At 41.6% G+C, this 65,295-nt stretch overlaps 3 protein-coding genes and 1 long non-coding RNA gene across 9 annotated transcripts; 3 read left to right on the top strand and 1 right to left on the bottom strand.

Annotated features, from left to right (window-relative positions):
• The first annotated feature begins 9,316 nt into the window (after window positions 1–9,316).
• On the top strand, window positions 9,317–13,991 carry LOC104597152 (putative protein S-acyltransferase 16). The gene is made up of 7 exons (XM_010258573.3): window positions 9,317–9,973; window positions 11,730–11,822; window positions 11,956–12,057; window positions 12,202–12,279; window positions 12,366–12,464; window positions 12,572–12,667; window positions 13,421–13,991. Exons 1-7 carry the CDS (start codon window positions 9,701–9,703, stop codon window positions 13,526–13,528), a joined length of 849 nt encoding a protein of 282 aa, XP_010256875.1. The 5' UTR covers window positions 9,317–9,700; the 3' UTR covers window positions 13,529–13,991.
• A 2,908-nt stretch (window positions 13,992–16,899) lies between these two features.
• On the top strand, window positions 16,900–25,163 carry LOC104597154 (uncharacterized). Of its 2 annotated transcripts, XM_088898302.1 has the most exons (4): window positions 16,903–17,099; window positions 23,266–23,484; window positions 23,857–24,530; window positions 24,973–25,163. In XM_088898302.1, exons 3-4 carry the CDS (start codon window positions 23,876–23,878, stop codon window positions 25,044–25,046), a joined length of 729 nt encoding a protein of 242 aa, XP_088754428.1. In that variant the 5' UTR covers window positions 16,903–17,099; window positions 23,266–23,484; window positions 23,857–23,875; the 3' UTR covers window positions 25,047–25,163. The 2 variants fall into 2 exon arrangements, with proteins under 2 accessions (XP_010256878.1, XP_088754428.1); XM_010258576.3 differs by lacking the exon at window positions 23,266–23,484 and having other exon boundaries at window positions 16,900–17,099.
• On the bottom strand, window positions 25,003–43,899 carry LOC104597153 (FKBP-like peptidyl-prolyl cis-trans isomerase family protein). 5 transcript variants are annotated; one of them, XM_010258574.3, is made up of 6 exons: window positions 43,728–43,897; window positions 41,783–41,924; window positions 26,486–26,619; window positions 26,289–26,368; window positions 25,429–25,521; window positions 25,003–25,328 (listed from the first exon to the last, which is right to left on the bottom strand). In XM_010258574.3, exons 2-6 carry the CDS (start codon window positions 41,889–41,891, stop codon window positions 25,178–25,180), a joined length of 567 nt encoding a protein of 188 aa, XP_010256876.1. In that variant the 5' UTR covers window positions 41,892–41,924; window positions 43,728–43,897; the 3' UTR covers window positions 25,003–25,177. The 5 variants fall into 5 exon arrangements, 4 of the variants coding, with proteins under 4 accessions (XP_010256876.1, XP_010256877.1, XP_088754427.1 ...); XM_010258575.2 differs by having other exon boundaries at window positions 43,732–43,897; XM_088898301.1 differs by lacking the exon at window positions 43,728–43,897 and adding an exon at window positions 42,133–42,348.
• A 1,065-nt stretch (window positions 43,900–44,964) lies between these two features.
• LOC148801934 (uncharacterized) lies at window positions 44,965–46,752 on the top strand. Its single transcript, XR_016082205.1, has 2 exons — window positions 44,965–45,484; window positions 45,607–46,752. It is a non-coding gene; the product is annotated as an uncharacterized LOC148801934 (long non-coding RNA).
• The last annotated feature ends 18,543 nt before the right edge of the window (window positions 46,753–65,295 follow it).

The raw sequence follows: 65,295 nt of genomic DNA, 5'->3' as shown, positions 1-65,295 counted from the left end.
TGAATTTAATCACAAAAACAAAGGAGAAACACCACATCAGTAAAATAATCTTCCCAGATTAAAACAAGGAAAGACCCATTAAATCTAGCTAAGCAAAATGCGTCAACTGATGAAAAATAAATTTAGTACCTATAGGATCCTGAGCACAAATATAATTGCTAAATATTAAAAAAGAAAAAGAAGAATTATATAAGAAATCCTTACCTCATTGGAGAAGGCAACGGGATCTGTCTGTTGGGCAACTGCTTGTTCAGAGGGTTTTCTCCTCCACTGATTTTTAATGTAATTTAAGTTTTGAAAATAAGCAAAACCAAAGGTACAAAGATACTAAACAAGTGAGAGCTTACGTACCACCATTTTGAGATAGCTATTTTCCCTATTGATTCATCTCCTCTATACTTATTGGATCCACATCACTCCGATAACCAGCCTCATGTCTCTTTGAGCAATTACTAGCATGGTCCAATTGCAGCTTTATTCTATATATGGTGTGTATACAGAACTCATCTTGAAAGTTATTTAGATCTTTTCAGTAGGGCCTAAATATATTACTGGTAAATTAGAAACAAAGGAGATCATATACAATCAGAAATATAATTTAGCTCCCCGCATAAAGAGCATGTTGATCTGATCATAGGCTTCATCTCCTCTAAGGCTATTTTGAAGTAAACGTTTGTATATAAATCTTAATGAATATGGGCAATACTTGTCTTCTACCACGTTGGAGGACATGCATCCTACCACCTCCACATATTTACATCTAAACCCTAAAATCTGAACTCTTAAATCCTAAACCCTAACCTCAAATCTTAAATCCTAAACCCTAAAATCTAAACTTCAAACCCTTAAATTCTAAACCCGAGCCCCTAAATCCTAACCAAAAACCCTAAATTCTAAACTTCAAACCCTTAAAATCCTAAACTGTAAATAAATCATAAAATTAGTGTATAATTTAGGGATGCGAGTCGGGCTGAGTTAGGTCGGGTTGAGGCCAACCCTAGTGCAACCCTAAGTTCTAAACCCCCAACCTTAACCCTAACCCAACCCGACCTACCCAACCCTAACCCAGAGCCTAACTAAATTCCTTCAACCCTATCCCTAACCCAATCCAGAGCCTAACTAAATTCCTTCAACTTTGGGTTGGGTTGGGCTTGAATTGGGCCCAACCAAACCTTCTTCCCATCCCTTAAAATCTTGTAGAATTTCTTAATCTTATATCTTAACTCAACTTTCATTACATATATTAATCCTATGTTTTATTAGTATTTGCTTATTGATATTTTTATTGGTTCTTTAAGTACAAAATTCAGAAAAAAAAGTGTTTGGCATGACTATAGTTTATTATGATGACTTATAATAGATCTTTTATGGACAACAAGCTATGAGTGGCAAACAAAAGAGAGGAGATAAATAATAAAATATTTAGAAAACATAAAATATGTTATTAAGGTTTTAGTATTTCCAATTAGGATTAAGTGAAGTGATTATTTTAAATGAAACAAGTGATACTGTGTGGTGGTGAGTATACACTATCATGCATCTAAACAAATCAATGTATGATATATATACGAAATGTACTATAAAATCAGGTTTGGGTTGGATCGAATTGCCCGAGGAATCAACCCTTACCCAATCTGAAGTAAAGTCGGATTTATAAATTTTAATCCTAAGCCTAACCCTAACCCAAGCATCAAATCAACCCAACCAAATCCGGCCTTTTCAAGTTGGGTTAAGATTGAATTCGGGCTAACATTTGGGGGGCGGGATTTGTAGTGGGATGTTTTTCGACTTGAGAATATTGGAACGCTTAAATGGAAATGGAAAGTAGTCATGGAATTGTGCATTTCCAAACATATACTCAAATAATTCAATAAAGATAGATGACACAATAGATGACATATAAATCAAGTGGAAGAAATGCAATCTTAGGTTTGAACTAACAAGGCTGATTTATGGTATATATTATAGAGCCACCCAACTTTTTCCCCAATTCGAGAAAAAAGATGCTCCAATTTGGAATATTCATATTGGAGCAGTCGAGCTGCAATAGCAGCCAGCTAACACTTTATCTCTGTGATTGTAATGACAATCGTGACCATCTCTCAACTTAATCTACCCTGTTTATCTAACCCCTTATACGAATTATGTAATAGCCAAATTGTGTAGTTTAGGGTCGAGTACCTATTAAGTCGGAGACAAATTATTGGGTGGGGGTCCTTTTTCCCCCCAAACTTTTCCCACCCTATACCTTTAGCTAGGGGTAGCCCATCCCATATGCAAACAATCAGGTTGGGCTAATACTTGGCCCCCCAAAAACATTTTAAAGAAAAATATTATTAGGTGGGCAGAGTCATATTAATACTGATTTATCTCAATCATGGTCTAATTCTAACTTTAACAGATTATTTTTTTCTTATGTCAATCTAATTTGTTTGAATTGGATTTGAATTAGAATGACTTATTTATTTATATATTATAAGGTTGGATTGAACAATATCTCAATCTTAACCCAGCCCGAAATTTAATAGGATTCATATTTTTTAACTTTAACCTTAGCAGAAACTTTAAACTGAACTTTATGGTTAGATTTTATTTGTAAATTACATTTCATAAATGCACTTTAAAAATTTTCAGCTAATCTCCATTTTCCCTTCTTTCTCATAACCCCTCTAAGAGAAAACTTCTGACCCCGCCACTGTATTAATCGACTGATGTATTAGAACTTTTTATTTTGGGGAGAATAATGGTTTAGCCCAGAGTCAGAATTTATAGGCCCAAAATACTGTTAGAGTAGGTGTCAGTTCCGAATTTATAGGCGAACATTAATGCATAGAGTATGGATTATTGACATTTTAAATATTTATAGCTCGCAGCGGAAATCAGAAATCTACATTGAACCTGTCCATACTTTTTAGTTTTTTTGACGTGTTCAACGTATAATGAATGAATCGCCGAAAATGGGTATAGGTTATTAGGCCAGGTTGGTGGACTCTGGGTCATGCACGCTTCCTGAACAAGAAATTAGATTTGGCCCAGATACAAGGGTGTGTGATTTTGTTATGAAATGAAGGCCAACTTCAACTAAAGACGAACATTAATTCAATTTTCCGTACAGCTAATGTTAGAAAGGAGCAACGAACATCGGTCAGTCTTTTCGTCGATTGATTTGCCTTCACCACCACAAATGTTAACGGTAGGAGGTTGATGGCTACGACATAACACTTCAACCCTCTATACTTCTAGCTAGCGTAATCTCGAGTTGATGATGTTGGTGCAGTGAGTCCCTTTCCGCTTCGCTTGTCCCCTGAATATTATTGTCTACTCAATCAATCCACCTCTCTGCTCTGGTCTCTCCAACACCAAGATGGATCTCTCAAAATGACAGGAATGTACCAAAATGTCGATTTTAATGTGGTTATTTTGTTGGACAATGCAGAAACGGGCCGAAAAGAAAATGGACATTATTGGAAATTTGGGAGGGATAATATGTTAAGCAGATAATAAAGGAGTGTTAGTTAAGCCCTAGGAATCGTTATTAGACAGTAATAGAACCAAAACTTAGGAGTGAATAACACTCTAAACCGACTTGTGATCAATCTGAGAGAGTTGAGTAGTTGATATATATGGTGCGCTCTTTGTACATTTCTTTCTCAGCAGAATCACCAGCTAATTAATTATTAACCAACTGAACAATTATTAGTATTTATTCCTCTCCCTCTATATATTGTTGTTGCTAAATACAAAGTTGAGGGCAACAACTTAGTTTATGAGAAAACGGTGCTGCATCTACAACATTGATGCCAAATATATACGTAGCTGTTGTGTTAATAGAGTTGTGTATGGGTGATTGAACATTGAATATGTGATGTAGTATAGGATTCACACCAATTGAGCAAACATTTATAAAGTTGGTTTTTGAAAACCTATCTTAGTATATATAGGAGGAGGATGATGCAATATAAAAGGAAGTTAATAAGTTCTATGCAAGTTGGGACCACTACAAAACATGTAAGAAGCAGAGGTGATGGCACTAAACCAACTTAGTAAATATTTACCGAGATAGCATCATCATGAAATTTTTATCTTAGTTCATTCTTACCAAGTTAACGTTGTTGTAAGGTTTTCTATCTTAGTTCGTATTTACCAAGTTAGAGTTACAATAAGATTTTCGAATTTGAATTCCATTATGACTTTCTTTTTGAAGAGTTTTAATAGAATTCTTAGGAGTGTTCAAAATTGATTAGAAAAGTTCCTTGTAGGAGACATAATGGTGTAAAAAAGCCTATATAAATAATAGTTAGGATAAAGCTAAGAGGTTTATATTGATTTTCTCTTAAGTATTTAGTGAAGAATTGTTCTTCATATTTATTTCAGTTTTAGTTCTTTTCTTTAAAGCTTCTTTAAACATGATTTATTTTCGTAATGCACCAACAAATGTGTGGTTCATGTATTAATTGCCACTTGGAAGTGCACACTAGTTGGGGCTTAGATGGCATGGATTGTGCTGGATGAAAAACTGAGGAATTAGAAGCTTCCGCCTCCACCATTGGATCTTCCCAAGTGTTAATAATCATCACTTGGATTAATTTAAGGGAAAATTCCTGATCAGTACCCTGTACTTTGGCTCGAGTGACAATTTGGTCCCCGAATTTTAAAACGCGACAATCCAATACTCAAACTTTAAAATGCGACAGTCCAATACCTGAACTTTCAAAATGTGACAACCTAGTACCTATCGTTAATCAACCGTTAGGTGATATTTGAAAAGTCAAAAATGCCCTTCAAATACCATCTAATTCTCTTTATCAACCATCCAAATGTTGACAAAAAACTGAGCAATCCCAAATCCTAGCCTCTTCTATTCAAAAAAGTTGGTGACTGTTTAAAAGAACCTAGAGTTTGGGATGTTTTATTTTATTGTCAATGTTTGGATGGTTGATAAAGAGAATTAGATGGCATTTTTGACTTTTCAAATGTCAATTTGTCACATTTTGAAAGTTTAGGTATTGGATTGTCACATTTTAAAAGTTCAGATATTAAATTATCACATTTTAAAATTTGGGGACCACATTATATTAGAGCCAAAGTATAATTACTAATCAGGAATTTTTCCTTAATTTAATTCCTTTACACTGCCTTTTGCTCTTTTTATATATCTATTCAAAAAATTGTATATCGTATTACACTATTACAGAAAGGGCCTTCCATTTTATTCTCTTTAGGTTAATCTTTTACCTTCCATTTTATTGTTAACGAGTTGTCTCGGACGAAATCATATATGAAAAAAGGTGATGATTTTCAATTTTATTTTCTTAAATTTGAGGGTATGTTGCAAAATAAGGTTTCTAAGACCCTCCTGCGACCCTCCCTCCAATGAAACACTAACACGTAAATTTGTCATGGTGGAAGACTGGAAGGCATAGGCCCAAGCTCTCATGTCACTTCACTAATCAAAACAAGAGCAAATTTAATTTGGGTTAAGTACTCTGCAGCCTAATGCAACTCAATGCACAATTTTGAATGATAACCCCCATATTCTATTAGTAGCCCATAAATTACATCTTGTCCGTGAATTTGATATCAATTCATGGTCAGGATTCATCCCCTATATGGTGGGATTACAAAATTTTGACTTAGACTGATCAGTCATTCTCCCGATTAATTTCACATATAAATGAGGATGACCAACGTACGCTAAAAATATTTGACATACATGATACACCCAGGCTTAGGCACAATAAGATACAAGGGTATCAATTCTAGCGACAACAATAATGTATTAGACGAGCCGGTGTTAACAGTTAACACCACTTAATCCTTGCGCCTTCCTAAAGGATTATACATAGTCAAAACTGGATCGGATTGGACGGTTGGACCGGAAAAATTGGAATCAGTCAGGTGATCAGTTTCATTTTTTTTAAAAATCAGATTTCTTTCAAAATCGTTGATTTTGCTCAACAAACCGTTGAATCGGGCGGTTAATCGTTCAAACGATTTTGACTGTTTTTTATTTTTTTGTTAGAACGGGTCGAGCATTCTGTTCGAATGGTCGGACCATTCGACCCGGTAACTGGACCCACTGACCAGTTCGATCTCCGGGTCGATTTTAAAAACCATGGGATTATACTCTATGAATATAATCCACTACCTTGGAGTTTTCAACTAGCTACCCCCCTCCCCCGTGGCCCCCGAGCAAATTAAAACTTCCATTGCCAATTGCAACAATCACCTTTCTTTTGGGTCTCCGGGTCAATGGTTCAATCATTCAATTCAAATGGTCAGACTGTTCAAACCAAACGAATGGCCCATTTTGACAAAAATAAAAAATAAAAAACGGCCAAAAAATCGTTGGATGGTTCAAATGGTTTGACCACCCGGATCAGCAGTTTGTTGACCAAATCAATGGTTTTTTGGCTAAAATGACGGTTCTGGGGTAAAACGGAACCGGTTCCCGGTTTTTTCTGGTCTGACTGTTCGATCTGGTTTTGAAAACAATGCTATTAATTAGTTGGTGTTTGGATAAAATTAAAAACACACAAAAAAACCAAGACAAATTACGATGGTTTTGTTTTAAAAAATAAAAACTCATTTAAGGATCTCACCTAACAATTTAAGCTTTTAAGTAAAATGGTTCTTTGAAATGGTATAAGAGCCTATTTGACCAAACGGTCTAGTGTTTGATCCTCTACCTTTCAAGTTTAATAGGCTTTTATATGAGGGACAAGCTAAAGAATAAAAACCTATTTAAGGACCTCATCACCTAACAAGTTAAACTTTTAGGTTAAATGTTAATTTGAGATTTTATTTGAATGATGGAATTATGAAGTGAGAGCCTCATAATTATCAATGATAAGGCCCCATATCAGCCATGTAAGTGAAGTGAGAGCCTCAATACATAAAGTTCCTTACACCAACCTCACAGCACATCTGCTATACTTGTATATTATCATTAACAGGGAGATGTTTAAATTTGTTCTGAGGTGGGTGCAAAGAGCCTATGTGAAAAATAAATCCAATCTCAAGCGAGAGGCTGAGTGGTTGTGGGGCATATACACTTTGGCCGATTAGGGCCATTATTATTGGTTAGACTGCAGTCCCTAATACAATACAAGATTTTACTGATATGATATGGCAGTTGCTTTTGTTTGAAAAAATAAAATTAAATAGAACACCCAATCACAATCTCAAGATCTCGTCTTTTAAGAAATGGGTTATGGGGGTTAGGTGGCATTGGCATCCATACCATACCATAGTAGGAGTTAGTGTTTCCCTTCTTCCTTAATTGTTCTTTCAAGGAGCAAAACGTTCATGGAAAATCAATGGATTTGGTTGGTAAGTAACAGCATTGACATTAAGACTTAAGACAAGCCAACAGAAACTTGTCTCTATACTATAGTTCTAGGCCTGAACCAAAGGAACTACTAGTACATATATAATGCACATCATATCGCAACCAGTCAATGGGGAGAGATATCTATAATAGCAAATCTATTGATTTAGCTTCGCTACCAAGAATAACGGTTGGAGATTGAAGGCTACCAGGCAACCATTACGCTTGAAACCGCTTCTCATATCACCATGGTCGTTACTAGAACTGTGCATGGGCCGAGTTGTCCGACGGGTCAGTTTGGCTCGGCCTGATTTTTTATGTTTGGATAAAATTTTTGGCCCGTGGATTTGGGTTTGGGCTTTCAATATCAGACCTAATTATTTTTTGGTCTGGGCTCAGGTTTTCTAAAATAAGTCTGGTCCAACTTGGCCTATGAACAGGTCTAATCATTACGATCCCCTCCCAAATCCAATAATATAGGGTCAATTAGGTCATTTTTGCAAATTTATATATGGCTATAAAAATAATATAGATAGTAAAACCATGGTTTTTGAAAACCTGACTGGACCGAACGGTCATACCAAAAAACCTGAGAACCAGTCAGGTATCCGGTTCCATTTCACCTTAAAATTGTTTTTTGGCCAAAAACTGTTGATTTGGTCAATGACCTGTTGACCCGGACAATCAAACCATTGACCTAGACAACGGTTTTTAGCCATTATTTATTTATTTTTATTTTTTAAGTTAGAACGGATTGTTTGCTTGAACCAGACAATTGAACCATTCAACTTGGGAACCGATCCCTAAAACGGTTTCATGTCCAGTTCGGTTTTAAAAACCTTGGTAAACACATTACATAGCAAAGGAAAACGTTGTAAATGGAGATGGCTATAAAACCTATGTTTACTTGAGCAAACATGAAACAAATAATGAAAAATACCTTCCCTTCTTTTTTTATACATGTGATATGCCGTAACATGAATTTTCTTTGCTCTTTGTTTCTTATCATGTCTTTGTCATATTTAAAAATTGCAGATTAGTAATCAGTATTTTGGGTCTAGTATCATTTTGGTCAAAACTTTAAAACATATTAATCCAGTATCTAAACTTTTAAAACGTACCATTAAAAAATTAAATCCTTTTTGTGGTTTAATGCTGTTTGGAGGGCTTTTAGGTGGAGCCCATATTTGCTGTCACTCAATCCAAAAATATGGCTTTAAGGTGAAATTTGTTTTGGTAGCTTCTTCAAAGCAGTTCAATCACAGCTTCAGCCCTCCCAAATGGGCCCTTGTATTACGATGTCCATGGGCTGAGATTTGGCTTGTGATTTAATCACGTTATGGGCCCTTATCTAAACCAAGATTTCTTTCCAAATAAAATTTAACTTTAGGAGTTAGAACCATCCCAATTCCCAAATGACTAAGCATTGGGTAGGACAGTTTCACAGATTCAACCCACATGCTTACCATATCCGAGTGATCAAATTGCTCCATTTCAACACAGCAATTGTGTATCATATTAGCAAGCTACTTGTACAGTTCTACCCGTGTTTCTTGCCTTATAATAGGGCATGAAACGGGTTGGATCTTGAGCAAAGCGAGCCAAATCTAGACTCACAAGTCACAACCAGGATGGTAAAAATGGGCTTGGATGCAGGTTTGGAACTTGACAGGATTCTATATTATGGATCAAAATCTGGTCCATTTGCATATTTGGCTCAGATTATAAGTTGGATCCATACCTGAAACCTTGGCCAAATTTTGATTGGATAATCGCTGTGGGATGTATTTCAGAAGAATTTGGGCCTTTGTGATAGTCCAAGTTCTAAATGTGGCATGGATCTAATTTGGGTCTACCCGTATCACCAAACATACCACAAGGTACGACTACCTCAGATTTCAGATACGTGGTCGGTGGTGGTTGTCTTGACTCTTGTCTTGTGGATGGGACATGGACGTGAGGAAGGGAAACTGACCGGCGGGAAAGAAAGATTTGTAAAAGAAGAAGAAATGAAGGGTAATTAGGTAATACGAAAACAACGGTCCATTTACCATTCACCTGCCTACAAATAACAAATCCCGTGACTATCCGCATTCCGGAACCAACGTCAAGGAATCAACCGGTTGTTGCAGACGCCCGTTGATTCGCGAAAACAGGAAACATCGGAGACTGCCGTCGTGACAAACGCCGGTGGCTCCGACCGTCAAACCATGATACCTTGACGCCGTTCCTTGCAAGTACCTCCCTCTTGGGCTCCCCTCTGAATCCCTTAATTGCCCCTCCTGTAGCTCTCTGCGTCGTTCTCCGGTAACTCTCTCGTCCTCCCATTGTTTCTTGACTAACACGGAAAAAACCCGGGAATCTCAAAAGATGAGGGAGAGCTGTAGCATCTCTCTCCCAGTCCTAGTTGTCCTCTCGACTATCGCTTACATATATTATACCACCGTCTTTGTTTTCATAGACGGTTGGTTCGGTCTGAGGACTTCTCCGGGATTCATGAACGCCGTCATTTTCACGGCAACGGCGTCCATGTGCATTTTCAACTACGTCGCGGCGGTCGTTAAGGATCCAGGTCTTGTCTCGTCAACCTTTGTGCCGGACATTGAAGATGCAGAGACACCGATTCATGAGATCAAGAGAAAGGTGGGCAGTAAGGATTTATTTACATTCTCTTTTCCATTGCGGTTATTACTTTGGGGGTTCTGGGAGGGGTTCCTATTTCCTCGCAGGTATTTATTAAAAAGTTTTGGATTTTGACAACTAAGAGCTTCCTTTCTTCTCTGATCATTATTTCGTTCGTTTGGTCTGATCATTAACTTTTATCTGACAACAATTTGCTGGTTAAATGAACTGACCTAGCAAATTTGAAGGATATTGACATGTAGGGGGCTTTGTGCTGTTAAAGCCACTATACTTGCAGTAGAACGGGTCTTAAAGTGAATTATTGCAATTTCGTCTTTCTTTTCTTTTACAGGACGTTATTTAAAATTAGTTTTCACTTTCTTTCTATAATTTCCTGTTTATCTGGAATTAAAAAAATAAATGCCAATCCTACTATATATTCCAAGAATCTTTTTCTGTATTCAGTTCCTTATAATCTTAATCATTGAGAAAATGCCTTTGCTATGCATTCCGGAGGTTGGATATGATATCTTTGTATGTTTTGACAACCTTTTGGCAGTAGCTGGAATTTTCAAAAGCAAAACCAACTTTTCCTTACAAGCTCCAAAAACTAATGCCTTAACGTTTCAAGTTTGAACACTACATTAGTAAATCTACAACTCTAAACCCCTGGTTGATATAGGAAACCAGATATTAGTCAATTTTTAGGACCCAAGCCCTAATGTAAGGACAAGTTTATGAGAATGAGATACACTACAAGGACAAATGGGAATTTGTGTGTTGTGCCTCTGTTTTGGGGTGGAGGCAAGGTAGCAGTCCTGCCTTTTTTTTTTTTTTTGAATTTGCTCAAATCATAATTTTTCAATCCAGGACAGGACCCAATGCCTACTTTAATCTTTTCAAACCATGATTTTAACATTTCTGAAAAGATGGAAACCACTATTGTTGATGAAAACCTTTAATCTACCTGGATTGTCCGCTTTAAACTAATTCTTTGTTTCTTAAGAAACGACAATTTGAGAGACTCAAACTTGGAAGAGAGAGGCTACAACATTCACAGAAATCAAGAATAACCATCCACCCACAAGTTATGTGCATGTTATTGTTTTACAGGCCTGCCCAATGTTGGTTCCAGCCAGCCATCAGGAATCTTTGGACAGTGGACTGGAAGCAGACCTAACCTTAGGCATTTTTTGCACAAAGTGGCCACTCTCAGACTTTAAACCCGCCTTCTCATGCTTGTCAACTTAAGATTTTACCACTGCACCAAGCAGTGACCCATCTACATGTTATTATTGTTAAATATTTTGTATATTCTAAAATATGGCAATATGGCATCAGAGGTCATTCTGGTTGGAATGTTCAAGTTGTGACCCAGTCATCTTTCTTATTTTGTAAACAATCTGGGTCTAAACAGCATTGCCTGGTCTCTCAACTTTTAAAAGTTATCCTTTGTTCTACAATTCCATATGGGAGCAGTAGGACTACAAGTGGCATTTATCAAAAAAAAGACTACAAGTGCCATCTAACTACCCAAGGTTGCATCCAATCCAATCTGATTAATCTGGATGTAAGAAGCAATAGTAATGCTTGTGACTAGTTTTAGGAATTTTTCTTTAAGGATCTTTATATGGTAGACCTCTTGATACACAGACACACACACACCCATAAGAGTGTTTTCTTTATATGGTATTAATTCAAAGATTTTCATTCTTTGTTGTTCTGTAGATAGCTTTTGGGGATCTTCTATTACACTCAATCATTGATTTTCTTGCAGGGTGGGGATCTGAGATATTGCCAAAAGTGTTCCAACTTTAAGCCTCCTCGCACACATCATTGTCGTGTTTGCAAAAGATGTGTTCTGCGAATGGTATGCATGGACTACTTCTTTGTTTTCTTGCCTGGGCAAACTTTGGCATCTTATATATGCTAGTGTTCATGCCTTTTTATCTCAAAGGTTCTTTTTTATCATGTAATTAAAATGATCCATACCTTGCATATAGGACCACCACTGCATCTGGTTAAATAACTGTGTGGGCCATGCAAACTATAAGGTTTTCTTCGTCTTCGTGTTGTATGCTGTAATTTCATGCATCTATGCACTGGTATGTTTCCTAACCCATTGTGTATGGTTGTTTGCTTTATGGTTTATTACATTCTGTCTAGATGTCATGGGTTAAATCCCAACTTACCTGTGCAGAAGCACATTGCTATGATGTGCCAACAAATAATGCATGTTTTGGTATCAGGTCTTACTTGTTGGTAGTGTTGCCCAAGATGCTCAAAAGGATGAAGAGAAGAGTAGAGGTTCCATCAGGACCCTTTATGTAAGCAATAGTTGCAATTTTCAAAGTTTAAACTCGTATCTAAAACTGAAAAAACAAATAATACATCAATTATTTGCATTGGGCAGATCATTTCTGGAATTTTGCTTGTTCCTTTATCTGTGGCCTTGAGCATTCTCTTAGGCTGGCATATATACCTCATCTTGCACAATAAGACCACAATTGAGGTTTGAAGAAATTTTATAGAATACAATTAGTTTATTCTTTATCTTTCTGCTGGCCAATTTGATCAAGGAGTCTTCTTCTCTGGATTTCGTTATTATTTTTATTGCAGTATCATGAAGGAGTCAGAGCAATGTGGCTTGCAGAAAAGGTTGGGAATGTCTATCAGCATCCATATGATCTTGGTCCCTATGAAAATCTAACATCGGTAAGAACATTGGTTCCTTTGCTTCTTGCACACTTGTCATCTTGATGCTCTTACTGCCAAGTGCCCTCCCATGTCTGTCTTCGCTGACCAAATGACCTCGTTAACTGGAATGCCTTTAATTATGGTCCATGGGTCTTGAGCATCTGGCTGGCAAGGCTATTTATTCTTAGAGTCTTCTTCTTCCCTGTTAGGAGGTATTAACAACCATTTGTACATAGGGTTCATGCTTTATCTGAACAAAATTTGGGAAAAAGGACCATAGATGCATGTAAAGGAACTGTGTACATCAGATGTATACAGGTACCTCTGGATTAATGCCATTCACTAGGGTGGTGTTCTCCATATAAATGTTTTTCTTTTTTATATCAGATGTACACAACCTGTGGATTAATTCACTAGGGAGGTGTTCTCCACATAAATTGTTTTCTTTTGTTGCAATTTCAAGAAAACTGGAGCTGACAGTGGTTTTTGAAAATCATTACTTTCTTAAGACAAAAGATACAACATATATTCTTGGTTGTAATGTCTTTTCTTTTTTTCTTTTTCAAAAATGAAACAAGAAATGCAATTTTCAGTTTCTGGTTTCAAAGTTGAAACAAGAAATGCATTTTATTTCCATATGGGTTGAAGTAGTAAGAAATTATCAAGGGCTTACAATTCAGTAATGGATATGGCATTTAAGAGTATGGAATGGCAAAAAAGGATTCATGTAGCCTGACCTCATATAGTTGGTGTTTTTCTTTCTTTCTCTAGGTGTTGGGTCCAAGCATTTTCACCTGGATATGCCCCATATCAAGACATATTGGTTCAGGCTTACGATTCCGCACATCTTATGACATGATGATTCCTGCATCAATCTAGAGATGACATTCCAAATGCTTTTCAGAAGACGAAGGTCCCGTGTTCCAAGCTATTTAGTCTAACAACCAGAAGACGAAGGTCGCTTATTCATCATGAGACGAACGTGAGGTGGTATTTTTCAATCTGCCCACCATGTAAATTTCTTGTTGGGTACCTCGTTATGTAATCATCAAATCAAACGAGGTCCCTTTTTCATCGTCAGAAGAACACACAGTCCAAATCTGTAGGAGTTTGCATAGCTGTTACACACAAGTAAAATCTTTTGTTTTGTGAAGTTTTGTAAGATGTAGAGGGGACTCTTCTCCCTGCATACCTTGAAAAAAGGGAGGGGGAAAAAAAGAAGGGAGAGGGGGAATTGGACTATTCCACATCAAGAGGCGAGCTGATTATTTTTATAAAATTAGTTCACTGAGGGTTGTAATTATAACATTAAAGAATAAAAATTTGTTATGATTCTTTTCTCCTTCTCTGGTATCAAAGTCTTTCTTTCTTTCTTTTGATTTTCAATTTGTTATAATTAAAGTTTCTTTTCGTAGTTTTCGAGGAAATCTTTGATAAATTTTAATTGATTTATTATCTTACAGTATTTGCTATATTTAGTATTTTAGTTTTATATTCAAAACTTGGACTTAGTGATATTTTCGCATTTCATGATGTTAACTCTCTTACTGAAATTTGGTTTCTTTTTATGCTCCAAGGGGGCTACATCAACGGGCAAAATGCCTCTCGTCGAGGTAACCTGTATGGAAAACCCTAAAAGTTATGTTTGGTTTGAAGGAAAAGGTAGGGAAAGGAAGGAAAAGGTATGAAAACCTATACAAAGTTTGTAAAGGTTTCATTGCCTTTTCCTTCCTTTCCCTACTTTTTGCTTCAAACCAAACATAGCTTAAAGGTGCTTGTCGTTGAGATACCTAGCAAACAAGAATAATAGCCCCACCGCACCACATGCACCTCAACAAGAACAATTGTTGGCCATTACTCCAAACTTCGACATCAGTAAACTCAACGTTTATGCCGACGCTGAGAATGGCAATTAGGGGAAAATTGAGGCCAAAGGTGGGAGAGAGTCACAATGGTGGCTCTGGTGATGGTGTTCCCGCCTTCCTGGGGGGAGGTCACAACAGTGGAGGAGGTTGGAGCCGAGAGGAGGGCTGAGGATGCCCAATCTTAACTTTTTTTGCTTGATGGTTTGTTATCAAGCGTGCGTGCCCTTGAATTTTTGGTGTCTTTGGCCGTGTGACTTGCTGCTGGTAAAATCAGCCAATTCATTCTTGTAGCGAGGGAGGGTAACTTGGAAATTACCGAGGTGATTTGGCCATAGAACCCCCGCCCCGAATGTTATTCCAAGGGTGACGAATTCATTCAATGATCAAAATAATCGGAAAAGCCGAGGTGCCAAAGTGTGAGACAAGCGAAAAGAGCAAAAATGAGAATCACAGAGAAAAACAAATATACGTGGCTCTTTGCTCCCATCGCATGTAATAGACGAGGCTGGAGGCTCCATTGATGGTAGTCTTCTTATGAGCTCTTTGTATCAGTTTTGCACGTTGGTATAAATTCATTAAGACGGTAATCACGTGGCGGAGCATTATTCTGACATTAAATGAGCCTAAGAGAGCAGAGTCGCGGTCATAACATCTCTGAGGGTGAGGGGAACTAGCTATTAAGGCTGCTCAGTTTGGAATTGGAATGAGTATAAATGCAAATATATAGAGTGCAAATAATATAAAACATTCCAAATTCAGCCTAAGGCTATAGTCTGTGGATAAAATAGCAAGGGTGTCCCTCCAAGGCTAGGCTTGACGAGAATGTCCTCGAATATGCCAGGTGTCTAGTAGGGATTGGCTGAATAATTTTGAAGCACAAGCAGCCTAAACTCTAAATGGCAGCCCAGTCAGGACACGAGGCACCCTCATCAACCTGCTTGTACGAAATATTATAGCATCAGCACTAGTATTTTCCGTTTCCCCCATCATAAACAAAAGTTTTGCACCTGTTTTTCCAAGCCAAATGAACTTTTATATAAAACAGCACAATAAGTACTGTAGAGCATCACTCTCATGCAAGAGTTGACCCAAGCCATCGGGAAGCGAAGATGGGAAGCAAACTGATGCTGCGCGATCTCGCTGCTCCGTGCTGGGGGTTCTAGGCAGACAATGGATGACGGACTAAATTGATCTGCAAGAGAAAAATCAAAGAATTTGGGTGTTGTTGGAGGAAGCCATGGATTTGATTCTGTTATTGATGGTGGAGAAAGGTTTTTTGTAGTGTTTCCCACAGACGGCGCCAAATGATGTTATGCGATCTCGTTGCTCCCTGTTGGAGTTGATCTGGTTTTCAGGCGGACGACGGACTAAATTGATCTACAAGAAAAGGATCAGATGTCGCTCCGATGCTTAAGTCAGTAAACTGGTAGCGAGCTGAAATAGCTTAAGGATGTAGGAGAACTAGAAAGCAAAGAAATCACGTGTACCTTGAACCACGGGGTGGAGCCTTTATATAATTGAGTCTTCGCGGGTTTTGCGGATCGGTTCCGGGATCATTGTCACGATAGGATCCGTTTCTATGTTAGTTGGAAGATAACGCTACTAACCGATAAAGTTCATCACTTCCGCCTAAAACCGGTCGGGGAGATAATGCTAGTTGTTATGCAGTGTGATCCCGTGAGACCTGGGATCCGTTGGAGGAGTTTTCGGGATCACCACGTAGTGGCATGTCGGTATCCCCGAACTGATGTCTTTAAGTCACGAACTGAGTTGAGTGCCAAAGTGCCTCGCCATTGAGGTGTTCTTGTTGCGATCTGGTACCAAAGCGATCTCGTCTCGAGGTGGTCTTGTCCTGAAGTCACTTTAGCCCGAAATGGTTGGATACCCGAACTCGATATGCTGCGGACTGATTATGATAAGCTGAATTATCATCTCTTGATCAGGTCATGTCTATATGTCCCCTCTTTAATAGATCGGACCAAATCACCCTTCATCAAAAACCAAACCTGCCGAGTGTGGTTGCAGTAAACCGAGCATCATCTTCATTGTTCTTCTTCTTTTGACTCTACCTTTCTATCTACAAGTCCCAGTCTGTTCTATTCTTTTTCAGTTATTGTGGTGAAAGTAAAGACTGTCGATTCAGGTCAGGTGGATGGAGGTGAAACGGTTAGGAGTCAATCACTCTGAACAGTGGGGTCCACGTGTTACCCAAGAGAGACAGAAGGTTGCGATCCATTCCGCCAAGTCGGAGTTACCCACGTGTCCCCGTATGGCCTCGACGCCAAATCAGCACTCCACAACGAAAACGGTGGGCACAGACGCACCGTAAGAGAGAGAGTGCGTGTGTCTCGGATAATGTCGAATGATTCCCATCCCATGATGTACTTCTAGCTTCGTTTGTTGCCCCTTTTGTGCTTTTCGCTTAGTTTGGTTTTCACTGCGGGAGGGGGAGATATACAGTGAGCGGGCAGATTATTTGCGTTCTCCTTTTCCTTTTCTCTCTCTCTCTCTCTCTCTCAGCTTTTTGCCTTTCCTTTTCGATTCCAGATGGATGAAGATAGTCAGGATTCTTATGAGATTAACAGGTTTGTTTTCTGGATTTCTATTCTTTTGTTATGTTTAAAATCATGATTTGTTCATATTCAACCAATGTTTTACACTTCTTGTGCGCTTTGCCTGCTTAGAGTCATTTTTGGGTTGTATTGCGATTCATCTTTAGACTTCCTTTAATTCTGCACCTCCTCCTTCTTAGACGAGAAAACGTAAGTAGATTTAATGGCATAAAAGATGGTGACTTGAAATTGGTAATTGTTGTAAGTGCACTTACTGATCCACGTCCTCTGGAAACATGTTCTAGATTCAGTAACATAATTGATTTCTTTGGGTGTTTGAAGGAGGTTCGACTGTGATACCGGAAAAACTTGTAACCAATCATCCGGTATCACAAAATTGGTAGGCAATCAGGTGGTATTTAGCAAAATTCACCTGGGGGTGAGGGGTGGAGGTTGATTGGTCAAAACTCTTTTGGTATCATCATAGAATTCACCTACCCAATTTACTCTTCCAGTCTTTCTTTCTCTATCTATTTGCTAGATCCGTGATTTCATATATGCAAAATGCTATCAGACGCGAGAAAAAACAGAGGAAGAAACTCTGAATTAATTCATTAAGATAGATGGTAAATATATATATACAAAAATATTTGGTTTGGACAAGTGGACCAACTTGGCCAACTGTCAAGTGATTGAGGGCCAGCTGTCGGGTGGTTGTTAGAATGCAAGAGGTTTTCTGTTACGACTGTTATAACAGCAGTCGGTATATGCTAACACCCCCCCTTCAAGTTGGTGCATGAAGGACTTGAATGCCCAACTTGGGCACTAGATGATGGAACTTGTCAGATCCAAGAGCCTTTGTAAAGAGGCCAGCTGGTTGAGGGTTGCTAGGCAGATGGAAGGTCTTTATTTCACCACTTTGGGCATGTTCGCGTACAAAATGGCAGTCAATGTCGATGTGTTTAGTACGTTCGTGGAACACGGGATTAGCAGCTATGTGAAGTGCCACCTTGCTGTCACAATGTAATTGCATGACGGAGATGTTGATGGTTAAGTCATGAAGGACTCTTTTCAGCCATAAGAGTTCAGCAGTGGCGGTGGCCATGGCACGATATTCAACTTCAGCGGAGGACCGAGAAACAGTAGTCTGCTTTTTTGTCTTCCATGAGAGTGGTGAAGTGCCTAACAAAGTAAGATATCTGGTAGTAGATCTCTGGGTTAGTGGGCAACTAGCCCAATCAGAATCACAATATCCACATAGCATGGGTTCACTCGTAGCATTGAAAAAAAGGCCATTCATGAAAGTACCCTTCAGATATCGAACAACACGAAGGGCGGCATCAAGATGCTCTTGTCTTAGCGTTTGCATGTGCTGACTAAGGCAGTTAACAGCAAAACTAATATCAGGCCTTGTGACAGTTAGATAAACTAAACGGCCCACAAGGCGACGGTAACAGGTTGGATCTTCAAGAAGAGGTCTAGTGGAATCAATGAAGTGACGTTGCTGCTCCATGGGTATGGGAGAGGGTTTGCAATCTGTCAGCCCACATTCTTCAATGATATCTTTGAGATATTTGTGTTGAGTGAGAGAGAGACCTGAAGGGGAGCGAGTAACTTCCAACCCCAAGAAATATTGAAGTGAACCAAGGTCTTTGATGCAAAACTAATCATCGAGGTATTGCTTAATGAAAGAAATGCGAGATGGATCGTTGCCCGCAATGATGATATCATCAACATAAACCAAAATCGCAATGTAGGAATCACTTTGGCTTTGTGTGAAAAGAGAGTAGTCTGCATTGGATTGTTTAAAGCCAAGAGAGAGGATGGCTTGAGTGAATTTGGCAAACCACACTCTTGAAACCTGCTTGAGCCCATAGAGAGATTTTTGTAATTTGCAAACCTTGTGAGTCCCTTCTTTGGCAAACCCTTGAGGGATGGTCATATAAACTTCTTCATGGAGGTCACCATGCAAAAAGGCATTGTTAACATAAAGTTGGTGTAGTTCCCATTGTTTGATGGCAGCAACAGCCAATAGGCATCGTACAATCACTAGTTTTGCTACTGGAGCAAATGTGTCATGATAGTCAAGACCTTCAACTTGTGTATAGCCTTTGGCACAAGCCGGGCTTTAAATCGTTCAATGCTACCATCAACTTTGTACTTGATTTTATATATCCATTTTGATCCAATAGCATGCTTTCCTGGTGGTAGGTCAACAATGGTCCAAGTGTTGTTCTTTTCAAGGGTTTTAATTTCCTTGGCCATGGCTTCTCTCCATCTTGGGTCAGAAAAAGCTTGAGCAAAGGTAGTGGGTTCATGGGCGTTGATACTAATTACAGTGTTGAGCACGGCATTGGTGTTTGCATTTGAAATGGAAGGTGGGAGTTGTACAACATAATCATTGAAATGTGAAGGTAATCGAATTGTTCTTTGAGGCGTAGTGACTTGTTCATGAATGTGGTCAGGGCTGTTTGTGTTGGAATTGTGGTCAGGGATCGGTTCAGCAGTAGACTCAGTTACGGGCATGACGGTGGTGGTAATGGTGGGTTCATTAATTGGTATATTAGTGGGTTCTTGGGATGGTGCTGATACGGGTGGATAGGTGTTAGTTAATGAATCTGAGGGTTGTGGTAAAGGTATGACAGATGTGGAAGAGGTTATGGGAACATTAATGTCAATGTTCTGAAAAGGGAATGTGGATTCATAAAAACTACATCTCTAGAGGTGAAAATGCGATGAGAAGTAAGGTAAAAAATTCTGTAATCCTTTTGCCCGTGAGGATAACCCACAAAAATTCCTTTAGTGGCTCGACTAGCAAACTTGTCCCTTGGACATGGACGAACTTGGGCATAGCATAAGCACCCAAAAGTACGAAGATGCCCGTAGTCACAGGGTTTGTGATAGAGTACCTCAAATGGTGATTTGCTTGATAATCGCAGTGTTGGGAGCAAGTTTATGAGATAATTTGCTGTAAGGAGACATTTCCCCCAAAATGTTGTAGGGAGGGAAGTTTCAAATTGAAGAGCTTGAGCGACTTCAAGTAGGTGGCGATGTTTGCGTTCAGGAACACCATTCTGCGGGGGTGTATCTATGTAAGATCTCTGATGAATGATACCTTCAGTAGTATAATATTGTTGCATAGCCTTTGAAGTGAATTCAAAACCATTGTCTAAACGTATGCATTGTACACCACAGTTAAATTATCGCTTTACCATGGCACAAAAAGCAATAAGAAAAAACACAGCCTCTGATTTATTCCTTAAGAGATAAACCCAAGTGCATTTACTAAAATCATCAACGGCAGTGAGAAAAAAATGGGCCCCAGAGTGAGATGTAGTTCGGTAACCTCCCCAGATATCACAGTGCACAAGCTGGAAAGGAGCGGTGGTGCTGGATACCCGAACTGAAAATGGAATTCGTGTTTGTTTAGCACGATGACATGAATCACAACAGAAATCTCCCAGTGTGACGGGTATGTCGCTGATGAGTGAGATGCGTTGTTGTGAGGCATGGCCAAGACGTCTATGCCATGTCATGTTATCTACAGTGGAAGAAACAACTCATGTGCTAAAGATGATTGTGCAGGGGCTGTAAAATGGTAGAGGCCATCATAGAGCTTGCCCACTCCAATCACTTTCTTGGAGGCAAGGTCCTGAAGAACACAGAATGACGGAAAAAATATAGCCGCACAGTTGAGCTGATTGGTTAGTTTGCTTATAGAGAGAAGATTACATCTAAACTGTGGGAGATACAAAACATTATGTATAGTATGGGAACCAAGATTCACAAACCCCTTATGAGTGGCTAAGATAGAAGTTCCATTTGGTAGGCTAACAAGCCTCTTATGACTCAAACACTGGGATGTTGTAAACATAGACTCAGATGCAAGCATGTGGTCAGAGGCACCACTGTCAAGAATCCAACTGGGAGGAGGTAGAACCTTACCAGAGGTATTGGCCGAAGCAAATTCAGACCTGCCATTATTAAGAAGAGAAAAAGTTGATTGTATTGATTCATCGTGAGCCTTGGGATGGGAGAGCTAGCAGCAGTCTCTGAAGATTCAGTAGTTGCACATGATGTAGATCGAGGTTGATGTGGTGGACCCTTAGAATTAGACCGTCGGCTTGATCGATTCTTTTCCCAATTCTCTGGATATCCAATTAGCTCATAACAGCGGTCTTTGGTGTGACCATTCCGTTTACAATGATTACAGTGCGGTCGTTGCTTGGCTTGTCCATTTGAACCCGATCCTCGTCCACTTGGTCTAGTAGAGGCATTAAGTGTTGCTGCTTCTGGCTGACCAGGAGAGTTGCACAGAGATACGGTGAATAGATGCTTTTCATCTTGAGTGACAAGAGCATATGCACGACTCATACTAGGTAGTGGATCAGATCCAAGAATCGCATATCTAATTGAATTGAAGGAGTCATTGTTGGATTTTAATCTCATAAGAGATTAAATCCAATGGGTTTGATTGGTCAATTACATGAGAAATTGCACCTGCACACTTGATTGAAAAATTAGCTTTTCTCTTACAAAACTCAGTTTTGAACTTGTCCCACATTGGGAGATTATAAGCTTTTGTTTTCAGTATTTTAATAGGAGCTGATTTACACTCCTTAGAAATAGTAGAGGAGAGTATGGGGGTTTGATACCGCGCAACGCGCGCATGTGTGCGGCGCAATGAGGCGCTTTAGAGGCGCACTTTGGAGATTCTTCAACTTTGCTGGTTGCAGATTCTCACCCAAGGCTCTGTTGTATCCTGGGAACGGATTTGCTTGTAACCCAACAGCAAACTCAGTGAAACTGAGTGGGGGCAAATAACGTTCTAAAGACAGTGTCTTCAAATGCGCCTCAGAGCTTCTCCTCCAAAGTTACAATGACCCCATTTCCCAACAGTCATTGAGTCCCATGAGAAACTGATGTAGTTTCTCCTTGTCTCTTTCAGCAGCAAGTATCTTTGCTGCTCCACACGAGCATTCAGGTATGGTTACGAGTGTTCCTAACTCATCCCAAAGTGTCTTGAGTCTGGTGAAATAACCGGTGACTGTGAGATCTCCTTGCTGGAGAAGAGCCAGGTCCCCTTTCAGTTGATGTATATGAGGAGCGTTACTCTGCGAGAACCATTCTTCGAGCTCCTTCCAGATTTCAGCTGCGCATTCTATGAATGTTACGCTGTTGCATATGTCACGGGACAATGAATTGAGGATCCACGAGGTAACCATCGCATTGCATTTCGTCCAAGCTGATTCTTCCGGCGGTGCAGCATCAGGACATGGCAAAATCCATCAACAAAACAGAATTTGTTCTCTGCCTTTAAAGCTGTCTTCATCGCGCGTTGCCATGTTGAGAAGTTTTCTCCGACGATTGGAGATGAAACCAACACCGCTCCTGGATTGTCCGATGGGTGCAAGAAATACGGTGAGCTTCCATTGATTTCGAACGCCATTACCAATCTTGAAGAAACAAAAACCTAAGGATCTTGCGCCACTCTGATACCATGTAAAATGCTATCAGAGGCGAGAAAAAACAGAGGAAGAAACTCTGAATTAATTCATTAAGATAGATGGTAAATATATATATACAAAAATATTTGATTTGGACAAGTGGACCAACTTGGCCAACTGTCAAGTGATTGAGGGCCAGCTGTCGGGTGGTTGTTGGAATGCAAGAGGCTTTCTGTTACGACTGTTATAACAGCAGTCAGTATATGCTAACAATATATACATGAGAAATACCAGTAGAACCCGACTGGTTTTGCAAGTTCCCTAATCAACGTTTGAATTGATTGATTGATTGGGTTGTTCACCAAATTGGATAAAAATTTGGGTTGCAGAGAAGAGAAATGAATCAATTGGGAGTTGGGACTTGGGAGTGCTCAATCATGAATTTAGGATGTTAGGTCCATCTTTCCTTGTTTTGTTATCCTTTCTGGGGTTTGAGGATTACAACCACAGAAGAATCTTAACCCCGCAATGCTTTTAGTTTGTCTAAACACTTACGGTTGCAGGTCCCATGCCGGAGAAAATAGAGTGATATCAATCTCCATCATGTGGTAAGAAGCTTTTAGCTATGAACCATAGAAGAATCTGGAACATGTTCTAATTAAATTACCTTGGTAATGGTAATAATCTGAAGAGAGAGAGAGAGAGAGAGAGAGGACGTTGATTTAATTATACTAACAAAACCAGCAAACTAGGAGTTTGAGAAGAGGAAGATTATACAACAGGAGTGGAACCTTATGCAGAAGATCATAGAATCACCATGGTTCCATCTGAAGCAGCTCGAAACCCCTGGACGTGGTTGAATTCATTTGCTTATTTCCGCAGCCACCCATTACAAGTTTATCTGTTTATGTGAAATTCACATATCTGAGTTATTTGCGATGGACAAGTCAGAGACGACTTTCTGAATTCAGGTTGGTACAACGTTTAATGTCGTTTTGTTTCTGTTTCTTCTTTTTGAGTTTAACTTCTACAATCTTTTAGAGAAACTTCCTTCACTTATGGGTCTTAAGGATTCCAAGAATTTGAACAAAAACCAAATCATTCAATAACAGAAATTAATCAATACCGCTCTGGGCAATGAGCTTCTAATTCTATTATGATAACTAGAGTCCAGTTAATATCAAGTTTCAGCCCAATTTATTGTTAATTTGTCCTTGTTTTCTCCCAAGTAGGATCTTGATCTGTCAGATTAACTTGGGCTTTTCTTCTTTTGCTTATGTTTTGCAAATACATAATTTTTCTCATGGTTGATTTTCTTCCTTTGATCTATATGCTACATTCAGCTTTTATGTGAACAAGGTGATGCGTCAAACCAACGGTTTTGGTCTAACCAAGAAAAGGAAGTTACAAGAACACCTGAACTTGCCTCTATCAAAGCACAAGTTCGGGATTAGGAGCTCGAGTTCTGAACATGAATATCCATTTCCAGAAGAACCAGAATTCTCACAGATGCATTTACTGAAAGAAAAAACTGTTCGAGGGCTTGCCAAAAATGGATCAGAACAGGAATCTACAAAAGATAGCAATAGCTTTGTTGGAGAATCCGACCTTGATATTTCCCCTTACACTGATACTGAATTTGAAATACAGGCCTACACCTATGACCACCATTCCACTTCATCCGATAGTTGCAGCAGCAAATTTATCAAGAATGCTCTTCCCTTGGATGATAAAACTATCAAAGAAATAAGCTTTGGTAAAGATGAACCGATAGTCATGGGTAAACTTAATCTCCCAAACCTCGCGAATGGACAACAGTCCGAATCAGTATCTCAGAGCATTGACACAGAGTTCCCAGAATTTGGAAAATATGTCGATTACATTTCTCCAGCATTTGGGGACGAAGGCATTCAGCAATATTTGGATGAAGAAGAGGACGATGATATGCTGCTTTATTCCAATGGGGCCACGTCTAATTTGTTCGTACTCTCTTCAGGACGATGGAGCGTCAACCAAGGTAACTCGTAATAGGATATTAGAAACTTTATTCCTTGCTTGGTCTTAGGATGTATACAGTGATGAGCACTGTGTACCCGCTACTAGACTGACAGATTATGGGAGATCTCTAAACGTTCACCATTCACCAAGTTGGATGATAACTATCTGCTTGGTGGGGTGGAGCAATGTGGTAGGGCTCCAATACCATATCCTTCAAATCAAACTCTAGAACGGGAGACCCCCTCACTCCCTCTCCATCAACGAATTCACACTACGCCCCACAGCATATTTCAACCGTGTATTGGGAACATTTCCCACTGACAACTTCGGTAGATATTCCCAATGCACGCTGAGAAAGAAAAAACTATTTTATTTTGTTTTCAAGTAATCACATGTTTTCATTTCTACTGCTTTTTCTATAATTTGTCATAACTTTTTTCTTCACATTTTTTTTGGTGCAGAGGCTCGACTAGGTGCCAAGAAACCGACAATTGATCAAGAATTTGAGCAGTACTTTTCTATGTTAATGCTGTAGCAGCTTTTAAATAATGTCTGCAACTGAATGTACATGTTAAATGATCCCATGTTGACTATGGCTGTACCACTTTTACGGCTTATATAAAGAAACAAAGATGGGTGCATCTCACTAGAATATGTGAAACAACCCTATTTCGCTTTGCCTTTCCCCCTGCCTTGGGCTTTCTTGGCATCCAACTTGGCTTGCACACGGGCAGCAGCAGCAGCCTTTGCTTCTTCTCTCCTCTTCTTCTCTTCCTCTTTGATTGCTGCAGCCATCTCCCTCTGCTTCTTCAGTTCCCTGAACACATGCCCACGAAAGAACATTGGATTAGTTCCTAACATATGTGATAGAGATTCTTGAGGAAAATAAAAAGGAAATTAGGGCAGAAAAAGCTCACTCGAGCCTTGCCCTCTCATCTGAAACACTGCCAAGACTAGAACCCTTGCGTGGCCTGCATGCCACCAACTCAATCTCGAAAACAAGAGTTGCACTGTATGATAGCAATAAAAATATGAGGGCTTTGCCAGATACCTCAAGAACAATCACTACATTCTCCAAAACAATGACACAGTAGAGCATGTAGCAGTATGTATGTGCATGATTGTGAGCCACAACTTTTCAGTATCCTGGCCAACTAGCTTTCCTACCAAATTTGCAATAAGGATAAGCATACTACTATCAAGATAAAATTACATCCAAATACATATTCTGGTGTCTGCTTGTCAACAGAAATAAGACGAGGAAAAAAACAGACAAGTCTATGATTCAAGTTCATATTATTATTTTTGGATGGGAAACTATCCTGCACACAGCTGTATTTTTGCTGTGCCTGAATAACATAGCAAGCAAAACCACTAATCAGCCTAATCAGTCATGACCAGGAACCAAGGTTCCATACTCTTAATCATGTTGGCCTTAGATTTCAGTGCAATTGGCATCTTATACTGGCCGTGATTTCAGTCACTATATTGATGCAAGTGTTATCTTGGCTGGACCAATAATTAATATTCTGCAACTTCTTTTCTCAACCAGATGGTAAAGAAATTGAGAATAATCTTACATTTCTCTCTTATAGTGTGAATTTCCTATGTGGGACCCATTCGTTGCTATTTGCTAGGTTCTATAATCTCCCCCACCGACCAGCATGCTTGCAATATATATCACCACCTCATTGGTTCAACATCATTATATTGTCTGGAAAGCAACTGTTAATAGGTAGTGGATACTGCAGAAGTCCAGCAGAGGACAGTGTCTTACTTGGGGGGAATATCTGGTGCAGAACCTGCATTTCCATAAGCATAGTCCGGTTTGCAAGTGATTTTTGCAACCTCCCCAACCTGAACAAAATCAAAAGGAGAAAATATGCATGGTCAAATCAGACTTCAATAGGGTGAACCATGAACAATGATGAATTCAGAAAATTGAGTAAATTAAATGGGTAAAGAATCTTTTACTTTCATTGTTCTCAAGGCAATGTCCCACGCCTTGATTACAGTGCCCTTTCCAAGCTCAAAAGAGAATATAGTATTATCCTCATGAGTAGTGTCAAAAACTTCACCGGTTTCAGCAAGGACACCTTCATAATGAACTGTTTAACACAAGGTGTCATGATAAAAAAATAGATGGATTCTCAAACTTATTTATCTTAGAAGGAATGCCAGTAGGACTTAGTCCAGATAGGTCCCCCACATAATGTTTCAGATATCAGTGTAAGATACCCCTGTACCCCATGCAAAGAAGAGTTGAAAATTGTATACTAACATTGTTCTTATTCTTATCATGGTTAAGCAGTCAATTTGCAATTAAGGAGTAATACTGTGGAGGTTTACAAACATAAGGCAGTCTGTGGTAGCATGTAGTTCATATGATTAACAAAATAGATTAAAAAAATCAAGCACTCTGTAGCATTATTGTGGGCCATTGGCCATGAAGTCCCTTCTTCAGTGGCTGTTTCCCAGGGAAAGAAGTCAAAAACAATAGACTACCATACAGTGGAGCTAATGAACTGGATTCGGGGAGTCAATCATTGGCAGCCTTGATTCTCGTGGAGATTTATAAACATAATGTAGTCTGTGGCAGCCCAATGTAAAAGCTAGAATGTAGTTCATTTGATTTATAAAACAGATAAAAATCAAGCACACTCTGTAGCATTCTTGTGTACCATTGCCCATGAAGTCCGTTCTTCATGGGTGTTACCCAGGGAAAAACAAATAGACTATCATACAGTGGAGCTAATGAACTGGACTCAGATTGGCCAACCACAGCCTTCAATTTCCTTAGGCCCAAACCCGGTCCAGCCAATAATAAGTTAAAGTGTCTGGGTGATTACATTTGTACCACCCAACTTTACTCTAAGATGGGTAAGACTCTAGGCAAGATACATGTTTTGGCTTTCTACAAAGAATCAGGAAGGAATTCATCAAAAAAAGAATCAGGAAGGAAAGGATAACCCTAGCCACATAGTTCTCCCCACATTACACTAACATGCGCACCCAGCCCCCCATGTGTGCACCTTTCCACCTAAACTCAACCCAAAGTCTTTTTTCTCTTTTCCATCCGGATAAGACGCCCTAAACCCTAATCCCTCTTCTCCCTTCGTTCTGCTCCTCCTGAGTCCCTATAAACTCACCAGCATTCGAAGGTCATTTCACTAGTGGCATTCGAAGCTTGTTCCAACTTCCAAGTTCATTCATAGAGAGGGGTGGCTACGAGCCGAGCTTTTCACAAGCTATTTGAGCTCAGCTTGGTTTAAACCAAGTTTCGAGCCAAGGTTGAGCCCAATTTACAGGCTCATTTGCTAATTAAGCCATGCTTGAGCTTAATAAAGCTTGGATCGTGAGGCTCACGAGCCTAATTGAGCTTCTACGTACATACATAATATTAATACATATACATATACATATATATATGTATATATGTGCACACATATATATAATAAATATAAAAATGTTATATATATACAATATTTTTATTTTTATATATAATAATAACTAATTATTATAATTCTTATTTTTTTAAATATCAAATAAAAATAAATTTTTTATTTTTATAAAACATTTGGTTCACAATCGAGCTCGAGCCAAGCTCAAACTTACAAGCTTTTGACTCGAGCTCAAGTCTCTAGATTGAACCGAGCTCGAGCCTCATACTTTCTTGGCAAGCAGAGCTCAAATAGCTAGCTATCCAGTTGGGCTCGACTCAAATCCACCCCTTTTCATAGAAAACAACCACCTGAACTGAATTTGTTGGGTGAAAGAGAACATGTCAGATAGGATTTGAGGACAGTGATGTCAAGTAGGAGTGAGATCAGTGGCTTGTCAAGTGTAATCCAATTTCAAGTTAGAACAAAAATAGGTAAATATGTACCAAAAAATTAAAAGGTAAATCAGGTATCGAGTCGAGAATTGTCTCTGGGTTTAGTCTTTCCCTAACTGGCTAATTGTGAGAATGACTAAAAGTAAAGGAACATTGCCTTGCATGGTCACATGTGACCAATTACTGCTCATGATCTCTCAATTTTAAATGTCTCAAGTCTCATACTACACAAAACACTTTATTTACTTTATGGAACTGAGAGATACAGGTTTTAGCTGTTATTGATGCAGTATTGTTTTTCCCTAAGAACCCATTCAGATCGATCTTCCTTGAAACCAATTAAAAAAATACCAAAACAGTTCTGGTTTCGTTGTTCCTCTGGTGGAGACTGAATTTTTCCTAATTGAGCATTCCTTGAAGAGGTGTGTTGGGTTTTACTCTCACGAGAAATTCTTGGGAAAAGTAGTTAGATTGATCTTAATCCAATTTAAAGTTGGGCTAATTTAAATAATAAGGCCTTCGGCTAGCAGGTGACCCAATGATCTTACTGGTGTGGCATCAGGTGGGATCTGTAGGAAGTTTGGAGTAGCGGATTGTCTCCCAAGACCATGGTGTTGTCTTCGGAGATGAGATTGGTGTAGAAGAAGAGAGAAGACAAGCTTCCAGACGGGACTAATGACTTGCAAATGTGGTGGAGACACATAAAACTGGCATGAATTTTTTTCTATATTGACTAAGGAGATGAGTTTTGCACGCTTCCACAGACCTTCAAACACCGATAAGCGCAAGGAAGAACAGGTTGAAGCTCAAGGAAGAACAGGTTGAATGGAGAAAAGATGTTAGGGTTTAGGGCGACTTGTTCGAATGGAAAGGAGGAAAACTGGAAAAGATTTATGGGTTTTGAGTTTAATTTTGAAGGTTCGCACATGTGAGTCGGGTGTGCATGTTAGAGGACAGGTGGCATGTTAACATAATATGGGGAATGTTGTGAGGAGAACAACGTGGGTAGCAGATCCGGAGCCCCAAAGACCACTGTGAAGAAGCAAAAATCAACAATGTATACAAAAGACTCACAATCTAAACAAAAGACATGGTAACTAGCAAGGGAGGGTTGTACCCCATTATACCTCCAGTATGGCAAGCATCTCCCTAGGCCCTAGCCAAAAAGCAGTCAGTTGACCAATCTGTGGATCCATTGGAATGAAATGTTCCCTCTAGCTACCATGAATTTTGCATCCCTAATAAAGTGCTGCAGAAATGAAGGGCCCTCATATCCATCCCTCATCCAAGAAATCATAAAAGCTTAGAATTTTATAGAATATGGTTATATTAAATTATATTTATTTCAATAATAAATTCTACACTACAATGATTGCACTATAATCTAGTAATAGTAAATCATATTAGATGCAAACAATATTTCCATTTTAATTATTTTTTAAACTTTTGTACAATAGAAAATATGCCTAAGAACTATGATATAAGTTTTTATGAACCCAATGCACCTTATATTTTAAAATAGTGATATCATATAAGCTTGATTTCACAGTAGTACAACAAGACCAAATGCTTATATCTTTTTATTGAATTTGTATGCAACATTTTATTTTGAAAGGCACAATACATAGTAGGCTTAACAACCTTAGAGTGGACAGCCCCAAGGACCCTTATAATCCTTGTGGAATACAATATGTTCTGATGTTCTCTTAACAGTTCTCATGTTCATACACCTCAACGAAGTCAATTCTTTTTATTTGTTTATTTGGTGGTCAAGTGCAGCAACACAGAACTAGTGCCAACTCCTTTTTCATTTCTGTCAGAAAACAACTGTTCTTTTTCTTTTCTCTTTTTTTTTTTTCTCCTTTCATGCAAGATTACTGATGGTGCGCAAGTTAGTATTCTCTCAAATGCAAGATAAAACCAGATGGCGCAAAGTTCACATACCTTGTTCTTGGGGGGTAGAGAGCCTTTTATAACCACCTCGCGCACTCACTCCTAAGCTTCTGTAAGGTCGGGTATGATTACTTCCGTGCTTCTGCCAGTTCGGGTGTCATCACCTCTGTTGGGGCAGAACCGCCACTGCTCTTTTTGTCGGAGCCGTCTCTGTAACTAGAGATGGCGGTGGCAGGTGGCCGTTGAAGTGCGGCTGTCAAGCGTCAGATCCCAAGTCAGTCAGGTGCGCCGCGCGAGGCACGCGTCGTCAGGATTCTTTCGGGTTTCTCGAGCGCCAAAAAGATGGGAAACACGCCAATCTGCCTATAAATGCTGACAGACGTGACAGCGCACGCCTTACTTCAAAATTCAAAAAGCGCGCCACTGGGAGACGTGACAGCGCGCACTTTATTTCAAAATTCAAAAAGCGCGCCGCTGGGAGACGTGACAGCGGGCGTCTTTTCAAATTTAAAAACGCGCCGCTGCCGCCTTTAATGTGAGGAGACGTGCGCTTTCAGTTTCGAGGGACGTGTGGCCAGTCACGTCTCGGTCTCTAGAGACGTGCGGTCAGCGCGACTACGGACCGTTGGATTGGCTTTGATCTGAGCCGTTGATTCTTGGTTACTATGGGTATAAATAGTGGGGGACCCCAGTCGCTTTGTCACTTCTGCGTTTTGCTTCTTGAGCTCGCATCCAAGTTTCAGCTCGCGTCCAAGCCTTTAGTTCGCATTCAAGCTTTTAGCTCGTGTTCAAGTTCCCGTAGTTCGTTCAAGCCTTTTTCCGGGTGAGTACTTTCCTGGAATCCATCTTCTCCTCCCGATGTCTAGCTCGGATAGCTCAGACAGTTCTTCAAGGGGGTCAGACGCAGGTTCTACAAACTGAGTTGCATCCCCCGACGGTCCTAGCGAACCAGAGGTAGAGCTCGAGGAAGAGTTCGAACCCGTAGGCCGAGTCGCCTCGGGTAGTTTGGCGTCCACCTCTCGTCGAGGTCGAACGTTAGACAAGTTTGGGCCCTCGACCATGACGCCTGAGGGGCTTCAATCCCTTATTACCCAGTTCAACTTGCCTGGGGAGTACGCCTACTTCATACCTTCAGGCAGTTTCCCTTAGGAACACGGTCTTGATGAGATCGGGATATTTCGGGAGCAGCTCGCTGCGAGGTTGCGCTTGCCTTTCCACCCCCTCCTTGTCGAGGTCATGAACCACTTCGGCGTTACTGTCGGCCAGCTTCACCCGAACTCCATTCGTAACTTGGTGGGGACAATCTCCCTATTTTGCGAACAGGGCTTGCCTTTAGACTTGGAGATCTTCTCTTCCATTTTAATGCTTAAGAAGCAAGTGGGTCCCCTTCCCGAGCGTAGGCGGGCGTATTACCTGTCTCCTCGCCCGGGTTTTAAGCTTTTACACGAACTTCCCAACAAGGTCCCGGCGTGGAAGCGGGACTACTTCGGGGTGCGAAGTGTATTGGGGTGGCCGTTTCAAACCGGGTGGGGGATGGCCGCCCCTGACGCCGGTGTTACGCTTGATAAGGAGATGGCGAAGGGCCTCCGACAATGGGCACGGCTTGGGCTAAAATGCCATCATTATCTGTCGGTGGCCAAGCTTATTGAGGCCGGTATGAGTTCGGGTAGGTTCCTTACTCAGAGGTTTGTTTTTTGTTTTGCTCTGTTCTTTCGTTTTTTTTTTCTGATGCCGAGCTCATTTTGCAGGTGTGATGGACCTAGAGAGGACTCGTGGTGGGCACCTGTTTCACGGCATGAAGAGGAAGCGAGTCGCCAAACGAACTCGTGCCGAGCTGCCCCGAGACGCGGAGCCCGAGGTACCAGACTACCCGTCTGTGGATCTGCCCAGGGAGCCCGAGATGGCCCCTCCAGTTCATGAAGCAGCAGGAGCCCCTTATGCCGAGGCTACTTACACGGGGGCTCCCGCTTACTCCGAGTCCGCTTACACGCGAGCTGGGCCCTTAGGCTCGGGAGCCCAAGGTGAGTTCAGGAGCGTGTTGTCGCCGAACCACGCTCTTCAGAAGAGTAGGGAGGCCATCTATCCTGAGGAGGTCGTGGCATGGTCCGAGCTTCCTTTGAACCAGGTAGCTTGTCGTGCTGCTACTCATGCCATGGTGGTAAGTCAGATTTCTTGTCAGGCTCTTTGCTTTTATCCTTCTTGTTGTCATTCTTTTGATCATTTTGTTCTTCCCTTTTGGTAGGTGAAGTCTTCTATCCATGCCTTGGCGGCCCAAGTGGAAAGGAGCTCGAGGCAGGCGCGAGCTGCCGAAGAGGCTTTCCGTGCTGCCGAGGCGACTTCCCGAGCTGCTGAGGCGGCTGCTCGCGCTGCACAGGCCAGGCAGGCGAGGTCTCAGAGAGATGCCGAGGCCATGGGAGTTGTGGTGAAGCATATGGCGGACCTGAGGCTGGATTTGCAGCATCAGGTTGAATTCCTTCAAGAGGATATCAGGGAGAGGACACTGATCTTTTCTCAAGGCATTGAGGATGCCAAGAAGAAGGCCGTCGATGAATACATCGCCTTGCCGCGCTTTGATGACCTGATGGTGGACTCGTACAGAAAGGGCTTTAAACTAAGTCGGTGGATGATCCGGAATACGTATCCCGAGCTCGATATTAGTGCGATATCCACTTCGCGCATTACTCAGGAGACGACCGACGCCGCTGATGGTGAGCCGGATTCTAAGGGCGAGGCAGGACCTTCGGGTGTCATTGAAGTGCCTTCTGATGATGAAGAAGTACCTCCGGGCCTGTGAGCTCGACATGTCTTTTTTTTTTTTTTGGAAATGTACACTCCCTTATAATGGAATGACTTTCTTTTGGTTAAGTGTTGGTTGTTCTTTCTCCCGAACTGACCATATGCCCGATCTGTTTTTTGCCCGGGTTACTGCACTCACGCGGCCTATTTTGGTGTTAATACTTAGCCTCTGAGATGCCGATGCCCCTATTAGTTCGTTGTCAACACTTCGCCTGAGCCTTTGGTTGGCACTTTTTCCCTTTGCTTGCCTATGCTGAGGTTTCTTCGTTAGCTCGGTATCCTAGTCCTTAGGCTCTGGTAGCGACTTTGTCCACTTCGCTTGGTGGTCTATAGGTAGTATCGCCTTAAGTTGACGACGTTCCACGCTCGGGGTACTTGTTTTCCCTCTAAGGTTTCGAGCTCGTATGCCCCCCCGAGTGCTCTCTTTACTCTATAGGGCCCTTCCCAATTTGGTCCAAGTTTGCCCACGCCGGGTTCGGGTGCCATGATCTTACGGAGAACCAGGTCGCCGACGTGGAAGCTCCGCTTCTTTACTCTGACGTTGTAGTACCGAGCTACCTTTTGCTAGTAAGCTACGGTCCGGATGTACGCGAGGTCTCTTACCTCGTCCAGTAGGTCGAGGTTGGTATGTAACTCATCTCCGTTTGTTTGATCATCGTATGCTTCTAGTCGCAGTGTAGGTATTTCGACCTCCGCCAGGATTACCGCTTCGGTGCCGTAGGTGAGGTTAAAGGGGGTCTCTCCCGTGGCGGTTTTTTCCGTAGTTCGGTGAGCCCATAGAACACTTGGCAGCTTGTCCGCCCACAACCCTTTAGCTCGGTCTAGTCGTGCTTTCAGTCCACGGAGGATGGCTCTGTTCATTACTTCTGTCTGACCATTTGCCTGCGGGTGTGCGACCGATGTGAAGTTCTGACGAATCCCCATATCTTGGCACCATTCTTGGAACTTGATATCCTCGAACTGCTTGCCATTGCCGGAGATCAGTACCCGAGGTAGCCCGAAGCGACATACTATGTTCTTCCAAAAGAAGTTCTATATGTTTTGGGCTGTAACTGTTGCCAGAGGTTCAACTTCTATCCACTTTGTGAAGTAATCTACCGCCACCACTAGGAACTTCCTCCCACCTGTTGTTGGCGGGAATGGCCCCAGGAGGTCGATGCCCCATTGCGCAAAGGGCCATGGACTGGTGAGGTACTTGAGGTCGGCAGCAGGCTGATGGTGGATATTGGCATGCTTCTGACACTTGTCGCATTTTCTGACGAGCTCAACGGCCTCTGCCTTCATCGTTGGCCAGTAGTACCCTTGTCGAAGTGCCTTTTGAGCGAGGGCCCTGCCTTCCAAGTGTCCGCCGCACAGACCATGAGTGTCGCGGAGTACGAGCTCGGCTTCGGTAGGTCGCAAGCAATGCAGGTAGGGCAGCGTGTAGGACCGTCGGTACAGCCGTTTGTCTATTATGACGTATTTGGCTGCCTGGCGCTGCACCCTCTTGGCTGCATTGCGGTCCGCAGGGAGGGTTCCATCTAGCAAGAAGCTCGCGAGTGGGTCGATCCAGCTCGTCTCTGCTTCAAGGACGGGAGCGACCTCCTCTGCCCCACTGAGAATGCTAGGCCGAGGTAAGTCCTCTATGTACACGGTTCTCATGGTGTTGTGACTCGTGCTGGCTAACCGGGACAGGGCGTCGGCCTTAGTGTTCTCTGACCATGGTATTTGCCTGATGAAGTGTGACTGGAAGTTGAGTAGAGTCTCCTTTACTTTTGCCAAGTAGGCGATCATAGTCAGCTCGCATGCTTCATATTCGCCCGTAACCTGGTTGACTACAAGCTGGGAATCGCTGCAGATAACTATGTGTTTTGCCCTTACTTTTTGCGCTAGGTTCAGTCCGGCTATCAGTGCCTCATACTCCGCCTCGTTGTTGGATGCCGCGAACTCAAAGCGTAGTGCGTATTCCAATTTCGTGCCACCTGGGCCGCGTAGTACTATTCCAACCCCACTGCCCTGTTGGTTCGAGGAGCCATCTACATGAAGGATCCAGGGCTCCTCATCCCAGTTCGCGTTTGTCCTAACCAGAAGAGATGCCACACTGGCTGCTATTTCACGGGGTTCAGACTCTATTGGCTTGGGAGCTCCGTGCTCACCCGAACTGGGGATCTCGGGCTCAACCAGCCTGGGGACTTCGAAGCTGAACGTGCACTCGGCGATAAAATCTACTAAGGCTTGGGCCTTAATAGCAGTTCGTGGCTTATACTGGAGGTCGTACTCACTAAGTTCGGTAGCACACTTCGTCAGCCAACCGGAAATCTCGAGCTTGAGTAAGACTTGCCTCAGAGGTTTGTCAATCAAGACGATGACAGTGTGAGGCTGGAAATATGGGCGGAGTTTCCGGGCTGCTATTACCAGTGCGTATGCTAGCTTTTCTATCTGCGGGTACCTTGTCTCTACTCCCTGCAAAATTTTACTAACATAATAGATGGGTTGTTGGACCCGATCTACTTTTATTAGTACCGAACTGACCACCTCGTCGCTTGCCGAGAGGTACAGTTCCAAGACCTCGCCCTCCTCAGGCTGGGCTAAGATCGGCACACTAGCGAGGTAGTTTTTTAGCTCGTCGAACGCGAGCTGGCAGTCTCGGGTCCATTTGAACCCTTTGCCTTTGATCGCTTTAAAGAAAGGCAGGTAGCGGTCTGCCGATTTGGACATGAAGCGGCTCAGAGCGGCTATGCGGCCGTTTAGCCTTTGAACCTCTTTTACTTTTCTGGGTGGTCTCATATCTAGGATGGCCTTTATCTTGTCCGGGTTGGCCTCAATACCGCGCCGGTTGACAATGTACCCTAGGAACTTACCCGAAGTGACACCGAAGACACTTGTTTGGGTTCAGTTTCATGCTAAATTGACGCAGAATTTGGAAGACAGAATCTAAGTCTTGTATTAACTCTTGTGAAAACTGCGTCTTGACAACCATGTCGTCTACATAACATTCTATTTTCGTGCTAATTAAGGGCCGAAACAGCTTATTTACAAGTCTTTGGAAGGTTGCCCCAGCATTTTTCAATCCGAAGGGCATGACCTTGTAGCAGTACAGGCCGAACTCGGTTATGAAATTGGCTTTTTCCTCATCGGACTGGTCCATCCTGATTTGGTTGTAGCCCGAGTAGGTGTCCAAGAAGCTTAGCAACTCATGTCCCGAGGTCGCGTCCACTAGGCGGTCAATCCTGGGGAGGGGAAAGCAATCTTTCGGGCAAGCTCGGTTCAGGTCAGTGTAGTCGACGCACATGCGCCACTTGCCGTTTGCCTTTTTCACCAGCACTGGGTTGGCTACCCAGCTCGGGTAATGAACTTCCCTTATGAAGTCTGCTGCGAGGAGCTTTTCGACCTCCTCGTCGACCGCCCTCCAGCGCTCTGGGGCTAAGTTGCATTTCTTCTGTCTAATGGGTCTGACTACAGGGTCAGTATTAAGTTTGTGAGTTATAAGGTTGGGGTCAACACCGGGCATATCGGCCGTGGACCATGCAAAAATATCTAAATTTTGAAGTAAAAAACTCACCAGTTCGGTTCGTAGAGGTTCCTTGACGAAAGCACCAATCTGTAGCGCGAGAGCTGGGTCCGTAGCCGAAGTTGGGATTGCGACCGTTTCCTCTGTGGGCGAAGCTTGTTCCTCGCCTTGCTCTGTAGGCCACTCCAATTCAAGGTCGTCAGCCGCCTTGGTTTTTCCCTTCAGGGCGGCAACATAACACTTGCGGGACTCAAGCTGGTCGCCCCGCGCTACCCCCACACCAAAGTCTGTAGGGAACTTCATTGCCAAATAGTAGGTGGAGACCACTGCCCGCAGGATATGCGTAATTGGCCACCCTATTATGGCATTGTATGGGGAGGGGGTCGCGACCACCAGGAAATCGTGGTTGAGTCTGACCGCACAAGGCCATGTGTCGACTTCCACAGGTACTGTTATTTTCCCGAGGGGCCTGACTTCCTCTCCGCTGAAGCCCACCAGAGGAGTGTTCGCGGGCTTCAGCTCGCTCCTCTGCAACTGTAGCTGGTCAAATGCCGACTTGAAGAGGATGTCTGCCGAGCTGCCCGAATCCACAAGTACGCGCCTGACCTCGAAGTCGCTGATCCATAGTTTTATGACAAGTGCGTCATCGTGGGGGTAGTGGACCCCTCACGCATCGTCTTCTATGAAGATCGGTTCTTCCGTCTTCGGCCTCTTTGGAGGGTTCTGGTCTTCTCGGGCTGCTTCGCGAACTGACGTCCGGGCCGCTGCCTTAGTACAACCTGCTACCACCGAACCTCCCACTATCACATGGATGGTTCCCCGAACTAGCCTCTCTTCCGAAGGCTGTCGTTGCAACGGTTCGGCTGGCCTGCTGCTGGATTCGGGGGCATCCCTTTCGTGCTCCCCTTGCTGACCTGCCTTATTGTTATTATTATTATCATGTTGTACCAAATTTCACAAGTATCCGCGACGGATGAGTCCCTCTATCTCGTCCCGGAGATTATTACACTGTTCGGTACTATGACCGTGATCTCTATGGAAACTACAGTACAAGTTTTTATTTCTCTCGTTTAGGTTCCCCTTTAGGCGAGGTGGCCATTTTATGTATGGGGCGTTTTTGATCGTCATCAAGATCTCGGTCCGCCTCATGTTTAACGGTGTGTAGTCCGTCCGAACTACTAAGGGAGCTCGGAACGGCTGGCTCGGCTTCGGCTCCCGGGCCAGGTTTTTTCTTTTGTCGACTGGGTTGGAGGGCTCACCTTCCCTCTTTCTTTTCTCGATCCTGCTTTCGGTCCTTTGGTTGATCTCTTCCTCTGTTCTCATGAACTTATCCGCGAGCTCGAGGAATTCGGCTACGGTTGCGGGCTGGTTAGCTACCATGTGCCATTTGAACTCCTTGTGGGTTACTCCTCTCTAGGACACCGCGAGCTGCACCGCGGGGTCCAATCGCGGTATCTGCAAGCACGCGTCATTGAATCGCTTGATGTAGCCCCGGATGGACTCTCCTTCCCTCTGGACTACTCCAAAGATGCTTTCCTCGGTTCTGGGGCATCGTTTGCTAGTGACAAAGTGTGTGGTGAAGACCTGCACGAACTGGGTCCAGCTTCTTATCGACCCGGGGGCCAGGTTCCTGTACCAAGTGCGGGCCACCCCCCTGAAGGTGGTGGTGAAGGCCACGGACATGCACGATTCACTGGACCTAGCTAGGTGCATTTGGGACTGGAAAGCATCGACGTGGTCGTTGGGGTCGAAGGACCCGTCATACTTGTCCAAAGGCGGGAGCTTGAAGTCTCTGGGCATGGGGACTGCAAGGAGTTCTGATGCGAGGGGGGAAGGAACTGAGAGAATTAGGGCAGCTTTTACCTCGTCCAAGCTCGTCTCTTCTTTACCTCTGAGCTCGGGCAGGACACGGATGGCAGTTCGGCAACTTCACCGGCGCCTTCGTTGCTAAGTGGGCCTGGTGCTGGCGCTGCTGGCCTCTGTGTTGCCGAGCTCGATGGGCCCGGGTTGTTGGTAGTCTGCCGCTAGGACGCTGAATCGATTCTCTGTCAGCAGGAGCTCAGACTTGGAGTGCCGAGATACTGACTTGGCGGGCGAGGTGCCCGACCCGCCGGCGAATTGCGAGGCGGGGGTGATCTTTCTTTCCCCTCGGCCCAGGGATGAGACCTGGCTCTTGTGGGGGTTCTGAGGTTGGGAGGCCTCTCCTCGGTGACGGCGTCCACCCTGAGGGGAGGGCTTAACCGGCTTTGGAGCAGGGTGCCGAGGTGGAAGCAATGGTTGGTTCAGAGGCAGTTGGGGGAACTGCTGCTGATAGTGATACTGAGAGATGTGGTGCAGTACTTGGTGCTGCTGGAGCTGATGTTGCTGGAATTGTTGCATTTGGGTTTGCATTGCCCGCATGCATTGCATCAGGTCGTCCAACTGGTTCTGGTTGGTTGCCAAGGGGACAGCAGTTGGTTCAGTAAAGGTTGTTTCGACAAGGAGAGGAAAGGGGACGTTCATGGCAGGAAAGTTTACGAGCGCCACTGCTTGTGGCGCATTCAGGTTGGGGATCCCATCCACCGGAAGGGGGATGGCGAACTGTCCGATGCACACCACGAGGATTTGAAGTTGTTCCCCGGTGGTGTTCATCTCCGTGCCATGTCCGGCATTGCTGGAAGAAGCCATGAGTGTTGGGGTTTTTGGAAAAAAGAAATTATGAGGGTTTTAGAGGGAGGCTTTTAGAAGTGTTTCCCATAGACGACGGCAATTGATGGTGCGCAATCCGGCCGGTCCTAGCTGTCAACGACCTTGCCTCTGACTGGAGCAACAGGGGGGCCTGAAACGGAGAAGAAAGTGGAGTCTCCGGGGAGGAACCCGGAGAGATTGCTCCGAAGTTCAAGTTAGTATTCTCTCAAAGGCAAGATAAAACCAGATGGCGCAAAGTTCACATACCTTGTTCTTGGGGGGTAGAGAGCCTTTTATAACCAACCTCGTGCACTCACTCCTAAGCTTCTGTCAGGTCGGGTATGATTACTTCTGTGCTTCTGCCAGTTCGGGTGTCATCACCTTTGCTGGGGCAGAACCGCCACTGCTCTTTTTGTCGGAGCCATCTCTGTAACTAGAGATGGCGGTGGCAGGTGGCGGTGGCAGGTGGCCATTGAAGTGCGGCTATCAAGCGTCAGATCCCAAGTCAGTCAGGTGCGCCGCCCCTGGATACAGACTCCTTCGGTGTCAGGTACAGTGTGGTTTGTCTAGTTCGGCGTCCTGGAGGCGAAGTGCTGGAGTGGTGTGCGAGGTGAAGTCTTGAGTTCGGATAGAGGTGTGGCCCGAACTGCCATGGGGCAGGCCAGTTCAGGTTGTTGCCCTTTGTGTTCGTAAGGCTTGGGGCCTAAGGGAGAGCTCAGGCTCCTTATGGGGAGTGCGGGCTCTTTACAGGGAGTTCGGACCGTTGGTTCCTCCTTTCGGAGCTCGTGCCTTGGCGAGCTGTTGTGCCGAGCTTTTGCCTTTGCCATGTGTTGAGTGGTTACGAGGTCGGGCCAAATCTTCCTTCATCAATTACCATGATATATGCCCATGTCATTTAATTCATCTAACATGATGCCATGTGGTAAAGTCAGAAAGTTTAAGCAAGAGAGTTGGACCATGTTGACAAGCTAAAAGATTGTTCCTTCTATTTCCCAACACCATGGCACTTACATTGGAAGGTGTTTACTAATGGCCATTGCCTAAAGAAAAACATACCAATAGGGAAGAATACTCCCAATAAAGCATATAGTGATAATTCAAAGATCAAATGATCATGAAAGGATTTAGTCAACAAAATCAACTACCAGATACATGCTCCCAAAAGAGTGGTTCTTATTTGGAACAAACAAAGCAAAAACAACAGCTTTGGCACAATTGGATGTGAAGATTGACATTTCTTCATGTCAATCTCCAAAAAGGATGTAGAAATGCATATTTTAACATTTTCCCCCGCCTATTTTTTCTTTTTATTTTGGTGAGTCAACTGAAGATTTATAATCTGCCATAGACCATAATTTGCTAAATAAAGAGAACCAGGTTACATGGATAAGAGTCAAAGGACAAACAGGAAGAGGATTGTTTAACAGACACGAAAGGATTCTTTAACAGTGACTTCTCACACAAGAAGAGGGGACAGAACCATGGAGACGCACCAGAGAAGCAGTTTTGTGGGTGGTATGGGAAGAGAGGAATGCCCGAATTTTCAAAGATAAAATCCAGACAAAGATGCTCTTATTGAGAGCATTTCTGTTCAGGCAACTAATTGGGTAAAAACTCTAGATGCTTTCCACCCTTTCTCTATTGGTAGCACTATTAGAAACCGGCAGATGGTAGCTTCTTCATCCTTAGCAACGCTAACTAGTAATCCAGGAAATTCTGATAGTTGCTGATTGGGTAATCCAGGAAATTCTGAAGTTGGTGGTGTGTAAAGACCACAATGGTCAAATTGTGGCCTTATTCTCAGGTCCCATTGACTATGGAGATTCTGCTATGGCAGAATTAATGGTTGTACTACATGGTCTAAGATTCAGAAAATCTCTAAACTACAATACAGTGGTGGAGGGAGACTCCAAAAAATAGTAGAGTGGATCAAGCAAAATATTGCAGGTCTGTGGCCTATACATAAAATAAGGAAGGTGAAAAGAATAGTACCTGGCACTCTATATTGTTCACCATTCTTTAGTTCATGATAAAAAAATGGGAACATTACTGATCAAAGAAAAATAAGTTATACAATATCCAGACCAATTAAACTTCATTTTTCTTGGGGGCTTACAAACTTCATAAAATCTATTCAAGAAGATTCACTTTCTTCCATAGAATATATCGCTGGTCACATCCATGAGGATTGTAACTGTATAACCTATCCATTATATTATGATGTTTGAGAAAACAAGTGAACCACAACATTGAATTGAGTTAAGACCCATCCACAAGCTAGGACCCATCAAATGCAATGTGTAAAGCAAATATACATTTAACTTTTGTTTTCTCTATCACCTCATGAAAAATTTTCAACACCAAACTAAACATGGTATTAATGCTGAAAGATTCTTATTCTTTTTTATCAATTACTGAAATTTTCTATTAAATTAAAATGATCAAAAAAGCAGGATCCTACTAAGAGGAAACATCAAGACCTTGAACCTCAATATATGGATCACCCAACCCAACATGAACATTCAATACAATGTAAAACCAAAGTGTCCCAATACACCTAAACCAGGAGTGGAGAAAAATATGAACACACCATCAACAAGTGGAAGGTTCTCTGTTGGGGCAACTGCATCAGCTTTGGCTCTCCTTACAATTGTCTTGATTACACCTCCATCACCAGTTAAATCAACCAGATCACCCATAATTGTGAAAGTCACAATAACCTTGGATGGAGACTAAAACAGACACAAATTAATTACCAATAGAAGATAAATTGGAAAAAGAAAACTCAGTAACAATGTAGTTTCTACAGATACCTCTACCTAATTAGAATGGAAAATGAAAAAAGTAAAAATGAGCAAGGGGGAAATGTAAAGAAATGCACTTGTTTTTCCATTACCAACTCATGCACCGAATATCATTACCGTCCAATGAACTTTCTACCTTTAACTTCTTACTCCACCATTCTTGACTTTAAACATGACCATCCTGACAGTCCTTGGATCCACCTCTTTCATTTATATCCTAAATGCATTTATGTTTTCACTTTTCTTTGTTCTTTGTTGTATTCTCTCTTGTATTTCATAAAGGCTATTCCAATCGTTGTTACTGATCAAAGAAAATGCATTTGCTCCCAGCGTCTGTTGTGCCTAATTTAATCTGAAAGCAAATATTGTATTTCCCTCTCATAGAATATTACTCCTGTAATAATGTGAAATATCATGCGGCTCCACATGCACCAAGTCAAATTTCAAGAAAAGGTTCGAAAACTGGGAATAAAAATATACTTGTACTTCTTAATATTGATATCTTGTAAAATTGAATCATAAGGAAGCCAAGCAAGAAAAGTTCTATGAATGACTACAACTTTCACAAATATGTGGGTGATCTGGAATGAAAGGGAGCCACATTTTTCAAGTTGATACCAGCCAAGGTATGTGGCACTTGGGAGAGCAGACTAGCATGCCATGATCATCTCTTTGGTGTTTATTCGCAAGGAATTCTAGAAGTCAAACTTATAAGATCAATGCTTCACTAGAGCCAATATCATCACTTGCTAAAACATTTTTAATTGGCACTTTCTCAATCTTATTTTAATTTCCATACATGATCGTAAATTCAATTAGCTCATCTTACTATCCAAATAATAACTAGTCATTATCTCTATACATTTTGAACATAATTGGTGGATAAACTGTAAATTCAATTGGGTAATTTACTTGGGCTGTGGTTCATGGAAAGGTATTGATCAAGATACATTTTCTGCAGTGCCTGGGGCTGGGATGATAAGAGGAACTACTTTGTTCTTCTAGTGCCATTCTGAACTTGAATTCATAAGAAAACATATCAATCCCTGCAATCAAGAATTTGATTGGGGGTTTATATGTAGTGGTTCAGACTCGAAACTTCAGATGTGGAGGAAAAGTTCTTAGAAGGCTCATGTTATCTGTGGAAACATTGATATCAACACCAAACACTAAGCAGCCCCATTTTGATTGTAATGTCATCAATGGCGAGAAACAAAATTGTTCAGCAGATTTTGTAACTTCCTATTGCCCTTGTATGGATTAATTTGCTTTCTGCTCTAATAAGCTTAGAACTCTTATGCCTGAGGAAGCAACTGACGGTAAGTATTTAAGCTATAACTTGTATTTTATAATTTCAAGTACTAGCAAAGACAAATTCATTCGCACTTTATTGTACTTCTGCACAACATGCAACCAAAGCTACAGGAAAACATAAGGTAATCAATTACAATTTAAAAATATCTCATACGGTTATACCTCGCAATCATTTAAGCACAATTACGAAAAGTTAAAATCTACCCATCAAACGACAAGATAAAACTCAGTGCTCCATACTTGCTAAACAATCAAGTGTCAGGACAAGCAAAATCTCTCGAATCACTAGGTTCATTCGATCTTAAAAAAGCAAATAAGCAAAGAAGAGACTATAAACCCTAAAACAGAGTTCAAATTGTAGTACAAAATAATCAAATTCGTCGCACTAGGGTTTACGGTGATGCATTTGATATATACCTACTTGTGGTATCAGCGGAGCGACGATGATCCAAATCGACCAACAAAAGCGGGGGAATATAAGAACAAGAAGGTTATGGGAACCCCAAAGGAAGATTCGCCTTGTCGGATTGTTACGTAAGCGAAATATCGGAAGAAGCTGCAGTGATCAGTAACGGCCATAGCACTCCAGTAATTTAACGGTGACGTCGTCGCGTCTATGTAACCTTTTAAAGAGATTCCGTCTCGGGTGGGCTCCACATGAACGGCCTATAAATTATGTGCCTATGGTTGTTGAAAATATCCGTAGAGACTAGGGGTGAGCAAAAAAACTGAAAAATCAAACTGAAAAATCAATTAATTAAATCGATCGGTTTGGTTTTGGTTTGATATTCTTAAAAAACCGACAGTTTCGATTCAGTTCTTAAAAAACCGGCGATTAATCGAATTAACCGATATATAAATATATATTTTATATAATATTATATGTATTATATTATATTTTTTATTTTTCAAAAAGGTTCGACAGTCTGAGAGGTTTTCAGTTCCAACCTCTCTTTGAACCAATTGAAAGTTCAGCAGTCTGGCAGAGTGTCAGTCTGCCACTACTAGACTCTCTTCGAAACTTAGAACCACTCAAGCCTTTTTTCTCTTCTCAGCTTCTCTCACTCTTTGTCTTTTCTCTTGTCTCTCTAGTCTCTCCCTTCTCTTCTCAGTCCCTCTAGTCTCTTCGTTCTCTTCTTAGTCTCTTTAGTCTCTCCATTCTCTTCTCAGACTGCCGCACGGCCCACGCCAACCACCAGCACCAAGTGGTGGTTTTGAAGCATCTGGGATCCTTCTCTCACCTCTCCTCTCAGCGGCTCTGCCAGCAACCACCGGCACCAACCAATTCAACATCGATAGCAACCATCGACAATTTTAGGGTTTTGTTTTATATTTTAAGTGCATAAAAAACTGAAAAATTGAACCGCGATTAACCGGTGAACCAATTAACTAATTGCATCGGTTTGATTTTAGTTTGGATATTTAAAAAACCAATCAGATCAATTCGATTTGAAAAAATACCCCACGGTTCGATTAACCAAACCGTGAGCACCCCTAATTGAGACCCATTGATCTATCCGCTGAGACTTCGAATCTCCTCCTAACAAAACAAACCGTTCCAACACCATGGCGGGTCCCAGTCTTCTAAGATGAGATGTGCGGACAGATTACATTGGAAGCGCGTTGGGACAATTTTTATTAGGAAACCTTAATTCATCCGTTGCCCTTTTTTTTCCAAAAAAAGAGAGGCAGCTATCATTCATTGATGTGGCTTAAATAAAACATACAACTTACTGTTTGTGGTAGAGACTATTGATAAAGCTGCTTTACAAGCTGTGTATGCTAAAATGTGAGCAGCTTGATTGTTAGTTCTATTTACATGTACCAAAAAGAGTTTAGTGAAAGCTTTTAAAAGCTTGGCCATCCGCGGTTGATGTAGCTTTTCGATCTAGAGGTTCGGCTTGTATATATCTTGCAAAGAGGCCTTGAGCTGCATGGAGTTACTATATACTGCTATCATAGATACTTTTTGTTCTCTCGCTGCCTCTAAACCTGAAATTAACGCTTTTAGCTCTGCATCATAAGGGCAGATTGCCCAGCATGGTTTACCTTCAAAGATAGCTTCATCTCTTGACGATCGTTGGAGGATGAAAGCTCGTCCTGCACTTCTTGTTACAGGGCCATTTGAAGCATCAATTTGTAAAGTAGCCACTCCGTTAGGGGGGTTTTCAGAGGTTTGAACATCTACATAATTGCACAAGCCTTGTTGCCCCTCTTTGTGATTGATAAGTTCTCCATTTTTTTATAATTTTCTGAGGAGTGTATGTGATGTTTTCAAATTGTTTTCTATTTCTAGCACTCCAGATGAGGTAAAATGTTATGCATCCTCTTCCCAAGAGCTCCAAGGCTTCTTCCTTTGGATGTGTGGTCTTGAGTTTCTGGTACCAATGTAGAAGGATTGTGTGGGCAGGTTGATTGGTTATTGCTTCTGGGTTTAGCTCGACTTGGGCTGAGCACCATATGGCTCGGGTGAAGTGGCAGTGGAAGAAAAGATGATGGAAAGTCTGTTTCATTTGAACACAACACACATGCTAGGTTTGACGGAGCTAACCAGTGGTGGTTTTTGTCTTTCGTGGGTATTCCTTCTCATAGCATTTTTCATACAAACAATTGAAATCTATATGGGATTTTCAACTTCCACAGTTGCTTCCAGTCAAAGAATGATGATGATGATGAGCACACCTCTGTGGAGAGGAAATGATATACTGAACTTATCGTTAATTTCCCTGATTTTGTTAGCTTCCAGATGGGTGTGTCTCTATCAATATCATTGTTTGGAGTGATGTTTAATATGTGGGGAATTGAATGCTGGTCTACAAACCGAAGCAGTGCTGTTTGGTTCCATATTCCATCTGGCCTTAGTAAGTCACTCACCCTCATATATGAGTTATTCTGTGTATTTGGAGTTGGCTTTGGCAGCCCTCCATTTAAAGTGGGGGTCCAAGAGTCCTCAAAAGCCAGTATATCAAAACCATCCTTAATCATCCACAGAATGTTTGGTCTGAGAGTGGACAGAAGTTTCTGGGTGTGCCGCCACCAAGGAGAACTATTGTTTTTTGGTTTTCTTGCATTAAACAAATTTGATGTAGGGAAGTATTTCTGTTTAATCTGTGAACTCCACAAGCTGTTTGGGAAAGCCAGCAGCCTCCATATATGCTTGCTAAATAAGGCTTTGTTCATTAGTGCACTTTGTCTGAAGCCAAGTCCACCACAAGCTTTAGGTAGGCACAACTTACTCCAAGAGACTGTATGTCTCGGTTGAGAGTTCCACCAAAAATCCCATACTGATTTGTCTAGTGTTTTATGGAATTTTTTGGGTAATAATGCTGTTGACATTTGATATTGTGGGATGGATTGTAAGACTGACTTGACAAGTGTGGTTTTGCTGCTTGAGATAGTAGATTTGAACTCCAAGTTTTGAATTTTGCTATTATTTTCTGCTGGAGCTCCTTTTGTGTACTAGCTTCTCTATCTTGTATCAGCAATTGCACTCCCAAATATGTATTCCCTAGTAATGGTTGCTTCACTTTGAGGACCTAGCTGATTATTTTCCTATGATGTCTCAACACATTTGTGCTGAATATCACCGAGGACTTACCAGGATTGGATTTCTGTCCTAAAAGTTTTTCAAATTGATGAAGGACTTTGGTGAGCTCTCTTATTTGATTAAGGTTAGCTCTGCAGAACAGGATGCAGTTGTCTGCAAATAAGAGATGTGTTATAGGGGTGCTAACCTTGGTTAATGAAATTCCCTGTATTTGGTTGAGGGTTGTAGCTTTTTGTAGTAGCTAGGAGAGGACTTCCATACCTATTATGAAAAGGTATGGAGATAGAGGATCTCCTTGTCTTAACCCTCTGAGGAGCTAAAATGATTCAAATGTTTCACCTCCCAATTTAACTGAAAATGTTGGAGTGGATACACATTGATGTATCAAAATGCACCATTTCTCAAGGAATTTCATGGTTCGTAGTACCTCCAAGACGAAATTCCTCCCCATTTTGTCAAAAGCTTTCGACATGTCCAACTTCATAGTTTCATCCGCTGTAATATCTCTTTTGTTAGCAGAATATTGTCTGTGATTTGTCTATTCTTGAGAAACCCTGATTGGTATAGGGAAATAATGTCCTGTAATAGAGGCTGCATTCTCTTGACTAACCACTTTGAGATGATCTTGCAGCTGACATTACAAAGATTGATGGGTCTATAGTAAGAGGCATCAACTGGGGAGTTGCTTTTTGGGACAAACACTAAGTTGGTATCATTAATTCCTTCTGGTAATTTTTCAGAGTTGAAGAAATTTATGACCATTTGGTGGATGTCCTTACCCACATTATCCCAGTGATGTTGATAATGAGCTGTGAACCCATCTGGCCCTAGTGATTTATGTGGGTACATCTGTTGAACTATAGTTGCAATCTCTTCCATTGTAGGAGGGTGTAAGAGGGATTGTGCCTACTCCTGTGATATACAGGGTAGAGGAATGTTGGGAGAGTAAGCTTGGGTTAAAGTCCTCCCGAACCCCACTGATTGCCTCCATTGAGTGTTTAAATACTTCTGCTATTTGCTGCTTATTTGATGCCCACTCTCCATCTGGCTTCTTGATCCAGGCTATATCATTCTTAATATTTTTGTAATTTGTCATGTGGTGGAAGAACTTTGTATTCCTGTCCCCTTCTTGCGGCCAGAGTTCTCAAGATTTTAACTTCCAAAGTTGTTCTTCCTTCTGTAACCAATATTGGTATTGTTTTTTTTAGGTCTTGTAGTTGTTCTTCTTCCCTGGCCGATAGGAGTTTGGTTTGCAACTCAGTTATTTCGGGGGTTAGGGTTTGAAGGTGTTGCTGTATGTAGCCAAAGGAGGACTTGTTCCAAGCTCTCAGTGCATGTTTGCAGGATTGTAGTTGCTTTTGGATTGTGTTACAGTGCTAGGCATTCCAAGCTTCTACAACAATGAATCTGCAATCTGGATGATTTGTCCAGAAAGGTTGGTAGTGGAACTGTGGTTTTTTGGGTAAGTGAAAAGGGTTGTTTGTGGGTAAATTTGTAGCCAAGAGGGTGTGGCCAGAACCCTGTCTAGTCTCTTTAGAATTTTGTGAGTTCCTTGTTGTCCATTTGTCCAAGTGAAGGGAGGGCCCACAAAGTCAAAGTTCACTAGTTGAAATGTTTCATGGATTTTGATGTTTGAGGAGGCCTTCCTTGATAGTTTTTTTTTATCATGGGATAAATAAATACCGTTTATATCTCCCATGAGTATCCAAGGCCTGTCTATGGTACTCATTTTCTTATTTAGAGTGTCCCATAGCTCCTTCCGTTTGTATTTTTGTGGGTGACCATAGAAAAAAATGATATCCCATTGTTGATGGACAGGGTAATTGCTCACTGTTAGGTGGATAAAGTTTTGGTGGGTGTTCTGGATTGTTATCATGAGGTTATCCCTCCATCCACAAAATAATCCTCCTGATTTGCTTAGGGCTGCTTGACCATTATAGTTTTTGTAGTGGAGTTTTTTCCCTAGGTTTGCAGTTTTGGATTGAGAGAGATGGGTTTCACTGAGGAACAAGATGTCTGGTTTTTCTTTATGACAAAGAGTTTGAAGGTTCCTCACTGATTTTGGACTGTTTATGCCTCTGATATTCCAAGCTAATATGATCATGGTGAGTGTGATGCAGTTATATGCAAACCAAGTAAGAAGAGTTAGCCAAGGGCAAAGTAACAGAATGATGTGTAATTTATGGCGTACCTTTGTGAGACCTTGAGGGACTGTAGGTTGCAAATATTGGATAGCTTCTTCGGTTTGGTCAGCAAGGATAGAGTTCATCCACTGCAGCTCTACCATTTGATTTACCACATCATTAGTTGCAAGCTCCTGGTTCACGAGGTTGCCTAAGTTTCCAATGAGCATATAAGTCATTTTCTTGTTGGTTTTCTTGCTCTTTATCAATTTGGAGTTGTGACATTTCCTCTTCCGCTGATACTCTATGAAGATCTTGTATGGGCTCTAGGAAGTAGTTAACTAACTGGCCATTCTGAACTGTGATTAGGTTGTGCTGACTTTCATTGATGGTGAATCCGAAAGGTCGGCCTCTTTTGTGCTTCATAGTACGCAGGTCAAGGACCCCTATACCCCCTATTTTGGTGATGTAGTACCTCTTGTATCCATCATCCAAAAATTGGTTCGAGGACTGCGTGTGGGCTGACAAGGTTATTTTCGGGTTGCCAAGATTAATAGGGTTATTAAATTGCAGAGCTCGATAGAGTGGGGCGGGACCCGGATTTTCAGCATTCACTTTGGTGTAGGCTGAGCCCGGCTTCAGTCAGTGCAAGCCCATGCTCACACCGTTCAAACAACCTCTCCCAACTTTGCATTGGGAATATCTTCCATGAAATAAAGTAAATAGGTACAGAGCGGGCCTTGTACTGACTGAAACCGATCTCAAGTGGGGCGTGGTATGATTCTAATCAGATTAAACCACATCACCCATCATATGCCTCTCAGGAACATCCCTCCATGAATTGGGAACATCTTCTATGAATAATATCACATAAGTATGGGATATGTTCCAATATATGGTGGGATGTGCTTGTGAGGTCAGTGTGAGGAGTAGATCTGAACTCAAATTTGGGGCGTGATGCCTCCAAAATTCATTCTTTTAAGATTAAAAAAAAAGAAGTGAAAAAAATTGACTTTGACAACACAAAACAAAACAAACAGAAAACTCAAGCCCACTTGCTTTCCAAACCCTAGATGAATAGACATTATTAACAAGCAATTTACAAGAACAGGTCATTCTTTGGTCAAGGGGTAGAAATCGTTTTGGAAGATTCTTCACCGTTTCATTTTCTTCTCCTTTGGGTGCCATTAACAAAAGATTTGCAGATTTCTCTTTCTTCTTCAAATTTTAGCCAAAGGCAAAAGCCATTTACAAGAAATCGTCTGATTTCATCTGTGGTTCTTTTGCTTCTTCTCACTTGATGAGGAAACCGCTTTTTCCAAGTGAAGCAATAGCAATAGTATTTTGCAACATCAAGCTACAAAGAATTTCTTTTGGACCCGTTTGAGATGATTAAAGCTCTTAAAAGGACTTTTGTGGGAAGAAACTATAAGCTGTCTTTGCAAAACTCACACCCATGCAAAACAATTTTTGTCCCTTGGATCTATTTGTAAAACAATTTCCTATAAATCTCTTGTTAATGGCTCCCAAAGAAGAAGAGAACAAAACAGTGAAAAAGAAATCTCGTTTCCTACAAAATGATTTCCGCCTCTTAACAGAAGAACGATTTGTTCCTGCAAACCAGTTGTTAATTGCATCTTTGTTAGGTTGATTGAAGAATGATATATCCTGCCTCTTGACAAAAGAACGATCTGTCCCTAAAAAATGATTTCCATTTTTCACATTTCTTTCATGTTTCAAAAATTAAATTTTGGAGACATAAGGCCCTAAACTTGTCGTTTAACTCAATCCACACATGTGAGATGGGGAGGCATGTGACGTGTGACATGGTTGAATCTAACTGAAAGTGCACCACGCACCACACCAAAGTGAGTGCAGGAAATCCAGGGGCTTTCAACTCAAAGTAGCTGAACTAGCTTAATTGAATATTCAGCTCAGCCCTTCCAAACTAAGGCTCCAGATGTCTTTCTTCAATTCCAATATTCCACCATTGGTAAATGATTGTATGGTTGCACGTGATGGGCAATGTATGCTCCTTCCCTCATTAGTCACTATTATCCAATTGGAGATATTGGAGTGTCCTGCATCACATCCCAACCATGTATTGGAAACATCTCTCAATGACAAGTATAGAAGATGTTTCCAATACACGTCGAGATGTGCATATAGGGCACGCTCTATGGGCACCAATGTGAACTCGAGATATTGGTCCCGGCTAGATAGACGGTGTCCAAAAAATTGGACTAAACTCATAGCATCTGACCACAATCATATGCAAAAACTGACCCGGATCTGCTACCCATATAGTCACAAGACATTACAGCCACACATTCAGAACATGAGCATCCGTAATAATAATAACCAAAAAACCATCTATCCCATTTCATTTGGGATAAACAATGCTTGGATTCATCAGAAAATCCTAATGAGTCTTCTTGTTTTTGCCATGTCAAAGTGGAAGAACTTTTTTTGTAGTTCCATGGGACTTTATAAGAGGGGGAGCTCATCCCCAAGCCCATAACCTACCAACCCTGATGAAGAAAAGTTCAGATCTACCGACCACAAAACACAAGCCACATCTTGTGTAGAATACGCAACAATCACACGTTCACACATAGGGTGTCACGGGGGTAGTTCTACAGCGGAAGAAACCCGTGAGGCATTCAAGCCAAGGGAGGCTAGGACAAGCCTAATGTGTGCTTAGGGCTAGGAGTTGCCCGATGTGAGAGCTCCACCAAGTTTAGTAGCACTGGATCATGACCTCAGTTCGCATGGTCGGGGCTCTCCGTTGGCTCTGGCCGGTCCATGGGAGGCGCCTCTTATGTGCTAAAGGGGGACGACCATGATGAGAGGTGACTGGGCGCCGATGAGAGGGACTCCTGTGTGTCGATGACGTAGGCACCTGTTGGGCCGATGATGATAGGCAACCGCTGGTCCGGAATACACCCGTGCGCTATAGTCAACGGGATAGCTCAATCAGCTTCGGCAAGGGGCTGGCGAGGTGTAGGGACATACTTAAACCAAACCTACATGCCAAGCCTCCCTTCAGTGAGCGGAGGCGCAGTGCCGATCCATGCATTGTCCTCATGAGCATGCATGCGCCCATGAGGAACCTTGGTAGTCATGCTAGCCATTAACCAGGGCCACCCCACAAGGGATGTTGGTCTAAAGAGTGCCAAGGTCAGGCACCCAAGGAGGTCGACCAGCCCTCCAAAGAGTACGTTAAGCTTTTGGTGGTCTACATGAAAATAACATGCATTCTCCCAAAAATCATACAAGCAAAAATGACGATGGTGTCCCTTAACGTAAGCCCGCCAAGCGTAGACAAGGCTAAGCCTGTGCCAGACTATGACAAGGGGGTAGCTCATTCCCGAAACCCTTAACCTACCAACTCTGACAAAGGCAAATTCAGATTTTCTAACCACAAAACACTGGTCACAAATTGTACAAAAGACGACAATAACACATCAGGAACAACTCCCCATAAATGACAATAAAACTGAGAATATATTTGCTACAAACATGTTAGTAGCAACTTTGCTTCCACCAGGAGGTGCAACTTGAACGGGCTCAAGTTGGGGAATTATTAACAATGGACCTAGTCAAAATGCCCAGGCCCCCAAGCCCAATGTAGTGTCAATTCTTCAAAACAGTACCCGACTTGTACCCTTATTTCCAACATTATCAATAATTGCACATTTCAAACATGCTTTGGATTTGAACAATGCCATTAATAGGATTCCTGATCACCTGCCCATGAGAATTCTGCCCATGTCTACTCACAAAACACTGCCCCTGTGAATTGAGAACATCTTCCCTTACATAATACAATGTAGGAGGATGAAATATTCTCTATGTATGGCTGTGATGTTACGTGGATAGATGTGGACAGAGTTTGTATGGGTAGGAGATCCGGACAGGTTTATATTGTTGAGACAACGAACATATTTGAGAAGTGCAGCCATAAATCATGTTGGAACCAATGTTGCCACCAACATATTGGTAGCAGATCCGGTTTCTACATATTAGGGTAGTATTTTTAGCCTTTGAGTAACAAAAAGAAGTTAGTAGTTATCTTTTGTATATCAGATCTAGATTCTATGGTAGAATATTGAAACCCAGCATCAATCTTTCTTACTTCTGTTGAAAGGTTCCAAGTTAAATGTATAAACATCACTATTTGAAATAATGTAAACATGCTTGCCCATTCCAGTTGCTAATTTGCTTGAGTTTGAGTAGTAACAAAGAGAAGGTTTTTGGGATGAAGAAAGGCCAAGTGTGGATGGCTTGTATTTCACACAAGTGGCTATCTATCAAAAACAGAAGAAAAAAGAAAAAATAAAAAATAAAGCTAACAACTTCAATGGTGTGTGATCTGTACTAACCTTTCTAATAAAATTTCCTACTTTTATATAAGAGATTCATTCTTTTAAATGGAATATACAGATCATAAATTACAAAATAAACTGTATTTAATTTACCAAATTAAACAAGAAACCCAAATCAAAGATACCTTATAAGCATAAGTAATGAATCTCAAACGAAATAATAAATGGTTTGGGACCCATTTTTCCATATAGTTATTAACAACAAATAAAAGCTGATTTAATCTCTTAAATCATATGAATAATCTTCCAAAAATCCTTTACAAAAAATCAAATAAAAAAATACAACCAAAATTTGTATAGATAATGGGTGTGAAACAGAATAAGGTCAAATTAGTGGCCCCATACTAAATATATGTCATTTTTTAATTGGTCTACTCAACCATTTGGAGGAATGCAACAGTCAATGCTTAGAATTTGCATCATGAGGTAAGGTATTTTGATTTATTCAAGAAGTTGCTAATTGTTCTCTTTTTTTTTTTAAGCAAAGAAAATATCAGTTTAATTGTTAAAATAGAAGCAACAATGGGACTGGGCTGAAAGGGATCAATGAAAGTTTTCCAATGAAACTATATAAACTAATGAAATTTTGCTTTGGTTTTTGCAAAATAAATAAATAAAGATACTCTTCTAAAGACATGAGAAAATAACTTTGTACAAAAGACACGCACGCACAAATACAAATCATAATTACAATAACATACATAGACATATGGAAAGATAATAAAAAGTAGTCGTTAGTGGGTTGTGGAGTGGGGTTGGCCTAGCAAATATTAATTTATAAAAATTCAACCTCAGTTAGAGGTTATTACGTTAAAAGTTGAAACTGAAGTGAAAACGCTATTATCCAATGCATTCAATACATTTGCAACGCAAAAGCAAGTATACAGAGAGTCTCTCTTTGTTTGCTTGATTTTGATTGAGATGAACAGTTTCGTTTGGCTAGGCGGAATTGCAATACTCTACAGGAAGCTTTCGTTTGGATGAGCCACTTTAGTCTTTTACAGGAAGTTTTGATTCAATTGAAAGACCCGAAATCTAAATGTGAGGTGGATTAATTGGAGAACCAAATAGCATACCATTTATGTGGGCACAAAGCCACAATAACGATGTTAACAAGTAATGTCTCCTTTCTCCTACTTCCATTTCCATTGATGATGCTGATGTTGATTGAACTGCAACTTGGAGCCAATTTACTCTAAAATTGATTATGCAAGAAGAGACAGCTCTAATCAAAGAATCAATTATTGTTGATGTTATGTATGTTTGTATGTTAAATTGAATGATAGACTTGTGATGGAGTTGGTTGAGCGAGGATCGAGGAAAATAAGGGAAAGAAACAAAAGCAGGGTTCTTTCTTTTCATACCTTGTATAAGTTTGATTGATGCATTGACCTTACTTTTGGTCTTTTGGGACGATCTTGCATTTGCATTTTGGTGTATAGTCTATTTATTTTAAGTGAACTTCACTATTATTGCTTAGGTTGCTTTGCAAGGAATCTCTCTCTCTTTCTTCTACTCTATTATATTTTTGTATTTTCTATTGCTTTCTTCCTTACAAGTTCCATCATCTCTCCAAGTAGTATTGGATACTTTCCCCCCTTTGTGACATTTGGGAATGGTGTAAAAAAAAACCGGAAAATGTAAAATGGGCATTCACCAGGCCGAAACAAAAAGGGGGCCCACCAGCCCACGTGACAAGGCGGGCCGTGTACGTGGGCTGACGGTCCCACGCCATGTGATGAAATGGGCTTGAACTAGCAGATAAGACTTAGGACCAGTGGTTTTATCTGGGATGTGATGGTTAATAATAGGGTCACACGTGGTATTATTTGAGAATTAAAAAATAAATAAAAATGCAAAAATGGTGGTAGTGCCGTAGCCTCTGGGAATCACCCTGTCGGGGCGATGTGACCTTTTACCAAACGCCTCCCCCTTTTCTTTAAACTTCAAAGGCAAGTGAGTTTGGAACGATTCATTGCATTGGGTACTTGGATTAGTAACTTTGGATGATTTTATTATTTATATCCCTTGATTTAATTTGGAAGGATGAGGGCCTGAGGCCTGAGGCACCTGAGGAGTCCAATAGCATTCAGAGATGGTGTCACTTAATCAGTTAATTGGATGGGCGTGGTTCCACCTTTTGGATTGAGAGATGAGTCCATCCGCATCAAGTATATCTATCTATATCATTTTAAAAAGCATAAATACCTAATGCTTCAACATTATTTTTATAATTTTCTAACAATAAAATTTATCTTTTTATATTTAATTCATTCAATTCCCTTTCATTAAATCCAATATTTAAGGTATTAACTTGCATTTACATTCATTGAATCATATATTTAAGACATTTTTTGTTCTTCTTATCATTAAATTCTATTAATTAAATTCATATATAATAATTTAATAACTCCAATAACATACAAATATATACTTTTAAAATCTACTTGAAAAAAATAGCGTTTTCATCTAGGTCGTGGTAAGAAATTAAACCATTTTGGGTCAAATGGGTCAATCTATGTTGCTACAATTAAATAATAAAATTCAAAAATAGATAAAATGCAAAAAAAATTTAAAAATTTAAAAAAATTGAGAAAATTTTTAACATCATATATTCGGCATACTAAACAATAATAAGTATGATAAATAAGAAATGTTTTTATTAATTATGGAAATGGAATGTAAAATTTAAAACCAATTAGAAATAAAACTATTTTCCTATTTTCTCTCGTTAAATCTCATATATAAGTTATATTATCTCATTAAATCATATATTTAAGATATATTTTTTCTCATCACTAAATTCTACTAATTAAATCTATAACATTAATTTTAATAGTATAAAAATAAATATTTCAAAAAATAATTTGAAAACAAAACCATTCTTTTCCCTTCTAGTGGTGGGTAAACAATAAACCATTTAGGGTCAAATAGGTTAATAAATAATACCATGATTAAATAATAAAGAATTAAAATATATAAAATATAATACAAAAAATAAAAAAGAATTGGGCATATATCTAATATGTATATTCATTATACTGAACAAAAACAAGTATAAAATATAAGTAGTTTTATTAATGATGAAAATGAAATACCAATTTTAAAATCAACTTAGAAATGAAATGATTCCATAGTTAAATAATAGAATTTTTTAAAATAGAAAATATAAAGAATCACAAAAATAAAAAAAAAAAGAAAATTTGGGCACATATCTAATGTTATATATTTATAAAAAAATTGAAATATTAGGTACATCTCTATTATTATAAATTCATTATATTGAACAAAAATAAGAATTATACATAAGAAATAATTTTATCAATGATGGAAATGTAATATAAAATTTAATGTCAACTTAGAAATTAATTGTGGTGGTGGGTTAGTGGTTTAGGCCAAATGGATTAATTGATGATATGATAGTTAAACAAAAAATCTTTAAAAAAATTCTATTATATACTTAGAAATTAATTGGGTGGTGGGTTAGTGGTTTAGGCCAAATGGATTAATTGATGATATGATAGTTAAACAAAAAATCTTTAAAAAATAAAAAATACAAGTAATCAAAAGAATATATAATATATATAATGCCAAACAAAAATTAGGTGTAATAAGTAAAAATTATTTATAAAATATAGATGAACTATATAATTTAGAACTGATTTGAATGCAAAGATATTTTCTTATCTAGATGGTGGCAATGATCTAAATTTTCAAAGAAACTCATGATGTCATAATTGAATAATAAATATTTTAAAAAAGATAGAACATAAAAAAATGAAAAAGTATAGAAATTTGTCAAAAACATTTGAGAACATTTCTAATGTTATATATATCATGTTAAATAAAAATAATTGTTAGAGTAAAAATTATTTTTATTTATGACAAAAATGGAATACAAAATATAATAATAATAATAATAATAATAATAATAATGATAATAATAACCAATTAGTACCCTGTACTTTTGGCCTAGTGCCACTTTGGTCCCCAAACTTTAAAATGCAACAATTCAATACCCGAACTTTGAAAACATGAAAATCCAGTACCAGTTGTTAACTAGCTGTTAACCAGTCATTAAGTGGCATTTAAAAAAGACACAAATGCCCTTTGAGTGTCATCTAATTTTTTTTATCAACCATCCAAACATTGACAAAAATAATAGTATCAAATCCTTGCCTCTTCTATTCAAGAAACTTGGGGTCACCGGAATGCCCACTCGAATGTGACCCCAACTTTCTTGAATGGAAAAGGCAAATATTTGGGATTGTTAATTTTTTGTCAACATTTAGATGGTTGATAAAGAAAATTAAATAACACTTGAAGGGCAAATGTGTTTTTTCAAATACCACTTAACGACTGGTTAACAGCTAGTTAATAATAGGTACTGGATTGTCATGTTTTAAAAGTTTGGGTACTGAATTGTTGCATTTCAAAGTCCGAGGACCAAAGTGACACTAGACCCAAAGTACAGGGTACTAATTGAGAATTTTCCCTAATAATAATAATAATAATAATAATAATTTTTCATGTAATTTAAAATTTACATGTGCAATGCACGTGCACATTTACTACAAGCATTTAAGTTTATTTTTATTCATATTATTACTTTTGTTAATTTCAACTTCTATCTTAACTATGATATATCTAAAATTCAAGTAATTAATATGAAGAAAATTGTTTACATGCAATACATGTGCTTAATTACTAGTATACATATGTTCGGATTGGGACGGCTTTAGTTGAGAGGAGATCCCAACTCGATCACTAGTAAGATAAATTCACATATCCTACCAACACAAGGGTCCCGAGCCGAAGTTTAATTTGTCCTCACGCATCTATTCTTCACACAGGGGATCATATTCTTCTACTCAATTCTGTCTATGGTTTGTAAGGTGGCAATTAATGTGATTTAAGACATCTTAAATAACCCACTTCTTACACCACATTTGTCATTTACCATCTGGCAAAACAACCATTCTCTCTCTCTTTTGTATTTTTTTTTTTTTTGTTACAGAGATTATTGTTTCAAGAGAAAAGGGTTAAAATATGCGAGTATTTTCTACCATATAATACTCCAAAGGGCATCTGATAAAACAGGACCTGGCTGGATCTTCTAGTTCCTGGGCAGCCATTGGCATGGAGGCCAACTGACGAACGGAAGAAAGAAAAACCTGGTTGAAACTGTTTTCTTTGTTTTTTATAAGGTAAATGGGGTAGCCTGTCTCCTAAAACATCATAATTATTGGACCAGGATATCCTGAAGTTTTGAGCCGAAAAAGTTGAGTTGAAGTTGGAGTTAGGGTTCGTATGGAAAAAAGAAAAAACTGAATTAGACTTTAACTTTGGATTAGATTAAGGTTGAGAGTGTGGCCACCATGTGTCTAATGTTATACAAGTCTTTATTTAAAATAAAGGGAAAATTCTTGATTAGTACCTTATACTTTGGGCTTAGTGCTATTTTGGTCCCTAAACTTTAAAATACGATAATTCAGTACCCAAACTCTCAAAATATAATAATCTAGTACCTGTTGTTAACCAGCTGTTAAGTGCCATTTGATGAATACACAAATGCCCTTCGAGTGTCATCTAGTTTTCTTTATCAACCATCTAAACATTGACAAAAAAATTAACAATCTCAAATTCTTGCCTCTTCTATTCAAGAAAGTTGGGGTCATCAGAATGCCCACTCAAACGTGACCCCAACTTTCTTGAATGGAAAAGGCAAGGATTTGGGACTATTAATTTTTTACCAGCGTTTATATGGTTGATAAAGAAAATTAAGTAACACTTGAAGGGCATTTGTGTCTTTTTTAAACGCCACTTAACGGCTGGTTAACAACTATTTAACGGTAGGTATTGGATTGTCACATTTTAAAAATTCAAGTACTAAATTGTTGCATTTTAAAGTTTGGAGACCAATGTGGCACTAGACCCAAAGTATAGGGTACTCATCGGAAATTTTCCCTAAAATAAATTAACCATGGTTTGTCAATATAAAATCTAAAAATTAAAGTCATTTTATTCAAAAGAAGTGAAGGAAGGAATCAATCGCAGTCACTGCTACAATCAGGCATATAGCTTGCCATGTGCCAACTGATTTACTTGGGTTGGGCATACTTGCTTACGTTTCTTATGTCGAATAATTCCACGGGACTAAAAAAATAGGGTAAAATACAAAAACCTCCCCTAGTTTCTGACGATCATAAAAACCACCCCAATAGTTTCACTTTAGCAAAAACCTCCCCTAGATTTTTGAATAGTTTGACAAAAACCTCCAATCCGTCAATGACCATGGCAGAAAACGTTAAATCAATTAATCACATTTCCCAAATACCTATTTTACAATTTTACAAATTTATTTGCATATATTTTTATCAAAACACCCCTATTGGCATGTGATGTAGCGCAATCCGGTCACTCCTAGCTGGTGCTCGCGTGGTTCCTGAGAGGTACCTGAGACGAGAGGAAAGAGGAAGAACTCCCGGGGGGTTTCTCGGCGGGAACGCTCCGATGCTTAAGTTAGTATTGTGTGCAAGAAGCAAAAGGAGAACGAAGGCTAAGAGTGAGGATAGCACGTTACCACTATGTCCAAGAGGTCAGAGATTCAAGAAGAAGTTTCTCTTATGCCCTGAGGGCTTTTATAGGGAAACTCACATTAGGTTGGGCATAACTGCCACTGGGCCCCTGCCACAGCCGCTGCCTGCCAGGGCTGCGCAGGTGGCCGTTGTGGCGTACGCTTCGCCCGGGTGAGTGACACGTTTCCAAAGTGGCGGGCACGCCTTTGCCTGCTGAGAGACGTGGACGCAGACTGTCAAAAGGACTGAGACTGCACCGTCAGTAGAGGATATGCTGTAATCTGATCGGTGCAGTCCGTCAGTTGGAAGCTTCTTGAAGAGCGCTATTGCGGCTCATTCGCGAGCTATTTTGTGGCGAGCTTAAAACACTCCAGGATCACCCTTGATGGAATTGGTCCTCAAAATGACTCATTCGCTAGGGAGCTCAGGCGAGCTAATAACTTTAGCTTGCGAGCTACAGTTGCCTCGGAGTATCTCTTTAAAGATAGCACGGGGAGCCCGGAGTTTGTGTCGCAGTGGACTCCTCCCCTCGTGAGTTGTAACGTAGCGGACTATTTCGTGGGCCCGTCATCTGGGTGCATTGGGCTTCAACGCTGGGCTATCGCTCATGCTGAGTCAACGTCTACGTGTCACCTTTTCATAGGTTGGGTCAAATCATCCTTCATCAATTGCCCCCCACTCCTCGAGCTAAGGGTACTGCCTTAGCGCGGGGAGTCTATGAAGCGTGATGGACTGACTTGACCGAAATTCAAACTTGATTGACTAACCTTATTAAATGCATTTGCGGGAATTAAGAGATTTTCTGATTTTTCCTGACTTTTCAAATTCCGAAAACGTTATGAGGTGGCTTTTAACTCCGAATGTTGTGCGGCTACGACTACCTTAATTGTGGAAGACGTGCCACCAATCGCCTTCAGTTTTCAGAAGGCGTGCGGTTAGGGCACCCGCGGGCCGTTGGATCTGCTTTGATCTGGGCCGTCAATTTGAAAGGGTGGAGACTATAAATAGGGGCCCCCTCAGGCCCTATTTTATCCCACGCTATCTTGTTGTCTTTGGATTCTAAGGTCGCGCACTTCACCTAGTCTACCCGAGTTCCTCAGTTTGCTCCGTTTCGTTTACTCTGGCGAGTCCCAATCGCTGTCAGCCATGTCTGGGTACCCATACCACACTTATCACAGGGGCGATAGCCAGGATGATGGTGCTCCCTCGAGCTCGGGGGGAGCCTGGGAGCAGATCCCGGAGGCTCGGGGGGCCTCTGGCGACATGGCGTTTGCTTCTAGGGGGAGGGAGCCCGATACCTTTGGCCCTTCCTTGATGATAGCGGAGAGACTCAGGTCTCTGATCCGCTACTGGCAACTTCCCTTGGGAGCATGGTCCCAATGACATAGTAATCTTTCAGGAACAGCTCAAGGCTGGCTTGTGTCTCCCCCTGCACCCCTTGATAGTGGAGGTGTTAAATCACTTCAACGTCACCATTGACCAGCTTCATCCCAACGCCATCCGAAACATGGTTGGGACTATATCCCTGTGTTACGAGTACTACCTTCCTTTGGACCTTGATAATTTTGTCTCTATCCTTTGTATAAAGAACGCTGCTCCTGGGGTTCCTCCGGAGAGGTGCTTTTATTACCTCTCTCCCTGCCGCGGCTATAAGCTCTTGTACGAGCTGCCGAATAAGATTCCCACCTAGAAGCGGGATTACTTTGTGGTCCATAACCCTGAGGGGTGGCCCTTCCCCACTGCTTGGAGGGGCGCCATCCAGGACCCCGGGGCGGAGTTGGACCCTGAAATTTGGAAAACGATGCTGCCCTGGGCGTCGGTAGGCTTCCTTTGCTCGGACTACTTGACCGAGGAGAAGCTCGTGCAGACAGGCTTGAGCCCGGGTAGGTCGGCCTTTTAGGTCATGTAGTGCCTTGTGACAATATTGTGTACACATGTATTTTGTTTCTTGTCGGACTAATATCTTGTGGTCTTTTGGCAACCATCATGTCCAGTGCCGATTCGCGCCACCTTCTCTCGGGCAGCCAGAGGCGTCATGCGAAGAGGACGTGCCCCGACCGGACCCCCCCTTCGGGAAGTACTGAGTTTGGGTCTGCCGAGCCGGTTCTACCCTCTCCTCCGCCCGAGGTTCCGATGCCCCCACCTAAGGGGGCTAGTGGGATTAACCCTAGGGGGAACGAGCTCCCTCAGCCGGGGGAGGCTCCCTGTAATCCCCTTCAGCCCCGTCCTTACCCCCAGTTCCCAATGGGAAACTAGGAAGGGGTAAATGATTATCTGGTGGCTCACTAGAGGAGCCGGAAGGCAATCACTAATGATGAGGTTGCTTAGTGAGGAAACATGGAGCCCGGGGACCTCTCCGCATTTGCCTCTGCCCATTGCATGGTGGTAAGTGACCTTTTTCCCTTTTTCTCTCTTGTTTTGCCCTTTTCCGCTGTCCTCTGATCTTCTTTTCCGTCGGTAGGTGAATTCCACCATCCATGCCATGGCTCTCCAGACGCGCATCCATCGCGTTGACGCCCTCGACCAGCAGGTTGCCAACCAGAAGCTCCAGGGCGAGCCCGATCGGATCCGGGGCGAGCTCCATCACACCCGCAAGGGGAGCGAGTCTCAGGAGCTGCTCGTCCACAACCAGGAGGTTCAAATTGCCCGACTTTCTGAAGAGAGCACACGTTACAGGGAGGAATCATCGAGAATGGCGGCAGAGAGGGAGCTCCTCAGGCAGCAGGTGCGGGACTTGGAGTCCACTCTTCTAAATTGGACTCAAAACTTTGATCAGATGGTGGAGGCTGAGCAAGAGAAAGCGGTCTGGGATTTTAAAGGCTCCCAGGAATTTCAGGACCTCCAGGCGGAGTATGGTTCGGGTTTGTACCGCTCGGGGTTTAAGCTTCGCTTGTGGCTAGTTTGGAAGAAGTTCTCTGGACTCAACCTCGACAGCATTACTATGAAGGGTTTGTCTCCTGAGACGGCAGACCAAGTAGAGGAAGAGGAGCCTGACTCCCTAGAGGATGAGGAGGCGGATCCTTGAGGCGGCGTTTCTCTGGGCTTCTGGTGGCTTCCGGGTGCCGTAAACTTGGTCTTTCACAAGTCTTTGGTTGGGCGGTTGTGCCCTGTGATAGTCAAACTTTCCCGAGCTGTTTAGCTCGGTTACCGCATTTGTTATTTTTCTTCTTTCTTTTCTCTTTTTTTTTTGAAGTGACAATGAAAGTTCTTTCCGTTTTCTGAGTATGATGAACGCTTTGTATCTTTGCTAAGGCGATCTCGATACCTAAGCTATTAGAGCTATTTACACGAAGTAAGGCACCTCCATGGTGCACAAGTCGATTGCTAAGTGCACCCGAACTATTTGTCCGTTGGTCATTCTTTACTTCGACCGTTGTACTAGGACAAGCCACATTTGGTGGGGTTTAAACCCAAGCTGCTTACACTCCTCACCTTGACAAGCTACCATGGAGACGACTGGGTCTGACTGCGCCGAGATCGTGTTAGCTCGGCATTCTTTGCCCTTAGGCTCTGGGGTGACACAGTCTATTTTTGAGGTTTGCCCGTGCCTCAAAGGCGACCGGGTCTTACTACGCCGAGATTGTGTTAGCTTGGGATTTTTGCCCTTAGGCTTTGGGAGCGGCCCGTGGCCTACTCGGTTGTTACAGGTAGTATTGTCTCAAGTTGACGATATTCCATGCCCGAGGTACTTGTTTCCCTTCAAGGGTCTCGAGCTCGTACGTTCCTTCCCCGAGCACTCGCTTCACTCGGTAGGAACCTTCCTAGTTGGACCCAAGCTTGCCAGTGCCGGGCTCAGGTACCATAACTTTATGAAGGACCAGGTGCCGGGCTCAGTAGAGAGTAGTACTGAGCTCCTCTCTACTGGTAGGCTACGGTTCTGATGTATGTGAGGTCCCTTACTTCGTCGAGTAGATTGAGGTTGGCACGTAGCTCATCTTCGTTCGTCTGATCACTGTATGCTTCTAGTCGCAGCGTGGGTACTTCGATCTCTGCAGGGATTACTGCTTCAGTGCCGTAGGTGAGATTGAAGGGTGTTTCTCCCGTGGCGGTCTTCTCTGTGGTCTGGTACGCCCACAAAACACTGGGTAGTTCATCTGCCCACAATCCTTTAGCTCGGTCCAACCGTGCCTTTAATCCGCGAAGGATGGCTCTGTTCGTTACTTCTGCCTGACTGTTTGTTTGAGAGTGTGCGACTTAAGTAAAGTTTTGTCGGATACCCATGTCTTGGCACCAGTCTTGGAATTTGATGTCTTCGAACTTTTTGCCATTGTCGGAAATCAATACCCGAGGTAATCCGAAGTGGCATACAATGTTTTTCCAAAAGAAGTTTTGAACATTTCGAGCCATGATCGTTACGAGGGGTTCGGCTTCTACCCACTTGGTAAAATAGTCCACTGCTACCACTAAGAACTTCCTTCCACCCGTTGCTGGCGGGAATGGCCCGAGTAGATCGATGCCCCACTGTGGAAAGAGCCACGAACTGGTGAGATACTTGAGGTCAGTAGCGGGTTGGTGGTGAATATTGGCAAGCCTCTGATATTTGTCACATTTTCTAACGAGTTCAATGGCATCTGCCTTCATTGTTGGCCAATAATACCCTTGTGGAAGCGCTTTCTGGGCAAGGGCCCTGCCCCCCAAGTGCCCGCCGCACAACCCCTCATGAGTGCCACGGAGTACGAGTTCGGCTTTAATAGGCCGCAAGCAACGCAGATAAAGGAAAGTGTAGGATCTTCTGTACAGGCGCTCGTCTATCATGACGTATTTGGCTGCCTGGCGCTGCACCCTTCTGGCCACATTGCGATCTGCAGGGAGGGCCCCGTGTAGCAAGAAGCTCGCGAGCAGGTCAATCCAGCTCGGCTCTGCTTGAACGACGGGAGCGACCTCCTCTGCCCCCCTGAGAATGCTAGGCCGAGACAGGTCCTCTATGTACACGGTTCTCATGGTGATGTCGCTAGTGCTGGCTAACTTGGACAGGGCGTCGGCCTCAGCGTTCTCCGACCTAGGGATCTGTCTAATGAAGTGTGACTAGAAGTCGAGCAAGGCCTCTCTAACTTTGGTCGAGTAGGCAATCATGGTTGGCTCGCGAGCTTCATACTTGCCGGTGACCTGGTTAACCACGAGCTGGGAGTCGCTGTAGATAACAATCTCTGGCTATGGCTAGTCCAGCTATCAACGCCTCGTACTCTGCTTCATTGTTAGACACCACGAACTCGAAGCGTAGTGCGTTTTCCAGTTTCGTACCGCTTGGGCCGTGCAGAACTATTCCGACACCGCTGCCCTGTTGGTTCGAGGAGCCATCTACGTGAAGTATCCAAGGTTCCTCATCCCAGCTTGTGGTTGGCCACGCTA

Source organism: Nelumbo nucifera, chromosome 2, assembly GCF_055504915.1.
Source record: "Nelumbo nucifera cultivar China Antique chromosome 2, China Antique-T2T, whole genome shotgun sequence".
Taxonomy (NCBI): Eukaryota; Viridiplantae; Streptophyta; class Magnoliopsida; order Proteales; family Nelumbonaceae; genus Nelumbo; species Nelumbo nucifera.
Note: the sequence above shows the minus strand (reverse complement) of the source record. Positions and strands in the feature narration are given on the sequence as shown.

Bases quoted from the DNA above. Each gene is read 5' to 3' on its own strand.
- LOC104597152 (XM_010258573.3), top strand. From the start codon at position 9,701: ATGAGGGAGAGCTGTAGCATCTCTCTCCCAGTCCTAGTTGTCCTCTCG. The intron at 9,974-11,729 runs GTGGGCAGTAAG...ATTTTCTTGCAG, and splicing joins TTCATGAGATCAAGAGAAAG to GGTGGGGATCTGAGATATTG. The intron at 12,058-12,201 runs GTATGTTTCCTA...TTTTGGTATCAG, and splicing joins TTTCATGCATCTATGCACTG to GTCTTACTTGTTGGTAGTGT.
- LOC104597154 (XM_010258576.3), top strand. From the start codon at position 17,062: ATGGATGAAGATAGTCAGGATTCTTATGAGATTAACAG. The intron at 17,100-23,856 runs GTTTGTTTTCTG...TGCTACATTCAG, and splicing joins GATTCTTATGAGATTAACAG to CTTTTATGTGAACAAGGTGA. The intron at 24,531-24,972 runs GTAACTCGTAAT...TTTTTGGTGCAG, and splicing joins ACGATGGAGCGTCAACCAAG to AGGCTCGACTAGGTGCCAAG.
- LOC104597153 (XM_010258574.3), bottom strand. From the start codon at position 41,891: ATGGGTGATCTGGTTGATTTAACTGGTGATGGAGGTGTAATCAAGACA. The intron at 26,369-26,485 runs GTAAAAGATTCT...GATTTTGTTCAG, and splicing joins TTGCCTTGAGAACAATGAAA to GTTGGGGAGGTTGCAAAAAT. The intron at 25,329-25,428 runs GTGAGCTTTTTC...GCATGTGTTCAG, and splicing joins GATGAGAGGGCAAGGCTCGA to GGAACTGAAGAAGCAGAGGG.